The sequence below is a fragment of the Pyrus communis genome, chromosome 8, assembly GCF_041283825.1.
Source record: "Pyrus communis isolate YQ-2024b chromosome 8, ASM4128382v1, whole genome shotgun sequence".
NCBI lineage: Eukaryota > Viridiplantae > Streptophyta > Magnoliopsida > Rosales > Rosaceae > Pyrus > Pyrus communis.
The window spans coordinates 16151146-16204355 of NC_142572.1; the positions used below are offsets into that span (position 1 = coordinate 16151146).

A 53210-nucleotide genomic window follows, 5' to 3' on the forward strand; every position below is an offset into this window, starting at 1 on the left:
ATCTAATGATGAGGTGTCCCTTTAACATCCGCACACCACGGGTATAGATGTCTATGGCCATAGGACACAGATGATGGAGTGGTGTCAGACAGCTTCACTAGCCACGGCTAGTGTAGGTGTGGATGTTATGCTATTTGATTCAGCTTCACCTACGGGTGATGGACATGTTATTCAGCTTCACCTTCGGGTGATGGATAGGTACTGCCTTCGGACGACTATGATACCCCTAGTTGAGTACTTCACTGATGAGATTTACAGATTTGCCTTCGGGCGACGTTTTTAGCATTTTTGAACATGATTTTACATGTACATGTTTTACGAAAGTTTTGCGCTGCATGCTAGGGTTTTTCTAAAACCTATATGTAGTATTATATATGTTTTCAAAACAGAGGGTTACTATGTTCATAAAGAAAGCAGTTTTTTGATTATTAATATTATTATTATAAACTTTGGTCCACTTACCTTTTCTGTTTTTGCACCCCTTCAGGATTTAGGATTGAGGCATATGATCCCGGCATCAGGAATCTACAACATAGGTACCCTCGAGTCTCCTTAGTATAGGTATCATTGCCTTGTTCATATCTTTTTTCTAGTAGTTCTTTCATATTATTTGTATGCTCTGAACATATTCCTGCTTTGGTATAATTGTTCTAATTGCATATATTTTAGTTATATGCATGTTTAAAATGGCTCCATCACCCTTGGGTGTCGGCTAGCATGTACCTAACATGATATTTGGGGATATTGAGCTTGGGGCGTGTCAGAAAAGATTTAGAGTTCGAGATTAAAGCAATTTAAAAAATCCACATAAAGTACAAAATGTTACCCGTTTGTCCCTTGGAGGAAGGTGTTTATGATGAGTCCTTGCATTATGGCCTTCATGTTTGCATATGGTACATTTCAAAGTGCCTTGCCCTTTTATTCCTAGCTTCAGTGGCTGAGGAGAACCTTGAGGATTATTGATTGGGTTTGTGGGAGTTTGTTCAACCTCTTTCTCCCTCTCAGCAGCTTCCTTGTTTCTCTTCAGCCTCAGCCTTCTAGGTTGCCTTGTATATGTTGGAGGCAATATTGGAGGGTTTTCAGCTTTCTCCCACAAAGACATCCCATTCATCAGCATTACCCTCTGATTCACTTAACTCCACAATTACCACTTTACTTTTACTTGGACCAAATGTTTCCATGGATTGAAAAATTTTTTGCTCTTAGGTTAAGGCTTCTTCTGTTATCAATTCTTTGATGTACATCTCAATCGCTCTAACCTTTGGAATAAAATGGCACATCATCTGAACATCGACATCACTTTGGATGGGCTTCAAACCATTTGCAAATCTTGATGTTAGGAATCTTGTAGTGGTAGTTCATGAACTGTTCACTATATCCAAGTGCCTCCACTATATCATCTATCACTGGCAAAGACATGAGGTCTTTGTCACAGTTATCTATATATGTCACTTTTCCCCCAGCATAGAAGTCATAACAAATCTCCCCACCATGATGCAATTCAATAGAGAACAGTTCTGGATAAACTGAAATTCACAAAAATAATCCCTAATTAAAACCTTATCATAACCAAAGCAAGTGCATTTTGACCAAATCAGTTGCATTTTTACCTAATCAAAAGCCTACAAAAAGCAACAAACCAACAAAGCAACAAAGTAATAAATCAACAAAAGCAACAAAGCAATTGCACAGTAACCATTTCTCGATAGGAATAAACAAAGCAACAACCACCTTTTCTCGACAAGAATAAACGAATCAGCAAACCCATTATCCAACACCTTAATAAAAATTTCGAATTAAGAAAGCACACAACCACCTTTTCTCGACAAGAATAAACAAATCAAGATAGAGATTTTTCAAATCTGGGTAACCATTTCGATTTAACAAAGCACAAAACCACCATTTTCCCGATAAGAATAAACAAATCAACAAAGCATAAAAAATTAGTAGACATTTGAAATCAACAAAACCTACAAAAAGAACCATGTCCACCCATGTCGAATCAGTAAGCATTTGTACTTAAAATAGGTTGGCGTCGTTTCATTAGGATCCTTATGCATGTTCCACCCCATGTAGAATCCTTCAAATTTACTTCGAACCCTGTGCAACCCAAATGTCCCCTTCCAACACCAATGAAGTGAGGGAAGAGAGCCGACAAGATGATCTGGGGTTTTCACTAAGTTCCTAATCTAATTAATTGAGATTTTTTAGCCACTAGTATGAAATAGGGTTAGGGTTCTTGTGCTTTCTGGAATTGGGAATTCGATTTGAGCGAGAATGAGCGGGTGTTTGGGGGAAAGTGATTTCGAATGACACACTCTACTAGTTACTTTTAGTTTTAGTTTTTTTTTTATATTTTATTTTTTATAATTTTTACATTTATAATTTGATTATCCACGTTTCATCCACCGATAAGTCCACGTGGCATGGAAATCCCAGTGGGATACCATTTGGCGGGAGAAATTTTGGGGTGGTGTCACGTGGATGCCATTTGTGTGATAGGTGGACCCCGTATAAATCCACACCAGCATTTAATTGAGAAATTCACAGACAAACTGACAGAGGTCTAACACTGCAATCAATGTGAAAGATGAGGTATGACATTGTCATTTTTTAAACATAAGGTATGAGATTGTGGTTCGACCAAAAGTTGAGTGATGATCACAATTTCCTCTTGTTTATTGAAATATTTGTGATGATTTGATAATTTTAAGTTTACTTGCTAAATGATGATCACATTTCTCCAAATGTGTGCTCCTCGTAGACCTGATGAAGCTGGTTCAGGTGCTTTATGTTTCTCTAGTTTTAATGAGTAAATTTGATTTTTGGAAGCTCGTATATTTCTTTAGAAGATTTAGAAGATTAGGGTTTATCATCACTCTTATCAACACACATGAGATAGCAAAAGAAAGAGAGTATAAATCCTTCCGATGACTGGAAAAAACATGAATTAATATTCTCATCCCATTTCATCCATCCGCCCACCCTTGGTCTTGTTTTCTTTACAAAAGAGGAGGAGCTGTGACCGCACTATCGATAGTAACGACCAACAAAGACAGCGAGAGGTCAATGGCGACGGCACTCGCTAAAAACTTCATTTTTTTCCTCCCACCTCTCTCTGTCTTTCTTACTATGTGGCAAGAGAATAAAGGGTGCGTCTCCTCTTTGCACAGCTTTCTTCCCTTTTAACATTTTCGTGAGAATCGCAGTGGAGAAAGACGCGACAAGGCCCACCGTGATACGCCTGCAAATTGGAAAAGGTTGATTCTCATCTCATTCATCATTACTGTATGCATTCTTGGTTACATTGTACTATGTTCATCTACTTGATCCCTATTTGTATATACCTTTAGAATACTAAGTGCCTTGTAAAATAAGCTAGAATTTCTTCCTTTGGGCTAAGAGAAAGTTGCGGCATCCTCTTATATGATCTGCTACAAATTTGTGTTTTGGCACCCCTTTATGTGATCTTTGCTTAGTCCCTAGAAGTTTGTTTCCAGTCACTTCATGCAGCCTTTTAACTATGGAATGATGAAAAACTAGCACTCGAATATTAATGGTATTTCTCCTCACTTGTAAGTGGAAGGTCTCAAATTTGGCTCAGTTCGATACCTAATTATTACGACATATCCCACTGTGTGACTTGAACCCAGATTCTAAACCATCGTTGTATAAAGAAAAAATATGGAATGAAGAGCGAATAGATTTGCATTCATTATTTAATGATTAGATAGATGATATGATATGTGCCCACGATGACACGACCCTTGTGGACATCCATCACAATTGTTCATGTTCCATTGGGTGATTTTAGTCCTTTAACACGTTATATGATTCACTTGCATTCACAGATGAATATCGCCTCCTTGCAGGTGGGCGACTGTCCTTAGTAGCACTCGGGGAGAGAGAGAGAGAGAGAGAGAGAGAGAGAGAGAGAGAGAGAGAGAGAGATGGAATAAGCACTTGTGGAACCGACTGTCCTTAGTAGCACTCAGAGAGAGAGATGGAATAAGCACTTGTGGAACTTGGTGAGTAAGTATATGTGCCAAGCCAACTAGTACCAAGTAAAAAAGAACATCTTAAAATCTTAAATTGTCCCACATCTGGAAAAGTGGGGAGGTATTTTTGTGCATTTGTGAGACGTTCATTTGGCTTTGCAATCACAATCTCGTCGTCCTTAAGAGGAAAGAAAGATTCTAGGATTTGTTCCAAAGTTGCATGTAATGTCTAGTGTGTGGGATACAACAAAGCATATAGCTCATGCGCGCGGGTGTGTTATCACTAAGTCTAATGGGAAATGCCTTTGTGACACGCTTTCTCAACGGGACCAAAAATGTGTGGATTGTGGAACAAGGTTTTATTTCTCATTAATTTTCCAAATGCCAAGATAATTTATGCTAATTTTACCGTAAATTACGAAGAGAGAGATTTAAATTTAAGTGCAAATAGAGCATATTGTTTTAGCCAACTTGGTTAAATCAATGTCTCCCACAGATCTATTAGATACATAACAAATGCTTATACTATGTCTACACTAATTGGATTTGAGAGGTGGTCGATCGGCATATATGTACGGAATGTCAAGGGATTCGAATTTGGGTGCAAAGAGAGCATACTGCTCTAGCTAAATTTAGATGTAGTATCATGGTATACAAAACCTCTAAGTATAGCTACTTTTAAAATTATCTCACATTTCTTTTAACATCAATACTACTTTTATTTTCACTTCGATCACATGTGTGTGACACTTACAATATAATTTGTTAGAAGCAATGAAAATTTTGTTTGGTAACGCTTTTAGAAGGTTCAAAACACTTTTAGCTAACAAAGAGTGTATATGGTGTGTTTTGGATTATAAACACTTTTAGTTCGTTTAGAGAAATGCTTACACTTGCAACCGTTTTTTAAGGAAGTATTTTCAATAAATAAATTTGTTGTGCTTTTAACAAAAATACTTTTAACAAAAGCGCTTATAATTCTAATTGCTTCTTACGCAAGCATTTCTAAACGTGCCCTTAATCACATGAGTTAAATATAAGTATTTTAAGACTTTAAGACCTTGAATTTAGCTGAAGTGGTGAAGGTGGATAGAAAAATGAGTTAGGATAGGTGAGGCCAGCCAGCTTACATATTTTCGAAAACCATTTTCTGCCTATCTCTCTCTCTCTCTCTCTCTCTCTCTCTATGTATCATCACATGAGGAGAAGGTCATGAGAGAGAGAGAGAGATAAAGGGGTATTCTTTTTTTATTTATTTATTTTGGTTGAAGAAAGTTTAGGGTGGGGAGGTTATCCATTCCAAGGTTTGGGCATACCACAAGCATTGGGGACTGGCCGGCCTTGGGGACTTACAGGAGGGGTCTTAGCCTCTTTTTTTGTTTTTGTTTTTACAAATCTCCCATTAAGAGCAGGACTCGAACCTAGGACTTGGTCTAGCGAAGATAACGATCCTTACCAACTCAATCAATCCTTATTGGTGGATTAAAGGGGCATTCACACCAAAGAAAATGCAGTTGTGCGGGAGTGTTTCTGCTCTTTAGCACCAAAACAAATCAAACTTTCCAATAAGGATATGACTTGTTACGATTTGCCTCTATAAAATCTTAACCATTTCAGTCCCCTTCATTAAAGTTGAAAAGCGACCCTAAGAGGGTGAGTGGAATTATTTACTCAATTTAGATGGAAGAGTTTATTTTTATATGTAATTTATATGGAAGTTATTTGAAAGCATTTTAATCTTTTGAAGTTTACTCACACGTAAAGCGAGTTCTATTCGCTGGAGAGTGGATGCTTCCCCCCAAAGATACCAAATTGTGGAACTTGCCAATTTAGCGTTCTAGTTGTAGGGTTTTTCTTTAGTTTCCTCTGATTTTCTTCACAATTTTGAAAGATCCTTTCTTGTATCGCAAACAAAGATTATAATATTAAACACGAGCAAGTTTGAATCCAATGGTTAAAGCTCGTGTGTTTTTCATCAATGATTTAGTGAATTTGATCTCTCCTGTTAAAATGAATAGGCGTTCATCGTTGCTATTTTTATGTCTGCCAGGAGAGAGATAGCCACCAAATTGGATAAAGAAGCCAAGATATTTTCCGGACACGTACCCTCTTAGATTTTTTGTGTGCCTTTATATATTCACTCCCTACTCGACATGCTATAAAAACGTTGGCTTGCCATGCTGCTATAATAATAGTAAGGCATATCATTGAGTTCTCTACTCCTACTCTACTCTACAACAAGAGGTTTTGTTTTTTTTTTTTTTTTTTTGGTGGGGAGTTTTGCATTCAGTTTTTGCCTCTTTTGTCACATACGATTTCCCAAATTTTTCGTTTTAAACCAAGAGAATGGACAGAACCCAACTGCAGCGCCAGGTTGCCCTCAAGAGAAGCTCCCTCTTTGAGCAGGTTATTACTTTGCTTCTCTCTTTTTTTTTCTTTTTTTTTTTTAATCTTTTTCAAACCCTATTTTCGGCCATTAAACATCTTGAAAACTGCATGTCGTCTGCTCTACACCGATAACTTTTCGTGTTTTTGCCAAATGTGATTGGTTTTTTATCTTTGGTTATTCCACAATAGGGTTTTCCACTTTTTTAAGGGAGGGGATTATTGGTCTGGAAACACTTGTTTTTCTTTTAAATCAACAATGCTCTTAAGTTTTGATGAATTAAGCAATCCGTTTTTTTTTTTTTTTTTTTTACCTCGTATTTTAATCAATTTTCACAGACTTTTGATAGTTTATAATCTTCTTTTTTTTCATTACATTAGAGGATTTCAAACTTTGAAACTAACCTATCTTATCACCCTCAGAACTGGCTAACCCTAGTGGCTTAATTTACAATCCTTTTCCACTTATTGAAGAAATGGAGTTATAAAAGGAATCGTCTCTCTTCTAGTATGGGTTTGATAGTGGTCTCTAGAAAGCCCCAAATTCTTTGTTTTGTATAAGGCCCCGAAGCCCAAATTTTGAATGCACAACAAAACCCTAGCTATTTTGATCACATTGATGGCAAAGCTCTTGATTTTTATGAGGATAATGTTTATGTATGGCTCTAAAACCATACCAGAAAAAAAATTTGTACGCTAGGACAAATTCTTTAGACTTAGCCTTCAAAATTTATTTACTTGAATGTTTGCAGCATTACCTCGATCAGCAGCAATTCATTCAGTTGGAGGAATTGCAAGATGATGCAAACCCAAATTTTGTGGAGGAAATTGTGACATTGTTCTACAAAGACTCAGCTAGACTGTTCCAAAAGATTGAGCAAGCACTGTAAGTAAATAACACTCCCAGTTACACACACACACACACACTATATACAATCGTATTATCAATATACTATATACGTTCGTATTATCGAAACTAAGTATACAATGAGTAGTACTAAGATGAATGTATTTATACATTGATTTATGCAGGTACAGTAGGCCTATAGATTTTGCCAAGCTGGATGATTACATGCACCAGTTCAACGGTAGTAGTTCAAGGTACCCGATACTACTTGCTTTGATTGAATTTTATAACTTGAATAAATATATTGTTTCTTCAATTAATGTTCTAAATTAAGGTAAATGTGTAACAGCATTGGAGCTATAAAGGTGAAGAATGAATGCTCCCAATTTAAAGAATTTTGTTTGGCTGCAAATGCTGATGGGTGACAAACATACTTCATTTATTTGTAACCAAATTAATGTTTCACCATTTCTCTCCTTGCTGTGATCTCATTGTGATTGATTATTGCAGATGCTTCAGGGCTTTGGAGAGAGTGAAACAAGAGCATCAGACCTTGAGGATTCACCTTGAGAATTATTTTCAGGTATCATTACCCTCTCTAGTCTTGTGCCTAGAGTGAGGAGAAAAACTTTCATGTACAAGGGATATATCGTTTCGATCTTTTTTTTTCCTCACTCATCATCTAAAGTGAAAGTGAGAAAGAGAGAGCGGGGATATATATATATATATATCCTCGGGATAGAGAAGTTAAGTAACTAGGCAGGCAGTAGTTACATTGTTATTTTTTTCTATATTTCTTATATATGTGTCTTGTACATCTGTAGTTGAGGAGGCAAGCAGGACTGGTTCAACGTGTCTGAGTGCCACATATTTGCCTGAGGTGCCAAGTTGATAATATGGCGAAAAAGAGCTATCATCAGCACCGTTTTATCATTTTATGGTCCTAGGGTTTTATAGAGCACCATTAAAATATCAAGGAGAGTACTATGCAGTTTTTCAATTTTGGTTGGCCATAGAGGTTAAGTTATATATATTCCAAAAAATATGGATCTTAACTAGAGTACAAATAATGCAGATGTAGATCTTCTATGGTTTGCATGCGATTCTAAATTATGTATTATCTTGGCCCTCTTAATAAATTTGCACTTTTGTTTTATGAATATTTGCAAACACTCATGACTTGATGGGAGTGATGAGTCTCATTGGTATGTATGATTTTTCAATGTTTTAGTCATTATAAAGAAGCAATATTCCAAGGTCTTCTACTTATTAGAGTCACCAGCAAATTTGGTGCATATTGTGAATAACAAAGATGCATGAATATATCTATTATACCTCACATGTAGAGCTCTTTTCTACACTTTGGTTATCGAGAAAAGATCACTTCATTCTTCTTGAACTTTAATCTTATTTACTGACACGATTTAGGATGCATAATCAATGTAGAGCTTAAATTTAATACTTTTTAGTTTCAATTTTTAGATTGGTTAATCGCTTATGCTTTATCTTCTTCATCGTAAATATAACACTTAAAATCTAATATCCAAGATTCAAAGAGTCATTATATCCTTTAAATTATCAACCTTATTAACAAATAAGACGAGGGTTAATGAAACTGAATATAAGAGATTTTGTTGACACTTCCATTCTTTTAAAGAAAAGGACGGAAGTCTTCTCAAACATATGAGGGCATCATTTACCAAGAGCATTGGTTTGGTATATAATGTATTCTATATTGGATGGTTTGTTAGAGCGCAGAAAAACTTGCAATGATAACAACAATCAAGAAGGGTGAAGAATATGAAGAGGGTAGAAAACTTGCAATGATAACAACAATCAAGAAGGGTGAAGAATATGAAGAGGGTAGAAAGCAAAAAGAGCCTAAACTGAAGTTGGGATTTATCAAAGATTTGATTGACTGATTGAGGGCAGTGATTGATAATCTTTTTTAAGTGGGATGTAGGGCTCTACCACTAGCCACCTCTTGTTATGGCAAATGCAAAAGGGTGGCTTTGCAAATGATGATCATCATGACTTTGCAGTATGTACAATATTCATTGAACATTTGATCATAAGTTGCTTTCTTCCAAGAACAGACAAAATAAAAAATTAATGAAAGGCACGCTTCAAAATTGGAGTAATCGAAGCTAGGCTTTCACCACCAACCCAACCCATCAAATGCAAGGGTGTGCTTAAAAGAGAGAACGTGTTGTGTAATTAGTTGTATATCTTCTGGTATCTATTTCTCTTATCATATAAGAAAAACAAACACAAAAAGATAGCTAAGAATTTCTGGCGTAAGAAGACATAAATCTCCATGATTAAGTATGAAAAATGCAATTATGGGAGTCTTAAACCAGCTTAACCAGGTTGTTAAGATTTGGGTGTGACTATAATTAGCATCAAAGGATTTCTACAAGCACTTTTGCGTGGCTTAGCTAGTGGAGTTGAAGGACCACTACTTTTTGGTGACTAAGAAGTCTTCTCCATGAGTTTACAATTTAGTGCTGTGGCTACTGCTGCATATATCTGACTGTTCCTTCAAATCTAATCCCAGTCAAAGTCACTTGTGACTGTGATTCAATATGGTATTGAGCCCCAAGATGTTTAAATCTGATAGGCACAACTCAAACTTAATCAAGAGTTTGAATTTTAATTAATTAAATACTCTACCTAAACCGTAAACCCTATACAACCATGTATCTATCTTTTTCTTCACGTAATTCACTAATCATACACACGATTGTATTTCTCCCAAATGCGAGCTTGAGGACAATCTTAAAACCTTCCTCAATGAATATTAACCTAATTGAGTTTTGAAGTCGATTAAAGTTAACAAACGGATAGTTGTGCTTCACCTAATTGATGTCATTTCGTCTATTAGCCAGACTTATGGACCCCTTCTCAGCAATAAGCTCACACAACACTGGTTTATGTGGCATGCATTATGAGAAAAAGGGCAATAAAAAGCACAACGCCTTGGCAAGTTGGGTGGCTTCCAGATAATTTAGGCATGTGTTTCTTTTCTTCCCTCTTCTCCATTTTTCAAGGAAGAGAATAATAAGTGAGAGATTTTTTAATGTCTCAAAACACCGTTACTTGGTGTTATTATTCCATTCAAATTATAACGCATATCTATTTTATTTATCAATATAACCTAGAAGTGAAACATATTAACCTTATAACATGTGAAGTAGTACGCTAGTAACACTGCATAACAAGTATTCCCAACACACATAAAAATTTCTTAGTAAGCATACTCATCTCTCTCACTATCTTATCTCGCACTCACACACACCGCACATATAGGCACATTGAGTATTTTGAGCTGAATGCTGTCTTGGTCATTTGTCACACTGTCATGTATATGTGACCGGCCACTTACAGCTACACGGTTGTTACTTGTTTTTTAACACTCTATATTTTCTATTTTTGATTCTAAAATTCCAGACAAGGAATCTTCCCAACCATTTTCCTTTTCTTGCATGTGCTCTATAATTAACTAGTCCAAACCGAGTCTCCAAAAAGCAGGTTATTGGAAGAATTTGCTATATATCTCCTTACAACCACACTGCGTTGTACTACTCATCTCCTTAGGGTTCTCAAGGCTAGCTACTTCACGGTTTTTGGGTCCCTTTAGTAGAATTTTCCATGTTTCACGCAAACCCTAGTTTTTAATGTCTTTAGATTTTTGTTCTTAAGTTAATTACTTTGGGATTTGAAAAGTTTAGGGCTCGTTTGATAACCATTTCAGTTTTCAGGTTTTCGGACTTTAAGAGTTTAGCGTGCGTCTATATAGAAATGGATAAGTTGTATAGTATGACTTGTGAGAATAATGAAGAAGTGGTTGTAAGAGCAAATAAGAGAGGGTATGTTGCAGCTGAAGACAAAAAGCTGGAGCTGAGGCTGGGTCCTCCTGGAGGAGAAGATCATCAGTCACTTCTTTCCCTTGGTTGCTGCAACAACAAGAACAATATTTCTCATGAAGCCAAAAGAGTCTGTCATGAAGAGAAAAAAGAAGAGAGAAAGTGGTTGGCAAAAAGCTCATCAGATCCTCCAGCAAGTGCTTTTGAACTTACAAATTCAACAGCAGCTCGTGACTCTGATCAGAAAAGGTACAACTCTATAGCTTTTCTTACTTTATTTGCTTCAACTAATGATGGTTAAGATAAAGAAATTAGTTAATCTTCTTCTTTATCAAACAACTGTCATCCATCAGATTTGATCATGCTAAGGGAATTAATCTTAGTTAAGCATATAATAATCATCGGCTGGTTAATGTAAAATTGATTATGAAGTATACAAAGTACTTAGGTGAATAGTTGCCATGAAATTAGATCCTGTTGTGGAATTGAATGATAAATAGAAATGCTTCAGTCAAGACAATAATTTTTGAGAACTTTATTATCTTTGCTACCCCAGTAAATGCAGAATTGCACAAGCTCCAGTTGTCGGATGGCCTCCGATCCGTTCATCCAGGAAAAATCTTGCAATCAGATCATCACCATCAAGCTTTGCAAAGCCAGCAGCTGATTCGGAGTCACCAAATGAAACTTTGAAGGAGGGAAATGGAAAATCTGATAGTACTACTTATTCCAAGGACCACATGTTTGTAAAGATCAACATGGAAGGAGTTCCCATTGGAAGAAAAATTAACCTCAAAGCCTATGATAGTTATGAGAAACTCTCTTTTGCCATAGATGAACTCTTCCAAGGTCTCCTTGCAGGTTATTTTTTGTGTGCAGAATTTCAGCTTTAGTACTAATTCTTTGATATTATTTACTAGATTTTGTTTTTGTTTTGTTTTACATCAATGATTTATTTATTTTCTACTATTTTTTGTGTGTCCATTTTTAGCTCAAAGAACTTGTTGTGGTGTGGAGAAAGAAGACAAGAAGGGAGAGACCAAATCAATAACTGAATCATTACATGGCAATGGGAAATATACTCTGCTTTATGAGGATAATGAAGGAGACAGGATGCTTGTTGGTGATGTCCCATGGAAGTAAGCAGTCCAATACCAACTTTACTAAATAAAATTGGTCCCAACTAGTCACAACGCAAGTATTATTTTGTCTATTAATGGCTAAACTCTCGTATTCGAGATTCATAATTTAAACGAAATATCATTCATTAATATGTAAAAAATAGAACAGCTAATTAGAAACATACATAATATATTGTATATCTTGCAATTTTCACAAATTATAACGGTAGCGAGAGATTTATTTTTTGACATGGTTCTCATTTCATTTTATTAATAATTGCAGCATGTTTGTATCGACGGCAAAGAGGCTTCAGGTATTGAAGAGCTCACAGCTTTCCACTCTACAGCGTACGTGAAGCTTACTTTTGTTCTCATAAATTTTTTTTTTAAGTGCCAAATTTTCATGGCTGGAGCCTTTTAGCTTGAAGGATTGGATTGCTATTCAGACTCGCCTTGAGCGACTCTATGCAAAACATAATCAAGTTTGAGTATGAGCCGCTCAAAGAACGAATCCGAATAGCAATTTAGATTCAGAAATATTTGTAATGGAAGTTTGCCTGTTTTCAGTTAGTAGCAATCAGCGTGAAAAGACACCACTTGATTCTACAATGGAAGTTGGAATTGGAAGATGAGGCAATAATAAGTGGAGGAATTCCCATATATGCGATGACATGAAGCTCTACATAATTTAGGGGTTTCCATCGAGTTTTCTTTTCTTTTTTTCCTCTCTTTAATGGCCTAATTAAACCTTGTATATTAAGGGTGTTAAAGATCACTTTCATTTTCTGTTTTCTGTATCTCCTTTTCTTGTTGAAATGTTCGGGTTTACACCCTTTTGGGGCTTTTGTAAAAAGAATTGTTCCTAAGTCATAATACGTTTGTCACTTAATACTACGGTCTAGTGTTATTTCTTCATTTGTACGTGACAGGTCTTAGGTTCCAATCTTTGTGAATGTTGAGTTTGTAACCAATTTATTCTCCCTATCCCTTCGTGTAAATATCGATGAATAAAAACAATGTTATGATACACCTATCGAACCCACACAAAGGAAAAGAAAGTAGAGATAAGCTACGCACTTGTTATGTGCTATGATATGTCGTCTATTCATATTATAATAATATCTTATAATGGTACATGATGTTGTTTTGATCACACACACAACAAATTTCCATCAATGTAGAGCTTTGAACAGATTAGACAGGTCTCACTTTCAAGGTTGAGAATGAGATCAATCGCATTTCTAAGCTGAGCCAAAATCTATACAAGGTTTATTTCTAATTGTGAGTATGGTTTAAAGATCCTGGGCATTCTAGGTTCAGTTTTATTCTTTTCAGTTTTTTTTTTTTTTGCAACACTAAAATTACTATTTAGTTCAGTTCGGCTTTTGCAATTAGTAAAGAAGAAACCGAATTATTTTGGTTCCGTCATGTTCGGTTCTTGTGTTTTTTTTTCTTTTGTTTTGTTAGCCTAGAAAATGGAGAGAAAATGAAGAAATAAATATATTCTGAACAAGACTTTCAACATATTTGGGCCTTAAGTTGGGTTCACCTAATATTTAAGAAATTAGGCTAATAGTTGACTTGAAATTAAGCTTGAAAATGAATATCCAGTATAAATACATTGGGCTTGAAAATGAATACCAAACTCGGTTTAGTTTTCGAACCACCAAAAACGAAACTGAACTAACAATTTTTTGTTCGGTTTTGGTTTTTGCAGTATCGGTTTTCAATTTGTTTGTTTTCCTTTTCAGTTTTTCGAGTCCATCCCTACCTTAGTGTAAAGAATGAGTATAAAAAATCATAATTTCAATTCCGTGTTTAAGAAAAAGCGGGTGCGTAACCGGTGATACTTTAATGAATATTTAAAAGCCCCAAATCACCCTTATTTGGTTTTGCAAGTTACGTACCCTTATCGTCGAACCCGCACCAGTGCATAAGCATATTTGGCTAATTGCTTTCTGTTACTGCAGTAAAGCCGCCATCTGCATTTTGTTTCCTTCTCTAAATTACCCTTAACTGGGTCAGACTTCTGTTCACTTGGTCTTGTTGCTGGTGCAGTTCTTCCACTCTCAAGGTCTCATGGCACATGTAATATAATCTAGGGCTCCTGAATGGCAAATTGTAGCTTTGGTCTCTGAAAAGAAACCATGTATATGTCAGTAAATCAGAGTATCGGTTACTGAATGGCAAATTGTAGCTTTGGTCTCTAAATTAAAAGTTTATTAAAATTAGTACTATGAATTTTGTTCAAAAAAAAAAAAAAAATTTAGTTATGAATTTTTGCAAAATTTGGAGCATTTGTCGTGACACCAACTTCGTGCTCGTGGGTCTCTCCGAATTATCTGTTCTAAAGTTGAGGAGGGATTTTAGGGTTTATAAATTAGGGCTCTTCGGGATTTTAGGGTTTTCTCACTCCTTTGTTCTGAAATTGCACTGTATTTCTCAGATTTTGAAAAAATGGGCTTAATTTTGTTTTTTTTGCTTTCGTCTCTTTGGTGATTACTCTGAACCCCCAAAAGATTTGAAATTTTTGGTAATTTTTCTCATTGTTTTTTACAATTTGTTGTTAGAATTTGTACAAATTGCTGCCATTGTGTTGTGAATTAGTAGAAAATTGGGGTTTCAGGCAAATGACGAGATGGGTATGTGGATAAGACAATAAAAATACATGCTTTCATCTGTTTGTTTGATTAAATATAGTTTTTGTCTTTTTCAACTCTCTTTGTCAATTGTGTACGAATTGTTTGATTTTGCTTGGGTTTCTTGAGGGTTCAGCAACATCAGGTACTTTTTGACCCAATCAACCACAAAAAACTGGTATGCTCTTTTCAAAATTTTCAATTTGATACACTCAGAATTGTTTTGATATAATTTAATTCTTAATTTTTCAAAATCTTAAATTTCGTGTATATTAGATTCTCCAATATTTCTTCTTATTAGAGTTTGATTTTTTCAGGTCTGTTTCCTGTTGGCATGTTTCCTTTGTTTCAGATGGGAGTCGACTTAATTGGTAAGCCATTTGTTTCGGTCTTTTGTCTCTATGATTTTTCCTCATAAAATTACATTACTCTCGCAATTGCTAAGACCAGAACTGGGACTCCTTGCAGGCCAATGTACCAACCTGGCATTTTTAAGTTTTCAGTATTATTTCTTAGGGAGTATATTGTTGGGAAATCGTATTTATGGGGAAGGTGAGTTTGTGTTTTTAGAGCGCATATGTGCGGGATGAAGGAAGAAATTAGGAACAGACAGACCAATTATGTAAGGATGTTTTAAGGGCTTAAACTGAGATTTTCTAGATGAGACCACATGAATTCTGAATAAACTCAATCTCCATTTGGAGAGCATTCAACTTCAAGTAAAAGATTTACTGATTCTGCTGTGAAATAGTAAGGTGGGGTTTACTAAGTGTTTGAGTGTTCTATTGTGATGATAAAATTTCTTTTATGAGGTTAATTGAGTTTTATTCCTCCTTTCTATCCATTATTTTCAGTTGATCCTATTTCATGATTTTTTTCTTCTCCTTACTGTTAAATGTTGCTTGACCTCTTTATTGGGACTAATTTTTCATGATTTTTTTTTTCATCTCAGTGAAACATAAATCAATCCAACAAGGTTGTGGTAGTGGAAATAATCTTTCTAAGGTTTTTGTCTGACAGTCTGAGTGTGATAGTATGCATTTCGTTTACTCTTTGTCACCAGTGCTTATTTGCTTTTTGCTAAATACTTAGTCAACAAACAAAGTACAACACGAGAAATTTTACTGAGCAAAAATCTCGCGAGATTCAAGCATATTTATATAGTTATCAAAAGCATAAGTTTAGTTATGCCTTTTCAGTAAAGATGATACCGAGCTTTCATGATCCTTGATTTTTTTTTTTTTTTTTTATACATCCTTTCAGATTACATTGGTTCAGCCTTACAATGTAAAGAGGGCAATGTCATGCCCTAATTGTCGGAGACACGATGAGGATCTCTATGATTTAAGTTATCTGAAATGGTAAATAGTTTAGATCATTTTTTTTTATTTTAATTTCTAATGTTCTGTTACTTTTTGTGAATTTTCAATTTTTGCTGCATTTGACCAGATATCAATCAGCATTTAGATAGAGGGTCATATATAGTTTTTTACATTCCATATGCTTTTGTGGAATACGCATATATGATAATGCCTCCTTTTCACACAGTATGAACCGAAATAGATGAACAAAGATTTATTTATTTTTAAGTGTTAATGTATTTATTGAAATGATTTTGTAATTTTTTAGACCGAGGAGGCGCAACAAAGGCTGAAGTACCTCTAATTTATTCAAATGGCTACTGCTTATGTCGCGGTTTGCCTCACAAACCTCTAAGCTTTGCTTCCACACAGTATATTTGAGGACATCTCTACATCTTAATTTTTGCTTTTGTCTGATTTCTGCAAGTTTGAGGGTTAGGTATAAAAAAAAAAATGCAAACCTTTGCATAAGTAAAATACATTTTGCTTCCAGCGTTTTGCTTTGATCGTCTAGGTGCTTTTTTATGATAATCTATTTTCGGGTTTTGATATAACGGTGCAAGATTGTATGTTGTGTTTTTTGTCTATTTGAAGTGTTATCTGATGCTAAATTTGCTTTTTTTAGATGTTTGGTAATTTAGAATTGGGTTTATGGGTTGAATTCAGTTTTAGAACTATAACCAAGGTAGATTAATGTTTTGATCATGCTGGAGTAGATGGGTATTGAGTTTTTTTGAAATGTCAAGTTATAAATGGAGAGTTGAGGTCAAAAGCATATTGAGCTTGATGATGAGCTGCAGACAGATAGCAGCCTTGTAATTCATTGGAGTTCAGAGCGAGTTCATCAAACTCTTTAGCTCAAACCAATAGAAATTTGTGAACTCTGCCCTAGGATCCAATGACCAAGATATAAACACTTGGACACCTATACGTAAATCTTGTTGCTTATCGTAGATGTTTAGTACTTTCTGCATGTTTTATATAGTTTTAAAATCCGCAATATCGTGCGGGCACCATTGCTAGTTACTCCTAAAAAGAGGCTCATCTGCATTCATATACTAAATTTGATGGAAATTCTCACCGAGTTGGCTTTAGGATCAATGCTAATGTTATATTATATATATACTAAAAGAGAAAATGGGTTATTGGACACCCGAATTACGATGTGCTGCCCGATACCTGGAAGGTAACGAAGCCATAAAGTGTAGTGATGTGAAAAATGTGAATAAATTAAAAAGTAAAAGTGATTAATTTAGAGTGCACATGTGAGCGGGATTGAACCCATATTACATAAGTGATGTCAGAGCATAGATAAATTGCAGTAAAAGAAGAGTAAGGAAATTTATACCGAAAGGAGAAGTCTCCTACATGATAGCTTTTACCAACAATCTTCGTCATCACGAAACCTCTGCCACTAAAATCCTAGAGGCGCAAAAAATAAGGGTGAGTGGGCCTGAAAATAAAGTTTTGTAAAACCTTTTCGAAAAGTGTAACCCCTCGCTATATATAAAACAAGTATATGGTTTCATAAAAATATTATAATAATAGTATGTAATAGGTACATTGCAGCAGAAGTGAGTCAAAGATGTAGGGTACAACAACAAGATATCTCAACATTAATCTCAATTCGTTATTCTAAGAAATCAATTCTCATTAATTTATGTAGGCACACAAGTCCACTGCAAAGATATTCAAACAATGAAATAGGCTGGGTGTAGATTTTACATTCTAGTACTACATCAAGTGAGATGCGCTAGTCGCATCACATACAAGTTCAAAACATTACAAAAAAGGACAAGATGGCACCTAACTTTGGATCCAAGGCGAATGTAAACGGTGCATGTGAAGTACACGTGAAGCTAGTCCTTGGCCCAAGACAATTTTTTTAATAACTAAGAAACACCGTGCAAACATGTAATAATGAGCAGATAAAACGTAAGGATGTCATGCCACAAGTTTATGCTCACAAATAATATTAACAACAAAAAGTGTACGAAAAGTCTATTTATAAAGCTAAACATGGCATATCACATCATAATATTTAAAAGCACTTGTCAGAAAAAAATCACATATACATATATATACGTAAAAATGAAAAGACTCACTCACAAATACTTGCGATGTCACATCTATTCGAGCTAGGAAAGCCAGAGTCTCCAATAGTAATTGCACCTAAGCATAATATTAGGACCTATTAGTAAAATTCAACTTAAACGACTAAATTTGAGAAAACGGAGTACGGATTCGGAATCAAAGTGTTGAAATACGCTAAGAGGGGCCCCGGGCAAATTTTGTAAAAAGTCAACGAAAAAGTCAACGGTCAACCCTAAAAAGTCAACCAAACCGTTCCGACGGTCAACTACGTTAAAACTTTAGAATTTCACTAAATAGATGTCAAAAACAGACTTGGGGCATCGAAATTAGCCTATGAGGATTTCCGAGAAAATTTCAAAAAAGTTAACATAAGGAATATTTCTGGGTTCAAATCCAGATCCAAGTTTAAGGGCCATGGGTTTGGGCCAACTCTAGGTTGGGTTGACCTCCTTTGGACTCGCAGGTTGCCCCAAAGGTTTGGGTTGGGTTGGGCCAAAGGTCTGGGCTTTAAGCCCTTTTTATTTTATTTTTTTTATTTTTTACCGGAACAGAAATATACCTAACTGGGGCTGAGCCGTGGTCGAAGTTGGTCGGAAAATACCTGCAACTCTGCGGGTCCTTAGCCGGAATTTGGGAAGATGGTTTCTGCAATAACGCCACCAAAATTCAGGTCTAAGGAGTCAATCATCATTAAAATGAGGCGAGGGAGGCAAAAACAGGTGGTCCAAACCTTACCTTGCTTGGAATCATTGAAACTCGCCGGTGGTTCGTCAGAGGGGAAGTGTACATTGGTCTCTGTCACTGTCGAGATTCAAGGGTTTTGGCCTGAGTTTGAGAAAATGAATGAAGTGATGATGGTGGTGCTGGTTCATGAGAAAGAGTGGACTCGGCGACGTCATCGAAGTCTGTGAGGCGAGGTGGCGCCGGTGATTTCATAGAGAGAGAAGAGTGCTAGAGTGAGAGAGAGATATATATATATATATATATATATATATGACATGGTGGTCTGGTGTGGTTTAGCATTTCCTGTTGAGCTCGCTGGAGTGGCGATGTTGATGTTGATGTTGGATTGGTGCTGCTGCACCTTCCGTGCAGTGTGCACATAGCTGAGGGAGAAAGTGAGGTAAGGCTCGCAGGGTTTACAGAAGAGAGAGTTAAATGAAAATAAAAGAAAGAAGGAGAAATGAGTGCAAGTGTGTGGGAAGAGAGAGAAGTGAGGGAATCAGCTGAAACGAGGGAGAGAAAAATAATAAAATAATAAGAAAAAGAATGAGGGGGTGAGGGAGAGGATGAGGGGGGAGAGAAAGTTCATTATGGTGTTTGTTGGAGCGTAGAAAGTGGGGTTCTCAAAACTCAAACAAAAAAAATATTAAATCGTCCACTTGCCTTCAATAAAGCCAAGCAATTCCTCATGCAGACCCATTGTATGAAGGAGTAAGATTCTCTCTTTCTTTTTTTTATTTTTTTATTTTTTATTTTTTATTTTTTATTTTTTATTTTTATTTGAACAGTCACAATTAAATCATGTTAATATTTTATATTAATTTTTTATAACAAGAGAAGATAAAATATAACAAATATGAGAGAAGATAATGGAAAGAAAAGGAAAGATAATTCTAATCCTTGTACGAAATCCACAATCAGATTTTCTTTTTTCTTTTTTAAATTAAACCTAATAAAATATTAATTAAAAGCCACTTCCTTCTCTTCAGTTAAATCAGTCAGTTCTTGCAAGTTTTTACACTGCACAAAGGCTGATTTTGTGCTCCAGATAGAACCTATGCAATGGTGCGCGTTGCATAAAGAGAAATTCATTTGCCTTGGTTATTTTTACACAGTTTCAGACATAACTTGCTCGTTATAATTTCGAATTGAATTTCGTTTGCGATCACGTGTTCGTAAAAGTGAGTATCATTCGAAAGATGTACAATAAAAGTGGAAAAGTGAAAGGAAAACTGAGGTCCACGTGGAAGGGCTACGTGGCATCTCAGGGGCGTTTTGATAATTTCACTATTACTAAGAATAAAATATAATAAATTTCGAGACAGAATGTCACATTCTACCCCCTTAAGAAAATTTTGTCCTCAAAAGTAAAAACAACATACTTTAATCAAAAAAGAATTACAAATACAAGTCTCCCACACGTTTTTCCATTTCCCATGAAGTCTTTTCAGCATAATGGTTTCTCCGAATTCTGTATCGCTTGCGTTTATGCAATCGTAGTGATGAGCACTACGAGTGTAGATGTATGTGTGTGTGTGTGTGTCTTTGGGTCAAGCCCAAACAATAATTAATTAGGCGCAAGGCCTAATTAATAAAGGAATGTGCTATCCACACACCTCATTTTACTTCTCACACACCCCTTGATAATTTTTGTCTGTTGATCTTCTTCAATTCATCCGATCTGACGGTCAAAAATTAAAAAGGTGTGTGAGAAGTAAAATGGGGTGTGTGAATATCACATCCCTTAATAAAATACTACCGGAGACGGGCCTACTTGCCCACTTGCTTAACGAACCCAATGTATAAGTTATCAATATATTAACAACATAAAGTGTACAAAAAGTCTATTTGTAAAGTTAAACATGATATATCACATCATAATATATAAAAGCAGTTGTCGAAGAAAAATCACATATACATATATATATGTAAAAATGAAAAGACCCACTCACAGATATTTGCGATGTCACATCCATTCGAGCTAGGAAAGCCAAAGTCTCTGATAGTAATCACACCTAAGCATAATATTGGGACCTATTAGTAAAACTCAACTTAAACGACTAAATTTGGGAAAATGGAGTACGGATTCAAAATCAGAGTGTCGAAATACGCTAAGAGGGGGTCCTTGGCAAATTTTGTAAAAAGTCAACCGAGTAGCCCGACGGTCAACTACGTTAAAACTTTGAAATTTCACTAAATCGATGTCAAAAAAGGACTCGGGACGTCGAAATTAGCCTAGAAGGGTTTCCGATACAATTTTGAAAAAGTCAACATAAGGAATATTTTGGAATATTCCATAATGCATTTAGAATTTGGGCTGGGCTGGATCCCGAGTTCGGATCCAGATCTGGGATGGAGGGTCATGGGTTTGGGTTTTGGGCTCCTTTTTTTTTCAATCGGGTCGGGTTGACTCGTTTGGACTCGAGAGTTGCTCCAAAGTTTTCGGCTAGGTTTGGGCTTAAGGCCTTTTTTTTTTTTGCACAGGTTCATTTCTCAACCAAATTCTTAGATTCAAAAGCCAAAATGAAGTTCAAGAGGTAAGGAGTAGAAATATACCTAACCAGGGCTAAGCCGTGGCTGGAGTTAGGCGGAAAATACTTGCAACCCCCGAGTCCTTCGCCGAAATGTGGAAATTTTTTTCCCTGAGATGGTTTCTGCAATAACGCCATAAAAACTCACATCTAAGGAGTCAATCGTCGTTAAAATGAGGCAAGGGAGGCAAAAACAGGTGGTTTGAACCTTACCTTGCTCGGAATCATCGAAACTCTCTGGTGGTTCATCTGAGGGAAAATGTACATTAGTCTCTGTCACTGTCGAGATTAAAGGGTTTTCGCCTGGGTTTGAGAAAATGAATGAAGTGATGATGGTGGTGCTGGTTCACGGGAAATAGTGGACTCGACGACGTCGTTGGAGTCGGGTGAGGCGAGGTGGCGCTAGTGATTTCATAGAAAGGGGAGAGTGCCAGAGTAAGAGAAAGATACATATGAAATGGTGGTCCGATGTGGTTTAGCATTTCTTGTGGAGCTCATTGAGTTTACAGAAGAAAGAGGTAAATGAAAAGAAAAGAAAGAAGGAGAAATGAGTGCAAGTGTGTGGGAATGCTATTTATACCATGTTTTTATACCATATTTTTATACCACCTTAGGTGGCATATGATGTGGACAACCACATCATTTGAAAAAATTGCAAAATCCAAGAAAATGAAGTAGAAAGACTCATCGTATACTATAATCATCATTTAATTAACTAGTTTTTCTTAATTATTAGTTTATTAAATAATGAACTAAATTAAAAAATCTGATTAATTCAAATGGTGTGACTATCCATATCAGATGCTACTTAAAATAATATGAAAATATAGTACAAAAAATATAGCATGAATAACGTTACTTTGGAAAGAGAAAGAAGTGAAGGAATCGGCTGAAACGAGGGAGAGAAAAATAATAAAATAATAAGAAAAAGAATGAGGCGTGAGAGAGAGGATGAGTGGGAGAGAGATAGTTAACAGTAGAAAGTTAATTTTGGTGTCCGATGGATGGAGTGTAGAAAGTGGGGTTCTCAAAACTCAAAAAAAAAACATTGTTAAATCATCCACTTGCCTTCAATAAGGCCAAGCAATTCCTCATGCAGACCCATTGTACTTAATCCACCATCAGATTTTTTTTTTAATTAAACCCAATAAAATATTAATTAAAGGTCACTTGCTTCTTTTTAGTCAAATCAATCAGTTCATGCAAGTTTTTAAACTGCACAAAGGTTTATTTTGCAGAATTAGAATTTTCTCTCCTCATTTTTATGTTCCCTTTAATAAAAAAAAAATTAATATAAGATATTAATGTGATTTACCAGTGTTCGTTCAAATAAAAATGAATAGAAAGAAAAGAAAAAGAAAAGAAAAAAAAGGAAAGAATCCTACTCGTATTTTGTGCTCCAGATAGAACCCATGCAATGGTGCGTGCTGCACAAGGAGAAATTCATTTGCCTCATGTATTTTTGCACAGTTCCAGGCATAATTTGCTCGTTATAATTTCGAATTGAGCTCTGTCTGCGGTCACATATTTGTAAACGTGAGTACATTTGGAAGTTATGCAATATGAGTGGAAAAGTGAAAGGAAAACCGGGGTCCACATGAAAGACCTATGTGACATTTCAGCGGCATTTTGATAATTTCACTATTATTAAAAATAAAATATAATAAATTTCACATTGACAAACAAATATATTGAAATATAAAAATTGAATTTAAATTTGTCAACTAGATTATCTTTTTCTTTTTCGGATTGGTGTTAGCTTACTGAAAAAAAAAATGTAATAATGATTGTTCGTTTGCTTGGATGAGGTGAAACCTAAATTTATGCGATGAGAGAAGTAAAAAAGTTTTTCCCCCCCTTATTGATCCTGCAAATGATTAGGTAAAGACAGTAAGAATTGCAAATAATATTAATCGTTATTTTTTTTTTTCTTCCAACCAATAATGTAGTAAGGATATTGCTTATGAATAATTATCGTAAAATGAACTCTTTATCTTAGTTTGTTGGTAAATATCACATATTCACTATTCATCCATTGTTCATCTATATCTTACTCCTAATTGTTCATGTATATCTTACTTCTAATTGTTTTTTTGATGATTTTTTACAGCTAAACTCCTTTATCTTATATGAATACAATGAATGAATTCGATCTTTAATTTAAAATATTCACACTAGTGGATACCATAAAATCTTATGTCATGATGATCGATGAAAATAAAGGATTTTGTAAAAGAAATAACATGCAAGCTTTAAGTTCCATTGGCAATGTTTAAACTTTTGAGAAAAGCTTCACAACCTTGAAAACAAAAACTCTTTCATTTTGCATATCCTTGCACATTTAATATTTTGTAATAGACTAGTAGTGTATGCATGTTTGTTTATTAGGCTTTTATTTTCGAGTGTAGATGTAATACTTAAACGACAAATGTGTTTTAATGTTTTGAAGTAATATTTATGTGGCAATGTGTGGTATGTGCAAATTTAAGAAAAAAATATATTTTTCTTAACGGGTCGGGTCACTTTACCTGTTGGGCAAAGTGACCCAACCTGTTACGGACTTGTTAAGATAACGGATGTGACATGACACGACCCGTTAAAATAACATATGTTACACGAACACGACAGACACGACCCGTTTGCCAGGCCTAGATTAAACAAATGGGGTGTGCTATCCACACATCTCATTTTACTTCTCACACATTCCTTGATAATTTATGTCCGTTGATCTTCTTAAATTCATCCAATCCGACGGTCGAAAATTAAAAATGTGTGCGAGAAGTAAAATGGGATGTGTGGATATCACACTCCTAAACAAAAAGGAAACTTGTCCTTCTAATCTTTGTAATTTGGAAGGGATTGAAATAGATAAGTTTTCTTGAGTATTCCATTTTCTACCTTCAAGTTGAACTCAATTTTATCAATTCTTCCTTCAATACAAGGTTATCCATTTCAATCTAATCCTAGAAACCAAACCCGGCCAAAGTGATTAGATAAGATCAATGAGCTATTGTGCTAATTACCAAACATATTATTGCTTACATTTATTTGGACACAGATATTTCTATGCTAGTTTTGCCTTTTGGGCCAACTTATGAGTAATGATCAGTATATCAACTTTTTAGATCACATTTACAAATCATGTGATGTGTCACCGATATGAAATAAGTACTTTAATCAACACTTAAGTACTAATTCAATCTTCAACAATCACGTCAAAATTTATAAAATATGGTTTAATAGATGGTCTTCCTAGCATTAGCCGGTACTTATATATGGATATTTTTGCTAAGTAATTTTCACATAGGGGACCATGCCATGCTTAGTTGCTAACGATATATTGAATTCCAGTAGGATTAAAGACGAAAGACTTTGACATTCAAAGTAAACCACACATTATGGATCTGAGAATTTCCCTTTAGCTCTTCAGTTTGTGCAGATGCATTCCACTTCCAAATCCCTTTAAGCCATTACCGTTCTCATCTCTCAGCTTTCTTTTTTCTTTAACTGGTTTAGTTATTGTCTGTTGCATGCATGCTAGATATGGATGCAGCTGCGAGCATTGTTTTATCCCCGGCTTTGCAAGTACTCTTCGACAGATTGGCGTCACCGCTCCTACAAAAGGCTTCTGATCTCCTTGGTTACAACGACAACTTCCAGAGCCTGCAGCACGCATTGGTGCGAGCTCAAGCTACTCTTGAAGTTGCAGAAGAACAACAGTTCACAAACAGAGCTGCCAGACTTTGGTTGTTGGACCTGAAGAACGCAGTTTGCGATACTCAGGACATTCTTGACTTCTTTACTGCTCGGGAAAACTGGTATCATATTTTTCCTCTTTCAATATCAGATGATGGAATTATAAAACCTGAAAAACTCAGGATTATGCTCCAGGGGTTGGAAAGGACTGTAACCGAGGGATTTCGCATGTTCAATATCAGAGAGCCTACCCAGCTGCTGCCTGGTATCGTAGATCAAGGGTCTGCAAAAAGGGAGACCAGCTCTTTTGTTAAGGACACAGAAATACATGGGAGGAAAGAAGAAAAGGAGAAGTTAATCAAGCTGTTAATATCTTCTGATGCTAACCAGGTTGAAGGAGGATATGCAGCTTGCATTCCAATAATTGGTCATGGAGGAATTGGTAAGACGACTCTTGCTCAATTGGCATATAATGATAAGAGGGTAGTAAGACACTTTGATGTTAGGATGTGGATTTTGTTTCTGATGACTTCAATATCACAAAGATCATGAAAGGAATTATTGAGTCGGTAACAAAGAGTAAGTGCGAGATCACTGGCATTGATGAACTTCAGACTCGGGTTTGGCATTTGTTGCACAATAAAAGATTTCTCCTCGTGTTAGATGATGTATGGACTGAAGATCTGGATGATTGGGAAAAGCTAACACCTTTGTTTAGAGAGGGCGTTGATGGATGTAAGATTGTTGTTACCACTCGCAGCAGAAAGATCCCGTTGATGATGGACAGCTCAATTCCGTATCAGTTGGATGGTTTAACGTTTGATGATTGCTTGTCTTTGTTTAATCAAAGGGCTTTTGGAAGAGGAGGAGAAGAAAAGTATCCACACCTTGTTCTGATTGGGAAGCAGATTGTCAAAAAATGTGGAGGTTTTCCATTAGCGGTAAAAAGCTTGGGAAGTGTAATGCGCTTTAAAAGAGAGGAAGGACATTGGTTGTTTATGCAGAACAGTGAACTTTGGCAATTAGATGTATGCCAACAAAAAGTTTTACCTGCGTTGATGTTGAGTTATCTTCATCTTCCATCACATCTTCGACAATGCTTTGCCTTCTGCTCATTATTTCCCAAAAACTATGAATTCAAGAAGCAAAAGCTAATTCATCAATGGATGGCAGAAGGCTTCGTTCTACGACAAGGAAGCAAGCGACTAGAAGACATTGGTGATGAATACTTTTCCGATTTACTATGGATGTCTTTCTTTCAAGAAGTAGAGGTTTCTGAAAATGATGATGTAGTCGGATATAGAATGAATGATGTGATTCATGATCTTGCACGATATGTTGCAGGAGAAGAGTCTGTGATACTTGAAGCAGGTCTTCCACCATATATTAATCCATCACAAATTCGACACTCATCTATTGTTTATACAAACAGAGATGGAGAAATCACAATCCCATTGGAGGCTCTATATGCAGCGGAACATTTACGAACTCTATTATTCTTAGGAGATTCTGGCTTGTTAAGCAACATGGGGAGGATGTTTTCAAGCTTTGTATATTTGCGTTTGCTAGATCTTAGTGGCTGTGATGTTTCTAGTTTCCCGGATGCATTGGGTGGCTTGATATGTTTGAGGTATCTTGACCTCTCTTACACACCTATCGAAAACCTTCCTCTTAGGGTATGTGCGCTTGTATCATTGCAGACTTTAAACCTAATTGGCTGCTATAATCTTCGTTCTTTACCTTCCTTGGAAAGGATGACCTGCCTAAGACATCTCAATCTAACTGGATGTGAACAATTAATTCAAATGCCTGCTGGTATTGAAAGTTTACATCAACTTCAGACATTGCCATTATATGTCGCTGGGAGAGGTTGTCGCCTTAGTGAGCTGAAACAATTAAATCTTTATGACAAGCTGAATCTAACACACTTAGAGGAAGTACGGCACGCAGCAGAAGCAAAAACAGCTGGGCTGATGACGAAGAAAAATCTCGATTCATTGGGATTATACTGGGGACTATATCAACCAAGATCGGAAGATGTGGACATATCACTGGGGATAGTACCTAAACGCCGAGAAGATTCAAGAGTGGGATTCAGAACCTCTATGGTAGCACAGCAGGAAAAACATGCCGAAGAAATTCTCGACAGTTTACAACCACCGAAAAATATGAAAAAGCTATTCATAAATGGCTATCCAGGATTTAGATTTGCTGCTTGGGTTCTCCCAGAATATGTAATTGCAGTTGAAATTGCGAATTGCCAAAATTGTGGACATCTTCCAGCCCTTGGGAATCTTCTGCTGCTTAAGACTCTTTCTCTGCATGGGATGCATGGCGTAAGGCGCATTGGTACTGAGTTCTACGGTGACGGTGCAGACATAAGATTTCCATCACTTGAAAAACTATCACTCAGTGATTTTCCCAACTTGGAAGAGTGGACAAGTGCAAATAGCGAAAATTCATTCCCAAGCCTGAAGAAATTAACCGTCAAAAGATGTCCCAAGCTAGCACATATCCCATCTCCTCAATCCCTTCAACATCTAGAGCTGCAAGACTGTAATCTAATGCTGACGCCCGTAGCAAATTTAGGTCTGCTTTCTGTGCTTGTTCTAGAGAACATTCCAGGCCTACTCACTCTCCCAGAAGGGCTCACTGCATCAGCTTGTCTGTCTTCTTTGAAGATCTTGTCGTGCCCCAAACTTCGTTCACTTCCTTTGCAGATCCGAAACCTTACTGCTCTGAAATCATTGACCATTCGATGTTGCGAAGAGCTCTCCTCTCTGCCTCAGACTTCACAAAACCTCAAAGCGCTGGAGTCACTAGAGATTAGTAACTGTCACAGTATAATATCCATGCCGGATGGTTGGATTGGAGGTTTGTGTTCCCTTCGAACTTTGTCCATTGAAAACTGCAGTAACCTAACTTCTCTGTCGTCGAGTTTGGAACGGCTCACGTTGCTTGAGCACTTGACGATTATGTTCTGTCCAAATCTTGGTCCTTTTCCAGAAGGTGTTCAACACCTCTCCTCCCTTCGAAGTTTGATCCTATTGAGCTGTCCTTGGTTTGATTCTCTGCCAGAAGGGTTACAAAATGTGAGAACACTGCACTGTCTCAAAATTGGTAGCTGCCCCAATCTAACAGCTTTGCCAGAATGGTTTGCGGGTCTTGATTCTCTTAGGTCCTTGACGATATTTGACTGCCCCGGTTTACAACTATTGCCACCAGGTTTCAAGATTCTCACTAAACTCCAACACCTCTCTATTCAAGAATGCCCGGAGCTTGAGGAAAGATGTAGACAAGGTAGTGGTGAGGATTGGTTGAAGATAGCCCACGTCCCGCATAAGTACATCGGACCACCTCAGGCCAGGCAGTCCGGTGAAGCGAGCACATCTGGCAGCTGATCTCTTCTTTCAAATATCTTCTCAGTGAGCAACTTTCATTTCATTGTCGTCAACAAGCTTTCATCATTATGCTAAGCCATACCTAGCCTCCTTGTGTACTTGTTTCCGATGGGATGACAGGTAAACGCTGCTTATTTTCTTAAAAACACAAAATCATTCACTAATTAACAAAAACAAGAGTAATTAATTAGAAGGATGTGTGTAAACTGAATTAATTGGTCACCTGCTCGTGATTTACCGTGGTTCTAATTTCATTGTATGGATAATTGTAGCATGTTTGTATACACGGCGAAGAGGCTGCACGTATTGAAGAGCTCACAGCTATCCACTATACAACGTATGTGAAGCGTACTGTTGATCTCATAAACTTTTAGTTTGAAGATTGCTATCCAGACTCGCTTTGAGCAACTCTATGCAACATGTAAGCGAGTTTTGAGTATAAGCCGCTCCTGAGTGTGTTTAGGGCTGGTTTGCTATTGCTGTGCTTTAAAAAAAAAAATTGTTTCTGCTATACTGTGAGAATAAGCAACTGTGTAATAAAGCAGCAGAGTCTTTAGTAAACTTTTTTGTGAAAGTGCTTTTGGAAAAAAAAAAAAAAAAAAAAAAACAGCATTATAGTGTTTAGTATATAAAACAACTGTAACTGTGTGAAATGACCAAAAAGTGTATAATACTGGATGTGCCATTAATTTAATTTTCTTAACAAATAAAGGTGAATTAATAAATATACTTTATTTTTAAAAGAAAACTATTTATAAACTTTATCTTAAATATTAATTAGTATGACAAACTACTTCAATTGAAATATTTTAGGCTAAATAGCTAGGATTCATTAGTACAATATTGTTAATGTACTTGAAAGTAGTCTAATTAGATGCATTCATGAAACTTGCCGACAGATGTCAAGCTTTGAAGTTGATGATAAAATGCACCATAGTTTATTGTGGTGAGCAAAAATGCTCCCATAAATTCAACGAGGAAGCATGCACAATCTGTTTGATAAAGCCAGTAATTTATTTGATAATCCATCAGTAAATTAATTTAGTACAGATATACTCAGGTACAGATTGCCACCAATTATAAAGTCTCCAGACTTTGCACGTCTCCTTTTCATCATGCAAGAATTTTACCGATTATGGTCGTGGCTTGTGCATCAGTCGCCTTCCGGAAAGCTTTTCTGAAACTAGTGCTCTTATCTGGTGGCATCAATCTAGCCCCTCAACCATGTGTTTCTGTAAGATGAATTGTCGCGCAGCGAAGCATCATGTGGCTTGTATTCCATGAGATAGCTGTGTGGAAGCTTCAAGTTCCGCTTGATCGCATCTCTTAAAAGCCATTACAGCCTGGTCAACAAAAGCAAGGTCAACATATTACACTACACACACACAGAAAGACTAGTCACACAAGCAGCAAATTGTTATAAATTACCAACCTGATGATCAGAAGCATTCCGGTTCCAGACACTCGATATATCCTCATTGAATATGATGCTTAGTACCGCACCACATATGTTCTCTCCATAATCAAGCTGGTCACCCACCAAGGCAAGAACCTGTGCATAACATGTAAGTAGGTGCAGAAATAAGTTCTAGGACACATCTCTCCTCTAACGAGGATATACTACGTTCAAATACCGCCAATGCCCACCCCCAAATATCTCAATTTAGAAAACATAAGAGAAAGCCACATTAAATTAGCAGTAAAACACCATAACAGAAACACTCTCGTATAAACACATGTATGTGCATTAGTATGTCAAGCACGTCCAGGCATTTGTATATACTTCTATAGGCTCCATTCAGACAGCATCCAGAGATTAGGAAGTGTACTTCAGAAAAGATGCCAACATGTGTGATTCAGGGTTTAGGCTTTAATGCTAAGGTTCTGGGTGACAAACCACCCCCAAGAGTTAAAACCTAAACCTAAAAGTATCAACCCATTGCCATAAAAGTGTAAAACGCTGTTCTTACGATGCCTTCTTAGATCAGTAAAAAACAATTGGAAGCATCACTTGAATTGCAGAAAGATATTCATTACTCAACAAAATCAATGAGACAAAGTACCAATGAATAGAGAACGCAGCGTAGTATTTTAAGCTACCTAATACAGAAAGTAACTTATTAGCCAAATTAAAAATAAACGCCAACTTCATTACGAGCACATCAGTGCAAATACTTTGAAACCTGACAGAAAATACAAAGAGAGGTTTAACGTCCTCTGATTTCCGCTAAAATAGCAATTGTTATGTCATTTGCAGTTGCAGTTGTTATTTAAGAACCATCATTCATGTTAATTAATCTAAAAATCCACTCTAACTAATTGCCAATATCCAATACATTGCATATAATATGAAAGATAATAAGAAAATCAAACAAAAAATAACCATCCAAAACACCATTGAAGAAAAACACAAATCAAGAACTCACCAGTAAAGCAGGATGTGATTCAAAATCTTCCAATTTCCAAACTTTCCCAGTAAGTGGCTCCGGAATCTGAAACCAATTCCCAAACAATCAAAATAAAGAACAAATCTTGAACATAATTCAAAACAAAATTTAAAAAGAACAACAAGCTTCGTTGCGGGCAGAGAGACCCTTTTGGACTCAGTTCGAGCGGCTCGAACGACAAGCTTCATTGCGGGTAGAGAAGTAATCAATTTTTGGTAGAGAAGTAATCAATTTTTCTTACTTCTCTCCCAATTTTTCTTGTTTCCTCCACAAACCCTAATTTTTTTCCCCAATTAATTTTTTCCACAAACCATATCACCTGCCCCAATTAATTTTTTCCCAACCCTCCATCCCCAATTTTTTCCCCGACACCCATACACTCATCCCTTCGCTCTTCCCACCCCTCTTTCACTCACTCTGCCATCCCCAAATTTAAAAATCCAAACAAATAAATAACGAAATTTTAGACAATAGAAGCTTACCAGAGGAAGGACGCCAAGCCGGAGAACAAGACTTGGAGAATGAGAGAGAACATTGGGAGGAAGGAAGTTTCAGGTTGGAGATTGGATTTTGGGGCGACGAGTTGGGAGTTGGGAGCGAATGAGTGAGACAGGAGGGAGTGAAGTGAGGTGCCAGAGGAAGGAAGAGAAGTGAGGTGCGAGAGGTAGGATTGCCATTTGAAAACTTTCATTAAATGGTACTGTTCATCCGTGTTTCCGTGATAAAAAGCCGTTTTCTGAAAGCTGCAAATAGCTGCTTCTACTTTCCAGCTGTTTCTGGCAGCAACTTTGAAAATAAGTGCTTTGTTGATGAGTTACCAAACGCAATTCTGGCAGCAACTTTTTTTCATCCCAGTTTAAAAAAAAAAAAAAAAAAAAAAATTTAAGCTGTACCAAACCAGGGCTTACACTAAGAAAAAAAAAAGTTGTAGTTTGCTTGTTGTTGAAGAACTAGTTGCTATAACTATCAAGTTTTTATTCCAAATTAGGTTTGCTTCATGTTCTTTAGTTTGAGGTACGAAGCTTGCAAAAACACAGATGATTCCTTAGTTGAAAGATTTGGAAGGATGTATGTCATTTAACTGTGGTCAGGGGTGTGCTAAAATGTCTTTAGTCTTCCGAGCCCATTGGAGATTAGTCCTACCCTTAAAGCGTGGGATACCTCAAGCCTTGAAAAAAAACAAAAAAAAAACAAAAAAAAATTCATTCATGTTGTAAAATCGACGATATGTGTATAGTAGAATAAATAAAACAAGACACAAAATTTACGAGGTTCCTCTACAGTCAGTGTGACTGGAGTACGTCCTTGGGCAGCAGTGATGCTTTCATTATAATTTGGAATAATAGGAGTACAAAGATAACTCTATGTATTCTCTCCTCTCCTCTTCCTCTTTTTCTCTTCCCTCATCTCTTTCTCTCTGTGCTCTGTATCCATTGATAGTAGTCGGAGTGCTATATTTATAGAGCAACTCCGTATTATTACATTTTGAATAATTACACCACACCTTTGACAAATGATCTCCACATATCAATATTCTGCCAAGGTTTTCAATACTGTGGCAATGTTTTCAATGCTATGGCAAGGTCTTCAATACTGTGGGCATTCATTACCCACTATTATTTTCAACAATTCATGAGTTTTGATGAAGTTATAATCTACTCTAACAAAATGGAGATTAAGTCTCAATAAATCAAATGATCATAGGCTTTGCTTATTGCACTTGTTGATTATGATTTATTAGGTACTTGCTTATTAGTATTTATCTTCAATGACTAAATAAAACAAATCGAATGCATACTTTATTATTTTTTCAGATGACTCACAAAGTCACAATGATTTGGCGAAATGACAAATGATATTAAGCCCGGTACAAAACAATGCCTGCAGCTGCTTCCATATCTAGCAGCAGACAGTACATTAAAAACCAGTTAAAAAAAAAAAACAAGGCTGAGAGATATGCGGATTGTAATGGCCTAACCCTAATGAGATTTGGAAATGGAATCGATCTACACAAGTTCAATTTAGTTGAAGGGTAGCCAGAGGGAAATTGTCAGATCAATTGAAGAAAGCTGAGGTTTCACCATAAAATCAATTGACAATACGAGAAGTAGCCCAATTTACTTATAAGCTCTTGTATGGTTCTTCCTCTCATCAATGTAGTATCGATTCTCAACCTCCAACGACCACAATGTAGGTTTGAATCAATGTCAAGGTCTTTCATCTTTAGTATTGGAATCAAATCATTGTTAGCAACAAAGATTCAAATAAAAGTAGCCCCAAGAGTCAAAAGTTGTAAAATATATCGGTGTCCAAACAAAAGTAATTAAGCACTAATATGTGCCAGAAGTAAGCATTCCAAAATACCAACTTTACAATATTACTAGTAGAAGCCGTCAATGGAAAACTAGAAGATGATGGCGAAGAAAATTTGTTTCTTTGTATTTATCTTGTATGTATTCTAGGTTACTGCGTTTTGATTTGTTTCCTAGTCTTTTTTTATTATTTATTTTTAATAAATTCCTTCAAAGTTGGAGAAGAGTATAATGAATTATGTGAGATTTTAACTTAAGGAGAACTCTGAAATTTAACCCCGAAACTTTATTTTTAAAACTCAATATTTACGGTGTTTTCGGTTAGAATATTATTATGGCGTGTTCTCCGTTAAAGTTCACTGGATTGCTTTGCTAAGACTACTAATTCCATGTTTGATGCGAGTTGGACTAAACTTAAATGAGACTAAGTTGGACTCGTTCCGATCAAGTGCTTTGCTAGGTCGTCCTAGTGAGACCCCCACTCCACACCCCCCCCCCCCACAACAAAAAAAAAGCATGGGATTCCTAATCCCGTCTCCAACATCGTTTGCACGCCTTTGTCATTTGCAACTCTGACTCCCTTATCCATGCCCAAATCTCAAACCTACTGCCTAGAAAATTAGTGAAGGTGCTGGGTGGAGAGCTCTGATAAATCCTCTGCGCGAATCTCTGCATAAGAAAAAGAGGGGGAGTGTGGAAGAGGAAAAATGGGAGAGGGGAGGGAGAGAGTGGGCAAAGGAAAATAGGGAGAGGTATACAGAGATGAAGAGAATTCTAGAAAAATGGTGAAACAGGATAAAAAGAGGTAGAGGAGAAGGAGAGACTGGCGGAGTAAAAAAGAAATGGGTTAAGATGATTTTAGAAATAAATAAATAAAAAGATACTGGCTATTAGATAGAGAGATGATTCTAGAAAAAAGAAAAAGATAAAGATAAATTAATAATAAACTATTAATAAATGTAGATTAAATAATATAATATTTGAGTCTTTTAGTTATCTTGCTTCTTAGTCCGATACTGCACCAAACATTTCACTAAGTTAGTCCAACTTAGTCTAGTCTAAGGTAGTCCAGTTTAATCCCTGAAGCTAGTTCAGTCCAAGATAGTTCTGTGTAACAAACGCATCCTTATAGTCTTATAAAAAAAGGGAGTCACTTTATGATAGAATTAGAGTATCCAACCCAAAACGTTGGTGATGAATGGAGAGGCTCAAAATTTTCTCGTTTTAAATAGGTTTCTTGGTGCTTTGAGGTTTCGATCCCATTGTTTAAGGCATTTCGTGGCTGCTGTTAAAATTTCATGTAACATGAAACCAACCATAACATTGGATTTGTAAAGTCAAGCCAGAAGTTCAACTAAAACATTCAAAGAACACTAAAAATTACAAAACAATATGTACAAAAGAACAACATGAAAAAGTTTAGATTTCTTGCAAGTCAAGATTGGATTTGATTTTGACCTAAAACTAATAAAACATAAGACACTATTATTGTCTTAATTAAGAAACTTTATCTGGAATCTCTCAAAGTAAATTTAAGTGAGACTTTCCGACATCGTAATATTGAATATGAACAGCAAGAAAGCTTATTTACCTACGGGGAAATTATTACAGTACGTATCACTGTATTTGTATAATATCATTGCCGTCCCCGACTCTCCGATGCCAATGTATCACCTTCTGTTCGAAATTTCATATATCTTGAGGGTGACAGTAGAGTGGGTTAATCTGGCCCCTTTTTCTTCTTTTGGGTCTTGCATGCATTACCAAACGCCTGCCACTGAGGTGGACTATTTGCTATAAGTATGAATGCAGTGCACAGATCATTTAGGCAAAGTTAATCGTCAGTTAAGGTTGGATGTAGATATTACTTGTTCAAACAAAATTGTGGCCCTAGAAAAATGCAGATCCGAAAGTTAAATACCGCAACTAAGTAATGCGTAATTTCGTTCGATTTCTTGTAACCATGCATATATTTAATAGCGGAGTCAGAATCTTATGACAATGAGGGTGTGACAAAGAAGAAGTCCTCAAATATTGATTGTTCACATATATATACTTTAGGTTATACTCATGTTTGACAAAGATTTTATTTTTATTTTTATTAGTCAAAATGAAATCTAAGATTGGTATAACTCATTAGTTTGATTCCTGACAATGAAAATCGATAGAAGTACTTCCTGAGTTTATCCATCGTAAATCATTTTTGTCATTTCATGAAAAATCTACCAATATTCTTGTTAAATTGTCACGTGCGAATACATGACCACCTTTTAAGGGTATTTTTGTCAAACCAACCGCTCCACTTAATGAGAATATTGATAGATTTTTCACAGAAAATGATCAAAATAATTTACGGTGGATAAATTCAGGAACCACTTCCATCGATTTTCTTTGTCAGAGATCAAAGTGAGGAGTTATGCCAATATTAGGAACCATTTTGAGTAAAAGGCCTGATTTTTATCTCAAATTTAAATATTATCTTAGATTTTTCAATATTTTTCTTTCCAATATTTAATGTTAAAAGAAGTCTTAGATTCGAATTCCGAACTTATTGATTGAAGACCAAGTTCTTGGTGCTCTAATTAATACACATTCATAATGGTCTTAGTGTATATGATGTGCAAAAATAGTATCAAATGCACATGACTTGTATTATCTGTGTATTAATATTTTTCTTGGAATCATATGCTAAATTTTAATGGTAACAAAGGCATCTTGTGAGGGTCAGAGATGCTAAATTTTAACAAGGTTCTACAAAACGCTAGGCAGATAGGAGGGATCTAGGCGGGCGCCTAGGCGGATTTAGGTAAATTTCTTATATATTATATAAATTAATTAAATTTACTATGTCAAATGTAAATAATTATTGACTAATATACTATTTCTTATAGAAGAACATACATATGTGAATGTTTTATGTACATATATGATATGCTTGCCTAGGAAAAAAAAAACAAATATTATCTAAATAATTTGTAATTTATATAAGATTTACACACACACACACTCTATATATATCCCAAACTTTTATAAATATAAAAAGCCTTTTCATTGTTAAAACTTAAAACCATCAAACCGTCCATCACCCGTCCACCTTGGGTGGATTTCATGATTAAAACCATCATAATCCATGGTTTTCAATTTTAAAATCATCAAACCATCCATGCTCTTTCACATCACCCAAGCTTTTGAGTCCTCAACTTGCACCACCAACACATATTGAAATGTTTAAGTCTCTCTCTCTCTCTCTCTCTCTCTCTCTCTCTCTCTCTCTCTCTCTTCGCATTCTCTCTTCCCTCATTTTCATAGAGACGAGCTACAGAAAATTTTCCAGGTCTCTGCTACTACGTACGAGATTGGAAGTTGTAGATCCTTTGCGAAAATTGCAGCAAGTTTGAGATTTGTAGCGAGATTCAAACCATCTAGACTGCCGCCTAGCCTGCCTCAGGCGCCTAGCGAGCGCCTAGACGGCCGCCTATATCCTCCCCGCCTAACTAAACATTTTGGTCTAAATTAGGTCGGAGCTTCGCCGCCCAGCAACTAGGCGCCGCCTAAGCCGATTTTTAGAACACTAAATTTTAATGGTAACAAAGGCATCTTGTTAGGGTCAGATACACCCATTGCCACCTACCTCCTTCCAAGCACCCATTGCCTCCTACCTCCTTCCAGGCACCCATTGCCCCCTACCTCCTTAGTATCATTTATAAATAAAATTTTCACTCTACCAAGAACACGACGCGTTACAGTAAGTGTCACAGTACAATTGGGTAAAATATTTTTTCTAAATTTTTAACTAATTGTATTATAACACTTGATATACCAAATCGTGTTCGAGACACTTTGAAAATTAATTCATCATATATATATATATATATATATATATATATGTATGTATGTGTATCTCCGTAAAGCACAACAAAGTGAAAAAGGAGGTGCACTCAAGAGTGCACATACATATTGGTCTTTCCAACTGACCTTACATGTGTATATGATAAGGCTCAGGGTTACTATAACGCATCCCTCCATCAGGCCTTCAATAAGGGTATGAATTTATAATCCACACCATGCAAAATTCGGTAGTCAATTAATACTTTAGTCAAATTCAAAACATGACAAATTGATGTCACCTCAGGTTTAAAAGATAAGGGACTTTGCAAATCGCCACAAAAGAAGGTACCTAGTGTGTTGCCAAATTCGGTAGTCAATTAATACTTTAGTCAAATTCAAAACATGACAAATTGATGTCACCTCAGGTTTCAAAGATAAGGGACTTTGCAAATCGCCACAAAAGAAGGTACCTAGTGTGTTGCCCCTGGAGATTTTTTTTTTATGTGTCAAGAACACGATATAATACACTAAATGTTATAATAAAATTGGTTGGAATTTTTTTCAAGTTTTCAACTAATTGTATTATTGTACTTGATGTGTTAGACTGTGTTCCTGACACACTGAAAAATCTTTCATTCAGTTGAGTTTGCATTCCTTTTTGCATCCATTAGAGTAGTTCCATCGTGGGCTATTGCCCGGTGGACTAGCTTTGGAACATGCCCAGATAGCTCGAGGGAGATGGTCCAGCATGTGCTGGCAAGGGAGCCCGAGGGAGAAGCTCGGCATAAGTTGCCAGCCCGAGAGCCCGAAGGCAACGTGACAGAAGGCTAACGTCAGGGCGACGTCAGCCACAATATAAAATTAATAAAAATATAAAATATTAATAAAACATGTAAAAAATTAATTGAAAAAAAAGTAAAAAAATAATTAAAAAAATTAAAAAAAATGTAAAACCCAGGCTTCAAACTCAACGGCTCTCATCGGAATTCGTCGCTGAGGTTGATGATACACCTACAGACAAACGGGAGAGATCCAGTCCCTCCTCCGCCACAGCTGCCGCCACACCCCACACTGCCTTCGCCCCCACGCACTTGCAATTCCCCTCCTTCCATTCGCATGCCCAGATCGTACGATTTGGGATTTGTTTTTGAGAGAGAGAGAGAGAGAGAGAGAGAGAGAGAGAGATTTTAACTAAGGAGTTGGCGATCCTTTACCTACTTAACTAAGGAAAAACTGTGAATTTTTGCACGGATCGGTTATTGATGTTGTCAGAGTTTGAGGCCCTGCCTTCAGAGCTCAAGTGAGAGAGAGCTGCTGAGCTTGAAAAAGAAAGAAAATAAAACACACAGCTTTTGGAACGGGGAATTGGCACCATGTGAAAAGAAGAAAAAAATATAATAAAAAAAAGGTTTTGGAATGGGGCATCGGCAACATGTGAAAAGAAAAAATTAAAAAAATAAAAATAATTTTTTTAATAGAAAGTAGTACAACGAGACCGATTAAAAATCCTATCCGAAATTATAAAATAAAATTATTTTGTATTATTTTTAAAAAAATATTAATATTTTATTGTCTATTGCCAGGGTTATTCAGTGTACGGATGGAGATGCAAAAGGCAGTTACTGTTCATTAAGGGCAGTTACTGTTCATTGGATGAATTAAATAGTAAATAGTCCGATGGGGCCTTAATTAGCAACAATGAAACTGCTCTTAAAGTAATTTGAAATATTGTATAAAATTAGGGGTGGTTTGGTATGGGATACCATACCGAAACTAGTATCCCGAATCCCAAACCGAAATTTTTCGGGACGGGAATTTGAAGACCAATCCCAAACCAAATTTTCGGGAATCCCAAATTTCGGGATTTTGGGACAAATCGGGAATCCCAAATTGAAATATGAAATTATGAATTGTTCTTCAAATATATAATTCAAGAACACATTCATGAACTAGGAATTTCATTTCATTCACACTACCATTTAATTGAACACTGGCATGCTTGACTCTTTTTATCATAGTCAAAATTCAAATTAATTAAACTCTTTTTGCAATCTGTTGAGAGACAAAAGAATCAAGCCTTCTGAAATCATCAGCCATGGCAACAGCAATAATAAAATCCACATGAATATCAAACAGAACATGAAAAATATGCAAGGTGTAGGGCATTCTAGGTTGCTGAGCATGAATTAGAAACTACTAGCATCAATTATAAAAGAATAATATATATATGTATAAATATATATATATATATAATAATTAATATTATATATTTTCGGTTTGGTATGGGATTCCCGAAATATCGAGAAGCCAATCCCGAATCCCATACCGAAATTTTGGGATTGGTTCGGGATAGCATCCCCAAAATTTCGGGAATTTCGGTTTGGGAAATTTTTGGTTTGGGATCGGGATTTTTTCGGTTCGGTTCGGGATTTTCGGGAATATTTTCCACCCCTATATAAAATAACACATGCACGATAAGAAAGTATTAATGCATCCACCATTTTTGAGAGTGGAAGTTTGTAGTCTTGTAGATATCTATATATCCAGATACTTTAAGAAAAGAGATTATATTCTCTTTTTTTTTTCAAAAGGAAATTAGTTGGGGGTTCAAACAACATTGAACTTTAACAATCTAAATTATTTATTTTCAAGATACATCTCATAAATCATTTTAGCAAAATATTAACCAAATCGGAAATATTTGAGGTATCTTAGTGAGTTCAAAGAAATTGACGAACACTATAGTCTAAGAAACATTGAAATTTTATCGTGACAAATTGAATGAGCAAATGATTTTTAATTGAACTGAATTTTTGTAAGGATGATGTATGAATCGAGATTTACAACATAAACAATTCAGATTGTTAAAGTTTGATGTGAAGTGAGTCCCATAACTAATTCCTTCTTTCTTTTTTTTTCAAAAATGAGAGTCCCTCCCCATAAAGGGCCCATCTATATATCTATATACATATCTATGTATCTATACTCATCTCCCAAAGACTCTGCAGAGTTTTATCTGAAAGGAAGAGCTTCCTTAGGCAGACATGGCGAGTACTACTAGCGTGATTGATCATGAATTTCAGAATGAATTATGTGAAATTGGTTTCAATCCTCTCCAAAATGGAGAAAAAGCAGATGTAGACGATGACGGAAAATCGAAAAGAACTGGTATGTTCTTTTTAGTTTCTCTCTGCCATGTTTTTAACCTCTTTTTCGCTATATACAGGCTTACTTTCATCTTGTTTTCAATATATCTCCTGTAATAAAATTGATCTCTTTTCTCCTTTAATAAATTTATCTACCTTCTTTTTCTTTTCCTTCCAATATTTGGGCTGAGGAAGACTGGGTGGAAACTGGCAATTACATAAGAATTACCTAGAAGCAGCAGTTCAGAAATAAAAAAAATAAAAAATTTTGATGTCTAGATTATTGCATCGTTTTGCTGATAAAAAAATAGCATATATTCCTGGTTTCTTTAGGAGAAAATTGCATTTATTTTAAATATTACACGAAGTATTAATTTAGAGTGGTGCTATTTACACACATTTTTTTACTTTCTATACGTTCTTCTTAATTTGTGACCGTCGGATAGAATGAATTGAAAAAAATGAAAAGATAAAAATTAACAATGTATATGAAAGGTAAAAATGAGTGTCAGATATACGTAATTGTGTATGCAAAAAAAATATTTCAAGTATGCCTTGAATAATTTTCTTAGAAAAAAGGTGGTAAAAAAACCTTCAATAGAGTCATAGAGTCTTTTTATTTGGGTCAACTGAAATACAGCCATTTATGCATGTAACAAACTTTCTTTGGAAACTACTATTAATAATTTGGAAATTAATTAATGTAGTCAGATTCTGGTTTTGTTTGGGCTTTTTGTTTGAATTTAACAATTTGAAAATATTTCCGCATATATATGCAAAAAAAAACAATTTGAAAATCAAAATTAGACGGCTCATTTTTAGAGTAGGATTGAAATCTTCTCTGAATCTCCTTTGTGCTGACACTCGAATCAATTAATAATGGCTGTTCATCAATTAATACTGGTTGTTCATCAACTAGGAAAAATTTTCCTTGTGATCGGAACACAAAAAGTGTACACCACGTGTTTTTATACAAGTTGTGGGAAATTGTATTTTTTAAGTTATTAACTTTTTAACATACATATCTCACCATTTGTATAATGACACGTGGTGTACCACCTCGTGTTCCCGTCACATTAAAAAATCTCTCCATCAACTAATACAGGCTGTTTATACAAGATAGTGCGACTTAAATTAGATTTTAATTTTTTAACATTTTTTTTCACATGCAAGTGCAACGAGGCGCTCGACCTCTTCCTTCGTCAAAAGATATTAATCTTCTTTTTATGTGGCATATATGCAGGGACAGTGTGGAGTGCGTGTGCACACATAATCACAGCATCAGTAGGTGCTGGAGTGCTCTCTTTGGCATGGGCAATGGCTCAACTTGGCTGGCTTGGTGGCATTTCCATTCTCTTGTTCTGCACATTTGGTGCACTTTATGCTGCTACTCTCTTAGCAGATTGCTACAGATTCCCAGACCCAGTCACTGGCAAGAGAAATTACTCTTACATGGAGGCTGTCAAAGCCTATTTAGGTAAAATACTCATACGATTTAATTGGAAACTCTCATGCAAATTTATGTTTGGAAAATGCTCTAGTCCACCGCCACTGCTATTCAAAGTGAATGAAATACCGTTATTGCATCAGACAGAAATGGATACGTGGGTTGCTTACGTGGTATTACATTCACTTTGAATAGTACGTAGAGTAGTAAATTAGAGCATTTTCCGTTATTTTTCATGGTCAAATTTTTGTTACTACTATATTTGTCTTTAATTTCTTCAACCTATTAGGCGGAACAATTTACAAGTTCTGTGGATTGATGATATATTTAAATCTTGCTACCATTGGAGTTGGCTTTACGATAACTACGGCAAAGAGCATGATGTAAGTTTTTTTCTTATTTGTTCTTTATTTGCAGATGAAAAATTAAGAAATTAATATCACTAGACTAATAACTAATTCGAATTTTTATGTGAATTTGAGTAATCAGAGCCATACAGAAATCGAATTGCCATCGCAAACATGGTAGTGATGACCCATGCAAGTTCTCCAACATTCCACATGTGATTGCATTTGGAATTGTAGAAATTCTCTTATCACAACTCCCAAATTTTCACAAGCTCTCTTGGCTCTCAAAGCTTGCAGCAATTATGTCTTTTGGGTATGCCTTTATCGGAATTGGACTTTCCATGTCAAAAATCATAGCAGGTAAGTTCTCTCCGTCCAAAAAACTATTGACAAAGTTTTACGTATGTGGCACTACATACTCACACAAAAAGTGGGCTCCATTGCAGGCATGTTGGTTTCGCCTAAGCCTATCATTTGTGTCAGTAGTGCCACATATTGACATGACGTCCGTATATAAGAACTTCTTCAAACTAGGATAATAGTACAATCTAGAAATAATTTAAAATTTTGATTGGGCAGGGCATGGAGGAAAAACTTCTCTTGCAGGAGCGGACCTGCCTTTATCTGAAAAAATTTGGAGGATGTTTGCAGCAGCTGGAGATATTGCCTTTGCTTGCTCATATGCTCTAGTGCTTTTGGATATCCAAGTGAGACATCCCAATTGCCAAGTCAATTAATTAGTTCTTTCTTTTCTCACTTATAAAAAATATACTGACGCTTTTTCTATTTAGGTTTAGTTTTATACATTATATTGCATTTTATTAATTTTCAGGACACTCTAAAGACATCGCCACCAGAAAACAAAGTGATGAAGAAGGCTGTGTCAGTAGCGGGTTTGGTTATGTTAATATTGTTCATGATGTGTGGTACGTTGGGATATGCTGCATTTGGAGATAAAACCCCAGAAAACCTACTAGCTGGTTTTGGAGATGATGTAGCCTTCTGGCTTGTTGATATGGCTAATGTTTTCATTGTGGTGCACATAGTTGGTGCATATCAGGTACATATATTATATATATACCTTTTCCCTAAATTTATGCTTCTCAAGTGTGCTCAAACATGAAGACAACAATATCACGTCAGAAGATTTTATTTTGCTAGATAGTTTGACACGTTACGTTTTTTATAACTGACAATCTAAACTCACTACAAGAATACATTCCAATAGTTTAGTAGCATAAAATGAGGTGAGTAAAAGCACTATGAGTGCCTAATAATAACATGCATGACTATCAGTGAGTAAAAGCTTTAGCCACCCTATCATTTGTGCCACTTATGTTAGTGACTGTTGATGATGTTTTCTTAGTGATTATTGATATAAATCTTGTTTAAATATGTCAAATTAACAATATAATAACATAATATTTCATATTATAAATATTATAAATATAATATGTTATTCCTCATGAGCTAAGTGAAATATTATATATCTAAATATGTTGTTCGAATTGACATTTTTAATAATATAACAAGTTAGACTGTTAATGTATAAACTTAAGGTCGGTGTTATTCTATTTGAGCAGGTACTTTGCCAACCGGTGTTTCGTGTTATTGAACTATTGGCTAGAAGGAGGTGGCCGAAGTCCAAGTTCGTAAACAGGGAGATCCCAATCAGACTAGGGAAGGTAAAGTTTAACATCAACATGTTTAGGATGTCATGGAGGACAGCCTATGGGGTGTTGGTCTCGTTTCTTTCCATAGCTCTGCCATTCTTCTCCGACATGCTTGGCCTTCTTGGAGCCCTGGCCTACTGGCCACTCATAGTGTACCTTCCGGTGAAGATGCACATTGTGCAGAACAAGATTGGGAAATGTACAATTAGATGGTTTGGGCTCCAATTGTTTAACTTTTTGTGCTTGCTTCTTTCTTTGGCCGCAGCATCTGGTGCCATTCATGGTCTGTATAAGGGTCTCAAAGCCTACAAGGTCTTCCAATTTAAAGAGTGAAGTGTGTAAAGCAACTGATTATGTTGCAGAAATGTAATAATGCAGAAATGACCATGAAGATTTTAGAGAGATAAGGAAAGAAATGTAGAGAGAAAGAGAAATGTATTGTTATAATATTTTCTATCTTGTTGAATTACATTCATTACATTTGTTATATATTCACACCACAAGCTTGTTCACTAAGACTCCTTATAACTACCTTAACCTCCTTATAACAAACCTACTAATCCATTGACACATGGCACACTATCTAACCATTCATTATATACTGTTAACATCCTCCCTCAAGCTCAGGAGGAGGATCACGAAGGTTGAGATTGCAACAATGAGCACGAAACAATGGTGCAGAAAGCCCCTTTGTCAGGATATCAACAAATTGCTCAGTAGAAGAAACAAACTGCATATGAAGTAATTGTTTAGCAACCCTTTCCCGAACAAAATGTATGTCAATCTCAATATGTTTGGTTCTTTGATGCATCACTGGATTGCAGGTAAGAGCAATTGCGGACAAATTATCACAAAACATTGTTGAAGGAGTTAATATGTCAATCTGCAGAAATGCAAGAATCTGTTTTATCCAATCGATCTCAGTAGCTGTTGTAGCAATGGCTCTATATTCTACTTCCGTTGATGAGCGAGATACTGTATTTTGCTTCTTGGATGATCACGATATTGGATTATTCCCTAAGAAAGCAACAAATCCAGTTGTGGATCTTCTGTTATTGTGATCCCCTACCCAGTCAGCATCACTAAATGTATTCAACTCCAACTCACCTTTGACATATTGAATACCATAATGTTGAGTCCCTTTAAGATATCGTAATATCCGTTTGACAGCCAAGTAATGGGACTCCATAGGACAATGCATGAACTGACAGACCTGATGCACAGAAAATGCAATGTCGGGTCTTGTGAAGGTGAGATATTGTAATGCTCCCACGATGCTTCTGTACAACACAGGATTATCAAATGGTGTTCCATCATCCTTAAGAAGCTGATGATGAGGCAAGCAAGGAGTGGCACAAGGCTTTGACTGATGCGTTTCTGTCCTTGTCAACAGATCATTAACATACTTATGCTGGGAAAGAAATAACCCTTCTGCAGTTTGTGTAATTTGAATTCCAAGAAAATAGTGGAGTGATCCCAGATCCTTTATATCAAATTCTGTTGCCAATGCAGCAATGACTTCTGGAATGACAGTGGTTGCACTCCCTGTGATGATTATATCATCCACATAAAGAAGGAGGATGACAACCCCAGATTCAGTGTGTTTGACAAACAAGGAAGTATCTGCATAAGTCGTTTGAAACCCCAGAGAAGGCAGAAAATTAGTAAACCTCTCATTCCATGCCTTTGGGGCTTGTTTGAGACTATATAGAGACTTGTGAAGTTTGCATGCTGATGATGAATAGATAGAATCCACAAAACCAGGAGGTTGTGCCATGTAAACCTCTTCTTGCAAGATTCCATGCAAAAATGCATTTTTGACATCAAGCTGTCTTAAATCCCAACCAAACTGTGCAGCTAAAGCAAGAACAAGTCTCACTGTAGTAGGCTTAACTACAGGGCTGAATGTTTCACCATAATCTATCTCTGCCTCTTGATTGAACCCCTTAGCCACAAGCCTAGCCTTGTATCTTGAAATAGTTCCATTGGCATGCCTCTTTATCTTAAAAACCCACTTACACCCCACAAGATTTCTATTTGATGGTAAGGGAACCAAGGACCAAGTGTGCTGAGAATGTAAGGCTTGGATTTCCTCTTCCATAGCTTTAAACCATACTGGAGATTTCAGAGCAGATTTGTAAGAAACTGGTTCAATTTGAGATAAATCCACTTCTGTATTCTCGGAGGCCATGGCAAAGAATGCTTTCTTCTTGACAATGCCACTTTTGGATCGTGTTTGCATAGGGTGTAAGTTTAATGGAGGAATAGGAAGAATTACTTGTAAAGTTTCTGGTTGAAACTCAGGAACCACAGGGATGGCAGAGGAAATACACTGGGGTGAAGTGCCAGTAATGGGTTGTCTTGTGTCTTCTGTTGATGGTGACTGAGATGGATCCAGTGTATTGGGAAACTGGAGAAATCTGGCATTGGCAGAATTAGGGGTAACACTAGGACTAGACACAAAAAAGGTTGATGGTGCTCCAACAATTGTATTGGTATTAGTAACAGACACTGAACTCACAGGATTTTGAGAACTAGACCTCTGTGAATGGATATATGACTTTGAGACAAAAGAGGAATATGGGAAATCACACTCATCAAATATCACATGCCTTGAGATGTAAGATCGCTTTGAGCTAACATCAAAACAAATATAGCCCTTGTACTTAGATGCATATCCCAGAAAATGCATATGTTGGTTTTAGGTTGAAGTTTGTTACTAGTATAAGGCTTTAAGAATGGGAAACATGCACAACCAAAAATCTTCAGGTGTTGAACATTTGGAACAGATTGAAAAAGAACCTCAAATGGGGATTGGTTATTTATAGTTGAGGAAGACATCATGTTGATAAGGTAGACTGCAGTTTGACAAGCAAATGACCAGAAAAATGCAGGTAGGGATGCAGTCTGTAGCAATGTGATTGAGGTTTCAACAATATGTCTATGTTTTCTTTCTGCCAGTCCATTTTGCTCTGGAGTATAAGGACATGAAATTTGATGAGTGATTCCCTTGTCTATAAAAAAAGATTGAAAAACAATACTTGTATACTCCCCACCCCCATCACTCTGTAAGGTTTTAATACTGACTGCAAAGTGATTGAAAATGAATTGATATAACCGAATAAACACAGAACATACTTCACTTTTATTATGCAAAGGAAACAACCAATAATATCTAGTGCATTCATCAATGAATGTCACATAGTATTTGTATCCATCAATAGAGGTACAGAGAGCAGGGCCCCATACATCACTATGCACTATTTCAAAGGGAATTACATATTTTGACACAGATGGGGAAAAAGGTAACTTGCTGAATTTGCCTTGTAAGCAAGAATGACACAAAGAAGGTAATACATCAGAAGAAACTGGAATATTAGATTTTCTAAGTATAGTGGAGACAATAGAATTTGAGGGGTGACCTAGTCTACTATGCCAGAAACTGGAATGCACTTGTTGTCCAAGAAATGCAGCTTTAAATCCTTGATGCTTAAGCACAGTTGGTCTGGATATTGGTATTGGATATAACCCATTACTACACTTCCCCTTGTACAGAATCCTCCCTGTGGCTTTGTCCTGAATCCAGAAATAAAAAGCATAAAAAATTAGCCAACAATTGTTATCGAGACAGAGTCTGTGCACAGATAACAGATTCTGAGTAATTCTCGGAACATATAACACTGAATTAAGCTTCAACTTTTGAGTAGGTGTATGAATGACAGATGAACCAGTATGTGAAATTGATAAACCTACACCATTGGCAGTTTGAATGGTCCCTGTGGATGGGAAAGGCGTAGCCAAGGAAAGATTCTGCAAGTCTGCAGTGAGATGATTTGTTGCTCCTGAATCTGTAAGCCAAAACTGCTGAGAAAAAGCATTTGATGTTGGAGTGGATAGTGAGGAGTTGACATGCATTGCAGTCATTTGATGAGTGATGCCAGACATATTTGCATTTCGAAAATGGCAAAACTGGGCAGTGTGATTCTTCTTGCCGCAAATCTGGCACCCTTCAACTATAACAGCCTCTATATTTCTGAATCGACATGTATCAGCAAGAGATCCAAGATCGAGATAACCGTTCAAGCAAGAATAGCTTGATTGGCGAATGACACCATGTAAAGCAACTGATTATGTTGCAGAAATGTAATAATGCAGAAATGACTATGAAGATTTTAGAGAGATAAGCAAAGAAATGTAGAGAGAAAGAGAAATGTATTGTTATAATATTTTCTATCTTGTTGAATTACATTCATTACATTTGTTATTATTCACACCACAAGCTTGTTCACTAAGACTCCTTATAACTACCTTAACCTCCTTATAACAAACCTACTAATCCATTGACACATGGCACACTATCTAACCATTCATTATATACTGTTAACAAAGTGAACCAAAAATTAGTAAATGCTTCGATATCGGCATATAGCTATGTGTATTAGATAAAAGGATTTTGCTACGAACAGATGCCTTGGGCGAGTTGCAACTGACTTAAGTGTTGTTATTAGATATAATTTGAGAAGTTTATGTAAGAACAATGTCATTAGGCTCTTATAGTATCCTATTAACCACTCCATTAACATGTTTGGTGTTCAAAAAGAGCAATTATTTTCTTAATTTTTACATGATGAAGTAGTCTAGTTACTAGATGGTATACTTTTGCTTATGCAGCCTTCATTTTCTACGTTCACATATGCTTTTTTTTCCAAAGGTATTCTGCTTTTTTCTTCTCTCTTTTTAAGCATTTCAAACTTCTAAAAGTGGTATATGGAAGCCACTTAGGCACTTTAGACTAATCTAAATCTTTTTTGGAGCACAAAATTGGATGCATATCTATGTGCCTATTATCAATGTTATCAAAAGCACCAAATATCAAAGTGCTCTAATAATCTAAAATCACAAAACATGTGTGATAATAGATTCTAAATTATGTTATAACATCACAATGATCATTTAATCTAACAATACTGAGTAGTTCTGTTTTGTTAGTGCTGAGTTCAAATCTTATAAATAATAATTGTTGATAAAAGAAAGTATGAGCAAACACGATAATTAGGATGACATTCTTCTGACGTGTCATCTCAACTTTCAACTTAGTTATGAGCTCTCCTAATCTCTTAAAACGTGTTATTTACCTTTGGGTACTGATGAGTCGATATTTTACTATATATTTTACCCTATTATTAGTATTAATTTATTGGTTATTTTGGTAGAATTTTGATACTTTGTAATGTATTTTCAATGTAGGGCATTCATTCCTCTAGAGAAAAAAGTGATCAAACGGATGAATTTTGGAGTGATTCCAATTGGAGGATGTTCTTGTGCCTTTCAAGATAATTGTATCAAAATTCCAGATTTTTCTACCAAGCCGTTTGACTGTGGCGATGAAATTAAGGCCCAGCGTGCAGCTTTCCCAGATTGATGTTTCTGGACTCTTTGGGTATTTTAGAGGTCAAGATGGTATATTTTGAGGAAGATTTCTTCTGAGAATTTGTAGGGGACGTCTTCATCTTTCAAAAGAGACCTTTTGGGACAAAATCATAGTTGATTTGGTCGGTCAAAAGTGTGATTTTCTGAGAACTCCGAATTCTAGTTCAAATAGGAAACCTTTTATTTTCTGTTTTATCATTTAATTATGTTTCCTAGTTTTATACTAAGACCTGTTCAAGGTAGGGTTTTATTTTCTAGTAGTATAAATAAGACTTTTTAGCCATTAAAAGAGGGGGGAGAACGCAATACTTTGGCTTTAGAGAGCCTTGACGATTCAAGTTTGTTTTCAAGGTGTTTTCTATCCATGTTTTTAATAATATTTTGTTTTATGGTTGTTAGTAACTAGTTTCGTTTGCTAGGGCGAGGCCACGAGCCTTAGCAAGAATATGTAGTTTCTTTTCAATTTGCTTATGATATTATACATACGTATTTTGAATTATTAATCATTGTGCTTTAAACCATTAGGATGTTTAGAAAAGTAATTTGATGCAATTTTGGCAGAGGGTTGTCCCTGAAATTGGCACTGGCTTCTTATGGTTAATATGTGTAACTTCTTAGGATGGACGACATGTCTTAAGGGTTATATGGTTTTTCAGAAGGTTTTCATAAAATTTAATGAGTCTTGCATGTTCACGTTCGATCGTCACGGACGGGTTGCATGTTAGATATACGTTCGATGTTGGAGGTTCCAAGTAGGGTATACTTTAGGAAAACCTAACCTTCGAAATATGAATGTGTAATTCATAAGTAATTGAAAGAACTATTTAGGATTGTTAAGGTGACGGCGAAACCCTAGTGCTCAAATTGATATTCAAAACTATTTTCTTTTGTTTTCTTTACTTTCCCAATTTATTTAATCGTTTTTTTTAATTAAATTCGTTTTTAATATTTTAGGTCATAAAATCAGCATTTTCCAAATTTTGTTTTCAAATAGTTAATTAAGATTTGGTATTTACATGAATTATTCATTCAATCCCTGTGGAAAACTACCTTGCTTGAGCTGTTATACTACGACAACTTTGTACTCTTGCAAGTATTTTTAAATCTTTTTATCCCTACTTTTGTAGGTGGTAAAATTCCTATCAAGAAATTGGCGTCGTTGCCGGGAATTGTTTTAAATAATTTGTGTTGTTTATCATATTCTTAGTTAATTATTTTTGTATATAACTTTTTATTTACTTGATTTTGATTTTGTTTTATTTTTTATTTTTAGGTTACAATTTGTGCGACAATGGACTGTGTTCCTCTTCCTAGATTCAATATACAACCAAGAGGACCGCCTTTATGGGTCACATTTGCAAAATGGGGTTTCTTATGATTTAACCCTACAATTTGTGCTCTTTGCTATTTGAAGACGAATGATATTTTGCAGTGTCCCAAGAGAGAATATTTTCATCAGTTTGTCCAGAAGCATATCGATATGAAACCGACTCAAAAAGGCATTGGAACAATCCTTATTCAGAGTTCTACACTCCAAGTTTGAAAAAACATCTTGAGCAGTATTTTGAGAAGTTTAATGTGCCACAAAAGCTTTCAGTGGAAGACAAACTCTCTAAATTGTTGGAATCAACTGAGTTGTACATCGAAAGAAATAATCACGAATTTCAGATTCAACCATTAATAAATCGTGGGAAAAGCTATGATGATCAAAAGGAAATTGGTGTAGAAACGGAAGAGCAATCTGCCAGCCAATCATGCCCAAGGGAGGAAACACCACCTGCTGATCGTGAAACAATTTCCCCACAATCTTCTCCTCCCCAAGTTTATGTGCCACCAGAACCCTTCCCAACAGGGTTGCACGAATGCACAAAAATTGATATGTTAGAAGCTGTTTATTCAAAATCAGTATATCAGACATCACATGATCAGCTTTTGAATACTCTGACCATTTTGGATTTGAAGCAACCGGCTACTGATTCAGAAAATTCTGGTTGCTGAATTGGACACGCAAACATCACAATTCATCAAATTTAAAGAAAATCAGGATGAATTCCGTGACAACCAAATTCCTCGTAAAGAAATTCTGCCAGTGCAGAGGTTGTGGGCCTTAAATACAAGGTTCAAGGCAGCTCGACGGAAACATAAACCTCACTGGAAACAACCTTATTTGAGCACAAAGATTCATTTACATAGAAGGGCAATTATGAAGAATTCAACCACTGATAAACAACAACTCATTCCATACCTACTGTTGTCGTATGATGCTATCAAGAAGTAGTTAACTCCAAGGGAACAAATGACGTGATCTTCAATTCTTTCCTCTACGTCTAGCTATAGACGTTAACTAAAACGCTAATTGGGAGGCAACCCAATTTTTCTAACTCTTTTCTTTTTATTTCGTTTATTTTATTTTCCTGTTTTTATTGCTAATTACAAAAATCAGAAAAAAAAAATCAGAAAATTGAAAGAAAAAAAAAATTGCAACTTTTAATTCTTGTTATTTTTCTTTACTTATCTAATTAGGTTTTTGATTTGTGATTGCAGGCTGCATTCGGAATTGATTCGGTCTAATCTCAACTACGTGTGGATTCATACATACACCGTTCATTCACCAATATACATGACCATGTGAAAACCTATAATACATGCATGATTCTACAATCGGGGATCCAAGTGTGTAGAAGGGTCCATATATCACATATCAAGTTTTGCGCAGATTTTCCCCAGCAATCATAATCAGGAGACATGCAAAATAAATACAGTCATACATGATATATGGACACAGAGACAAATTCCAAAGGGCGGTATACTGATGCATCGCATTATACACAGATCCAGTGACTTCCTTCCACAGATTCAGATGAAGAAACAGCGGCATAAGTTTGGGGGACTATGCCAAAACTGTTCTGCTACAAATCGGTGCTTGATTTCTCTTTGTCACTCGAGTTTCCTTGCACAGATAAAGACCGCATGCATGTGTTAGTTTTGGTTTATTTTACTGCAATGCACAAATCGAAACTGAAACATAGAAGTTTGGTGGAGAGTTTTACCTTTGCGTCTTTCGGCTTTTGGATCGGACGGAAATGAAGCCTACAATTCTGTTTGCAGGCATGACGAACTCTATGAACCTCTCTTTGTTGTGTTGTAGATGAGTGAGAGAGAGAGAGAGAGAGTGAGAGAGACATCTCATCTTTGGAGAAATATGGAGGCTAGGGGTTGGAAAACCGTTTGGCTCTGGGCTCGAGATGGCTCTGAGCAATGACAAATGATGGCAAAAGGGTGTGTGTTCATTTGTATAGTGGAGCTTTAGGGTTTCAGTCACCCATGTGTATTGCGCGTGTTCCAGGCGTGTGACTTGTGTTTGTGGTGTTTGCAATCACGTGGGCTGGTTTTCAAATCAGTGCATGGGTCATTTCAGGGCTCAGTTTCTTTTGGTTCCCAGGGCTGCCAGTCATGCTCCGTGTTTCTTTGCAGTTTGCATCAGGCCCCTTGTCAAATGCCAAGCGTGGGCTGTTTTTCAAAACCAGGTGCATTCTTTTCTTTTCTTTTCTTTCTTTATTATTTATTTTGTCACTTTTCATTTCGTTTTTGTTGTTTGTCAATCGTATTTTTTTAATTATTGTTAGGTTTAGTTAGGTTTCGTTTTAATATTTAATTTTCGGTGTAAGGTTGTTTCTTTTTTTTTTTTTTTCTTTTTTTTTTCTTTTCCACAGTGATTTAATAAGTTTGGGGGTGGGAAATAAGAATTTTTAGATTTTTAATTTTTGAGTCAAAGTTTAAAAAATTTCAAATTTTAAGTTAATATCCATAGATTAATTTAAACGTTAGAACAAATGGACATGATGAAAGTTAATCCCATAATAGAGTTTTTTCTATTTATTGTTGCTTAGACACTAATTCATGAGTTATACTTTGAAA

The 53210-nt window shown here is 36.0% G+C and overlaps 4 protein-coding genes, 2 long non-coding RNA genes and 2 pseudogenes across 9 annotated transcripts; 5 read left to right on the forward strand and 3 right to left on the reverse strand.

Moving 5' to 3' along the window:
- Nucleotides 1-5971: 5971 nt before the first annotated feature.
- On the forward strand, nt 5972-8386 carry LOC137716988 (histidine-containing phosphotransfer protein 4-like). Its single transcript, XM_088699139.1, has 6 exons — nt 5972-6404; nt 7136-7269; nt 7416-7484; nt 7580-7651; nt 7741-7813; nt 8055-8386. Exons 1-6 carry the CDS (start codon nt 6345-6347, stop codon nt 8088-8090), a joined length of 444 nt encoding a protein of 147 aa, XP_088555265.1. The 5' UTR covers nt 5972-6344; the 3' UTR covers nt 8091-8386.
- A 2293-nt stretch (nt 8387-10679) lies between these two features.
- LOC137718764 (auxin-responsive protein IAA28-like) lies at nt 10680-13111 on the forward strand. 2 transcript variants are annotated; one of them, XM_068458300.2, is made up of 5 exons: nt 10680-11345; nt 11653-11957; nt 12088-12235; nt 12501-12565; nt 12785-13111. In XM_068458300.2, exons 1-5 carry the CDS (start codon nt 11032-11034, stop codon nt 12847-12849), a joined length of 897 nt encoding a protein of 298 aa, XP_068314401.1. In that variant the 5' UTR covers nt 10680-11031; the 3' UTR covers nt 12850-13111. The 2 variants fall into 2 exon arrangements, with proteins under 2 accessions (XP_068314401.1, XP_088554306.1); XM_088698180.1 differs by having other exon boundaries at nt 10859-11345; nt 11653-11945.
- An 856-nt stretch (nt 13112-13967) lies between these two features.
- On the reverse strand, nt 13968-18391 carry LOC148695191 (uncharacterized). The gene is made up of 3 exons (XR_015965025.1): nt 18327-18391; nt 17566-17639; nt 13968-14351 (listed from the first exon to the last, which is right to left on the reverse strand). It is a non-coding gene; the product is annotated as an uncharacterized LOC148695191 (long non-coding RNA).
- LOC148695192 (uncharacterized) lies at nt 14285-17036 on the forward strand. Its single transcript, XM_088698985.1, has 6 exons — nt 14285-15034; nt 15174-15227; nt 15809-15861; nt 16120-16219; nt 16843-16849; nt 16931-17036. The coding sequence occupies exons 2-6, from the start codon at nt 15191-15193 to the stop codon at nt 17034-17036; spliced, it is 303 nt and encodes a 100-aa protein (XP_088555111.1). The 5' UTR covers nt 14285-15034; nt 15174-15190.
- A 6571-nt stretch (nt 18392-24962) lies between the features above and the next one.
- On the forward strand, nt 24963-29387 carry LOC137718354 (putative disease resistance protein RGA1; annotated as a pseudogene). Its single transcript, XR_015965633.1, has 2 exons — nt 24963-28782; nt 28935-29387. The product of XR_015965633.1 is annotated as a putative disease resistance protein RGA1 (transcript).
- Nucleotides 29388-29657: 270 nt separating this feature from the next.
- LOC137716986 (eukaryotic translation initiation factor NCBP-like) lies at nt 29658-31660 on the reverse strand (annotated as a pseudogene). Its single transcript, XR_015965105.1, has 4 exons — nt 31592-31660; nt 31089-31154; nt 30095-30214; nt 29658-30005 (listed from the first exon to the last, which is right to left on the reverse strand). The product of XR_015965105.1 is annotated as a eukaryotic translation initiation factor NCBP-like (transcript).
- Nucleotides 31661-40249: 8589 nt separating this feature from the next.
- On the forward strand, nt 40250-44283 carry LOC137716905 (amino acid permease 8-like). The gene is made up of 7 exons (XM_068456257.2): nt 40250-40417; nt 41639-41872; nt 42132-42225; nt 42332-42549; nt 42769-42896; nt 43022-43249; nt 43773-44283. The coding sequence occupies exons 1-7, from the start codon at nt 40294-40296 to the stop codon at nt 44193-44195; spliced, it is 1449 nt and encodes a 482-aa protein (XP_068312358.1). The 5' UTR covers nt 40250-40293; the 3' UTR covers nt 44196-44283.
- Nucleotides 44284-51968: 7685 nt separating this feature from the next.
- Nucleotides 51969-52555, reverse strand: LOC148695193 (uncharacterized). The gene is made up of 2 exons (XR_015965175.1): nt 52343-52555; nt 51969-52242 (listed from the first exon to the last, which is right to left on the reverse strand). It is a non-coding gene; the product is annotated as an uncharacterized LOC148695193 (long non-coding RNA).
- Nucleotides 52556-53210: the final 655 nt, after the last annotated feature.

Bases quoted from the DNA above. Each gene is read 5' to 3' on its own strand.
- LOC137716988 (XM_088699139.1), top strand. From the start codon at position 6,345: ATGGACAGAACCCAACTGCAGCGCCAGGTTGCCCTCAAGAGAAGCTCC. The intron at 6,405-7,135 runs GTTATTACTTTG...GAATGTTTGCAG, and splicing joins GAAGCTCCCTCTTTGAGCAG to CATTACCTCGATCAGCAGCA. The intron at 7,270-7,415 runs GTAAGTAAATAA...TGATTTATGCAG, and splicing joins CAAAAGATTGAGCAAGCACT to GTACAGTAGGCCTATAGATT.
- LOC137718764 (XM_068458300.2), top strand. From the start codon at position 11,032: ATGGATAAGTTGTATAGTATGACTTGTGAGAATAATGAAGAAGTGGTT. The intron at 12,236-12,500 runs GTAAGCAGTCCA...TAATAATTGCAG, and splicing joins GTTGGTGATGTCCCATGGAA to CATGTTTGTATCGACGGCAA. The intron at 12,566-12,784 runs GTACGTGAAGCT...GCCTGTTTTCAG, and splicing joins ACAGCTTTCCACTCTACAGC to TTAGTAGCAATCAGCGTGAA.
- LOC148695192 (XM_088698985.1), top strand. From the start codon at position 15,191: ATGTTTCCTTTGTTTCAGATGGGAGTCGACTTAATTG. The intron at 15,228-15,808 runs GTAAGCCATTTG...TTTTCATCTCAG, and splicing joins GATGGGAGTCGACTTAATTG to TGAAACATAAATCAATCCAA. The intron at 15,862-16,119 runs GTTTTTGTCTGA...ACATCCTTTCAG, and splicing joins GTGGAAATAATCTTTCTAAG to ATTACATTGGTTCAGCCTTA.
- LOC137716905 (XM_068456257.2), top strand. From the start codon at position 40,294: ATGGCGAGTACTACTAGCGTGATTGATCATGAATTTCAGAATGAATTA. The intron at 42,226-42,331 runs GTAAGTTTTTTT...TTGAGTAATCAG, and splicing joins ACTACGGCAAAGAGCATGAT to AGCCATACAGAAATCGAATT. The intron at 43,250-43,772 runs GTACATATATTA...CTATTTGAGCAG, and splicing joins ACATAGTTGGTGCATATCAG to GTACTTTGCCAACCGGTGTT.